Genomic DNA, 72089 nt, shown 5'->3' with positions numbered 1-72089 from the left:
CCACATGTCTACTTTACATCAGCACAATTTTGGAACCAAAATTTTTTTTTATTGGGGAGCTATAACGGTTAAAAGTTGACCAGCGATTTCTCATCTTTCCAACAAAATTTACAAAACCATTTTTTTAGCGACTACGTCATATTTAAAGTCACTTTGAGGGGTCTTTATGACAGAAAATACCCAAAAGTGACACCATTCTAAAAACTGCACCCCTCAAGGTGCTCAAAACCACATTCAAGAACGTTATTAACCCTTCAGGTACTTCACAGGAATTTTTGGAATGTGGAAGAACAAAATTAACATTTAACTTTTTTCACAAAAATGTTACTTTAGACCCAATTTTTTTTTATTTTCGCAGGGGTAACAGGAAAAAATGGACCCCAAAATTTGTTGTGCAATTTCTTCGCCATGTTGCATTTGGGGAGCCCCTGATGTGCCTAAACAGTGGAAACCCCACACAAGTGACACCATTTTGGAAACTAGACCCCTCAGGGAACTTATCTAAATGTATGGTGAGCACCTTGAACCCCCAGGTGCTTCACAGAAGTTTATAACATTGAGCAGTAAAAATAAAATTTTCACATTTTTCACACAAAAATGTTTTTCAGCCCTCACTTTTGCATTTTCATAAGGGTAACAGGAGAAATTGCACCATGCAGTTTGTTGTGCAATTTCTCCTGAGTAAGCAGATATCCCATATGTGGGGGAAAACCACTGTTTGGGCGCACTGCAGGGTTCGGAAGGGAAGGAGCGCCATTTGACTTTTTGAATGTAAAATTTGCTTGAATAATTAGCGGACGCAATGTTGCATTTGGGGAGCCCCTTATGTGCCTAAACAGTGGAAGCCTCCCACAAGTGACACCATTTTGGAAACTAGACCCCTCAGGGAACTTATCTAGATGTGTCGTGAGCACCTTGAACCCCCAGGTGCTTCACAGAAGTTTATAACATTGGCCGTAAAAATAAAATTTTCACATTTTTCCCACAAAAATGTTTTTCAGCCCCCACTTTTGCATTTTCATAAGGGTTACAGGAGAAATTGCACCATGCAGTTTTTTGTGAAATTTCTCCTGAGTAAGCAGATACCCCATATGTGGGGGAAAAGCACTGTTTGAGTGCACGGCAGGGTTTGGAAGGGAAGGAACGCCATTTGACTTTTTGATTGTAAAATTTGCTTGAATAATTAGCGGATGTGCCCCTGATGTGCCTAAACAGTGGAAACCCCACACAAGTGACACCATTTTGGAAACTAGACCCCTCAGGGAACTTATCTAGATGTGTGGTGAGCACCTTGAACCCCCAGAAGTTTATAACATGGAGCCGTGAAAATAAAAAAATCAAACTTTTTCCATAAAAATGATGTTTTAGCCCCAATTTTTTTATTTTCACAAGGGTAAGAGGAGAAAATGGACCCCAAAAACTTTTGTGCAATTTCTCCTGAGTACACCAATACCCCATATGTGGGGAAAATACAGTGTTTGGGCGCACGGCAGAGTTCAGAAGGGAAGGAGCACTGTGTGACTTTTTGAACGCAAAATCGGCTGGAATCGAGAGCGGACACCATGTCGTGTTTGGAGAGCCCCTGATGTGCCTAAATAGTTGAACCCCCCCACAATTGACCCCATTTTGGAAACCACACCCCTCAAGGATTTTATCAAGGGGTATAATGAACATTTTGAACCCAGAGGTACGACACAGAATTTGATGACATTAGGTCATCATATTGAATAAGTTGTCATTAGTCTTGAGCGCAAGTGCTCGCTACTTGAGTTTGCATCGGGTACTCAGGTATGTACCATGTATCACGGGTGCTCAAGTGAAATGCTTGAGTCCCCGCTCGCATGTTTTACGGTTATTAGACACCCCCAAAAAAACATGCGGGGATCGCTCGTGCATGGCATGCAATTCCCGCGAGGGTTTTTGGCCACGAAGCATATGGGGCGGAGACTCGAGCACCTGCGATACCCAATGTATACCCGAGCACCCGATGCAAACTTAAGTAGCGAGCACTTGCTTTCCACACTAGTTGCCATATCATCTTTTTTTTTTTTTTTACTTTTGAAAAAAAAAAACAACCCTAACCCCAACACTAACATTAGCACAACCCTAACCCCAACCCCAGCCCTAGCGTTTATTTTTTACGCCGTTCCTAGTGCAGTGTAAGTGATTAGACGACCTTATTCTTCGGGTCGGTGTGACTACAGAGATACCAGAATGATATCGGGTTTTTATGATTGACAGCTGTCACACACTAAAAGACACATATTTTGTAAAATCTAGTTTTTGCATCACCATATTTTGAGAGCTGTAATTTTTCCATATTTTGGCCGACAGAGTCATGTGATGGCTTGTTTTTTGTGGGATGAGTTGATGTTTTTATTGGTGCCATTTTCAGGCATGTAACATTTTTTGATCGCTTTCTATTCCAGCTTTTGGGAGGCAGAATAAACAAAAACCAACAATTCAGGAATTGTTTTTTTTTTACATTTTTTTATTCTACTCCACGTGTGGTAAAATTGATAAGGTAGCTTTATTCTTTGGGTCAGTACGTTTACAGTGGTACCACATTTATATCGTTTTTCTATGTTTTGGCGCTTTTACACAATAAAAGCTATTTTATAGAAAAAATTATTTTTTTGCATCGCTTTATTCTGAGAGCTATAACTTTTTGATTTTTCGGATGATGGAGCTGTATGGTGGCTTGTTTTTTGCGGGACAAGATGACGTTTTCAGCGGTACCATGTTTATTTATATTCGTCTTTTTGATCGCGCTTGGCGGTATGATGATAAAGCATTGTTTTTTGCTTTGTTTTTTTTTACCGTGTTCACTGAAGGGGTTAACTAGTGGGACAGTTTTATAGGTCAGGTCGTTACGGACGCGGCGATACCAAATATGTGTACTTTTATTGTTTTTTTTTTTTTTTCATAATTATATTTATTGATGGGTACATTATATTTTTATTTTTGGTGGATTATTTTTTAAATTTTTTTAAAAATATTTTTACATTTTTTTTTTTTACTTTCTGAGAGTTTTTTTTACTTTTTCACATTGTGTCCCACTATGGGACTTTCACTTTTTTTATTCTGATCGTCTGCACCATCCCTGTGCCATGAAGGCAGTCAGCGCTGCACAGTGAGGAGATTGTTTGGTCATGCACTGCGCATGACCAAAAAATCTTCCTGCTGTCTGGTGACCCGGATGTTGTCATGACGACATTGGGTCGTCATGGCAACACCCGGGAAGCCGCGGCAGACAGCGCTGGAGGCCGGAAGAGGAGGTGAGTATACCGATCACCTCGCCTTAGCCACCGCAATGCTGCAATCGACTTTGATCACAGCATTGCAGGAGTTAATGTGCTGGGAGCGGTGCGGGACAGCTCCCTGCACATAGTACCGGGTGTCAGGTGTGACAATCAGCTGTCATCCGGCAGCGATCGCGCCCGCACAGCCTGTGTGCGCGAGCGATCGCGATGATGTACTAATACGGGTCAGGCTCTTAAGTCCCAGGACACTGACACGTATTAGTACGGCTTTAAAGGGGTTTACTCTAAACAAGCAAATCTCTCCCTGACTCAGCAGCAGCTCTCTCTACTCGGCCTGATTCGAGGGCAGACTGTGACGAGGACAGCGGCACCAGGTTTTATTTAGACCTGATGACGCTATGGCAATATGGTAACGGCATTACAGTGCGTGGCAAGCAATCCCTGCATGTTCATTGGCTCTATAAAGAGCACCAAACATGCAGGGTGGAGATCCGAGTTCCCGCCCGAGCAACCCGGAAATACTCGCCGAGCACCGTGATGCTCGGGCGAGTACCGAGCAGTGGTAATCATGTTTGCTCATCACTAATATTTAACGTTGCCATTTCTTCTTCCAATGCAATAGCCGTTCCCTCCCAGACAAACAATATGTTGTCAATGTAACATATCCAATTTTGAATCTGGTCTGTCCCTTATATTGGTGAGCACCGAAGGATTTCCCTTTTACCTGAACCACAGAAAAAGGTTTACATACGACGGGGCGCATGATGCCCACATCCCTGTCCCTTGTTGTTGTAGGAATATCTGTTCTTTAAATATAAAACAGTTGTGAGTCAATACAAATTCCATCAGTATCAGGATGAGATCACACAATGCAGGTTCTAAGTTTCTGTTGTTTAAATACCATGCAGTGGCTTTCAGGCCATGTGTGTGTTTTATTGGGGTGTACAAGGCCTCTACATCCACGGTAACAAAAACCGCATCTTCTTCCAGTTGTAATTGGTCCAATATTTTTAATTCCGCTGTTGCGTCTTGGACATAAGACGGAAGAATAGCAACAAGTGGTTTCAAATAACAATCTATTATTTGACATATGATCTCACATAGACTTTCATTTTGTGATACTATTGGTCTTCCGGGTGGATCCTCTAAATTTTTGTGACCTTTGGGATTAATTAGAACCTAGGGAGTTTCGGCTTAAGTTTCTTTATTGTCGCTAATAATTTTTTGGGAATAATACCCTGCTCAAATGCATTTTCCAAAATGCCAATTAATGCCATGTGAAATGTAGGCAAGAATTATGATTTAATTTTCTATAACACCTTTGATCAAGTAAAAGTTTACACACCTGTCTTTGATACAGGGTAATGGGCCAAATAACAAAGTTGCCACCCATGTCGGCCAGCTTGAAGACTGCGTCATCCCACGGCTGAATTTCTTGTATGATTTTGTCTTTCTCCAGGCTGGCGCGACAGGGGCGGCTTCTCAACGTTAAATCTTCAATGTCCATTGTTACCAGTTTAACAAAAATATCCACCGCTGAGCATTCAATTATATTGGGGAATTTTTTTGATTTATTGAGAGGTAGATTGGAAATTTACTTACCGGTTGTGTGGGTTCCTCATTAGCCAGGGACTCTAGAATTTCCAGAGACGCCTGTCCTTCTTCTGTATTCAATTTCAGACCCATATCTCTCTTTTCATTAAACCTTTTTAAGATGATTTTTCTTGCAAACAAATGTACGTCCTTTAGGGATCGGGGAGGAGAAAAGGTTAATCCTTTTTCCAATAATTCAATTTGTTGCGTTGACAATGAATGACTAGATAAATTGATTACCTTAGGTTGGTCAGTCTTTTTTATGTTATAGTAATATCCATTTTTCCCTTGGAATTTTCTTCCCCCATATATTGTTCTAATTCATCTAGGGTTGGGGGGCTCATTCTCCTTGGTTGAGGAAGTGCTCCTCAAGTAAGATGATGTAAATGTTATTGAAGGGCTTATATTTTTAACACCTTCCTGATTCTTTAGTTGCCAGCAAAAAATCTTTTTGCTTTCAAAATCAATTTTATCAATCTAATATTTTTTCATTTTTATGGTACTAATTTTTTGTTCCCATTGTTCCATATCTTTGGACAAATCCTGATAGAATTTATCCAAATCTTCCGATGGTATTTCTTGGGTCCTTTGACACTGTAGTTTATCCAGTTCCAAATCTATCTCCCATAGTATAGAAGTATTTTTGTTGTTTATAATCTCAATAAAACACATAGAACAGGTATTAGCAGCTGTTATCCATATGCTGACTAAATCCGGGTCATCGAGACCAAAGGTGGGATACAGTTGGATTCTCAGGCCACTTGATATTATTGTCTGCTTTCTATTAGTGATGAGCAAATATGTTTGAGATCCGATCTCCAAACTTAAGTTCGACACGAATGTGGCACATTTGGTTTCGTGATCGGAAAGGCGCGCAAAATTTGTTAAATTCGGTAACGTTCGGCGAATTGCAGCGTTTTTTACAGTTTTGCTAGCATAGTGCTTGTGTATGATGAGCAAGGAAATGTGGCTGGTGATAGCTCAGATCAGGTCAGATCAGCGGCGTGCTTTTTTTTTACCTGTAGGCGGTAACTTAGTCAGGAAAGAGGGGCTAGCCAATCAGAGCGCAGGAAGTATCCACAGTGTCCCAGACACAAGGGCTATTGCAATTGGCTGCTGAAATCACATGTCCTCTCCATATAAAAACCGGCCATGTTCCCTCAGCGCCATTTTATGCATGTAACTGAAGGAGATAGACGCTGTTGAGTGTGCTGTGTCCTTTGTAATGAGAGATATTAGCTATATAGATGTGCGCTTCTGTGGAAGTGAGATAGTGTAGATAAGTCCTGTGCTGTGTACTTGTTCAATCGAACTTGCAGCCCTTTTTTTTTGTTTTTGTGCAATTACTGAGATTTTGACAGAAAGCGCAGGGCCTATGGCACAGAACAGTGCTGTGCACCGGTTGTGCTGTCTGTGCTCCATGCAGACCTTCAATCTATTTTTGCACTTGCTAATGTGATAAAGCAGGAAAGCACTTGTAGGCCACTTTTTGATTTTGTGGGGTTGAAATTTAGCTATCTGCAGAGCTTGTCAGTGCAGAGCACAAAATTTTTTTTTTCGTTTGCTAATGTCATTTTTTTGGTGGATGAACTTCAGCTTTATGCACAGTAAAACAAATATTTTTTTTCTGTTGCTAGCCACAATCCACCAAAGATTGTTGTGTGTGGCAAACGTGATACAGTCTGCTAAAATCCACCTACTATTTTAGTGGCGGTGAACTTCAGCTGTTTTCAGAGTAAAAAAAATAATTCTTTCTGTTGCTAGAGAGAGTCCAAAAAATATTTTTTTCTGGCCCAAACATGGTACACTCTGCTGTAAGCCACCTAGTCCTTTTAGTGGCAGTGAAATTCAGTTATATTCAGAGCTTGTGCAGAGTCAAAAAAATCTATTTTTTGCTGTTCCTAATGTTATACAGCAGGCTAGATCTGAGTTTGAAATAGTTTGGAGAATATCTCCTATCTTATACAGGTCTCATCCACAGTAAAAAAAAATACTTTGTTTGGTTCCTAACACTATACAGCAGGTACATCTCAGTTTGAAATAGTTTGGAGAACATCTCCTATGTTATATAGGCGTCTTCCACAGTAAAAAAATACTTTGTTTGGTTCCTAACACTATACAGCAGGAACATCTCAGTATGAAATAGCTAGGAGAATATCTCCTATGTTATACAGGCCTCATCCACAGAAAAAAAATACTTTGTTCAGTTCCTAACACTATACAACAGGAACATCTCAGTTTGAAATAGTTTGGAGAACATCTCCTATGTTATATAGGTATCATCCACAGTAAAAAAAATACTTTGGTTCCTAACACTATACAGCAGGAACATCTCAGTTTGAAATAGTTTGGAGAAAATCTCCTATGTTATATAGGCATCATCCACAGTAAAAAAATATACTTTGTTCAGTTCCTAACGTTATTCAGCAGGGACATCTCAGTTTGAATAGTTTGGAGAAAATCTCCTATGTTATATAGGCATCATCCACAGAAAAAAACATAATTTGTTAGTAACATTATACAGTAAGCCATATCTTACCTTGTCATTTAGTGCCGCTGAAATTCAGGTGTGTGCAGAGCTGTTGCAGAGGAAAAAATCTAATTTTGTTTTGCTAATGGCGTGCTCCTACTACAGTATCTGAGCAACATGAGTGGGAAAAAGAGAGGTCATGGAGGAAGGGGGAATAGGCTTGGTGTTCAAGGTATACGTGGGGTAGGTGGTAATGTTAGTGAAAGCACTAGTGAACCAACACTGTCATGTCCTATCCAAAGACAACTGACAACTTCTGTTACTGGACGGGCTACTCCACTCCCTTTCTTTGACAGCCGCACAGCGATACGCCTTGTTGATAAGGCCAGAAAGAGCAGGTGCTCCAGTGGATGGCAAGCGCTGCTTCAAATGGCCTCTCCTCTTCTTCCTCCACCTCAACATCATACACATTACAGTCTACAGATGTGGCACCCCAATTACCCTTGCTTCCCCTCGTGTCACAACTGTCCAAGCACCCAACTGACTCTAGCAAAACACATATGGGCGAGTCTGTAGAACCGTTCACCCATTCTATACCATGGGCATCAGAAGTGTACTCCAAACATTGACAGAGTCAAGAAGAGGAGGAAAGCATCTTCACCGATGTCCAAAATGTTTTTACATTGGATTCAGGGCAGGACGGAGTAGGATCTGAGCAGGTTCCTGACCCTCGTCACCAGAAGTTAACCACTAGGGAGGGAGGTGATCCTAATGAGACTCAGAAACCTGATGCTCATGCGGACTGTACTGTGCTGTCAGGTCAACAAGAGGAAAAGAGTCACTCTGAGGGCGAGGAATGGGATAACATAGTGGATGATGACGAGGTTGAAGATCTTATTTGGTGTGAACCCAGAGTCACGCAGCCGAGTAGCTCATCTGAGGAGGAAGATGGGAGGTTACCTTCCACCCTATGGTGCAGACACAGAGTCATGCAAGCACGAGGAGTACAGCATCCTTAGCCACAACTGTGGCTGTCGCCAGCAGTGGTCGCGGGTCTGCAGCTCGCAGGGGTGGCAAGGGTTGCCTAGCCTGGGCCTTTTTTGAGACCGCAAAGGATGAGCCAACTCATGTTATCTGAACACTTTGCAATAAAAAACTCAGCAGAGGGAAAAAGTGCAATAATTTGACTACTACATTCATGAACCTTCATATGCGCACACAACATGCGTTACGCTGGGAATTTCACTGCACTAAAATGCAGACCAGCAGACCTCAACAACCATCAGCTGCCCCATCAACTGCATCCACTACTTCTTCATCCTCCTCTATTACCATGCCAAGTATTGTCACGCAGGTCTCCCACCACAGAACTTCTGGTTCTCTACCCGCTCCAGTCAGGCTGAGTGAGAGCCCGTCAGCTGTAATGGAAGCGGACATGTCTGCTGTGTTTGTTTCACCGAGTACAACACACATTTCTCAATCCACCATAACATCTGCACCTGCACCTCACTCACAGTCCAGCAGTTTGTCCGTTTCACCATACTCCGCCCTTTCTCAGCACCGCAGCCAGCCCTCGGTCCCGTAGTTGTGGTCACGTAAAATATTGTTTCATTCTACACATGACAATGCTAAGAGGTTGAATTGAACTCTACCATCTCAAATCTATTGGCCACGGAAATGCTGCCTTTCCGCCTGGTAGATACAGACGGTTTCTGAAAGCTGATGGCCGTCGCAATCCCCCAGTACCAGTTGCCCAGTCGCCATTACTTCTCTAAGAAACCTTTGCCAGCGGTACACGAGCATGTCGCAGACAACATCACCTGTTCCTTGACTAAATACATATCTGCCAGGGTGCATTTCACCACAAACACCTGAACGAGTAAGCGTGGCCAAGGGCGTTACATCTTACTGACTGGGCACTGGGGGACTCTGGTGGCTGTGGGGAAGGGGCTGCTCCACAAATCTTGGAATCCCCAAGGCTTGCAGAAGAAACCTCTGTATTTCACACTTCCTCCACTGCTTATGCGTCCTCCACCCCCTCTAGAGCCTCCACATGTGAAATCAACCTCTGCTTTAATGAGACACGCATTCCAACAGTGCAGAGCGAATCCACACCACCTTCATACTGCGCAGCCAGGGCTCACCGCAATCAGGCAGTCTTCAAATTAATATGCCTTGGAGATTGCAGTCATACAGCTGAAGAGTTGTGGACAGCTCTCCAGGCTCAGTTTCAGCACACTTCTGACCAATATGTCTCAAGGTAATGTCTTTCCGGATCAGATCTGTATACACTGAACAATGTTAAGACATCTTGTACATACTCTTAAAGAGCATTACTGAATGCCCTTGCGGCTTTTGAGCTTTATGCATATAGTTCTGATGTCTCTCCTATAAGTGGGACACAGGTTACTTCGTGCCTGTCCAAATATATATCCAGGCATATTTGGTGCGGACTACTCTGCGGTTGGTGAAATGGTCTTTTTTTCCTTTGGGTCATTTCCATCTTATCCCTAGTTTGGCCCCTTACCTCAGTCGCTAACAATACGTTTACACTTGTTGTTTATTATATAAAATAACTTATGCATAATAAAATGTATTTATTTTTCTCATTAATAGCTATATCTCTGGCTGTTTTTGTTTGAGAGTGGTGTCCTCCATATATATCTCAGTGTATCTTGGTTACACTCCTCTCTATTCTTTGGTGTTAGAGTAGGCGATGTTATAGTTTTTAGTGTGCTGCATTGATCTTGCGGAATTGCAGTCTGTGATATGGCTTGTGTGCCTGCTCTTGCTGCGGCTGCAAGTTTTGGGCCCTAATTTTTGGAACTGAGGAGAATCCTGATTGGGTCTCTCCATCTTTTGGGCTGGCTGTAGTGGAAGAGGTGTTGGTCACCATTATGTTACTAATACTCTAGTGAAATTGATGCCACTTTGGTGGTTTTAGGCCCAAATGTTTTCAAATGGGAACAGTCCTGATTGGGTCTCCATCTACTGGGTTGGCTGTAGGGGAACAAGTGTCATTCCTAATTGTACAATTTCTACTGTAGTGAAGTTGATGTCACTTTGCTGGTGTCTGCCACTAATTTTTGGAAATGTGGGGAATCTTGATAGGGTCGCCATCTACTAGGTTGGCTGTAGGGGAAGAGATGTCATTCCTAATTGCACAATTTCTACTGTAGTGAAATTGATGCCACTTTGCTGGTGTCTGCCACTAATTTTCAAAATGTGGAGAATCCTGATTGGGTCTCCATCTATTGGGTTTGGCTGTAGTGGTAGAGGTTTCTGTCTGCATTAAACTACTTCTACTCAGGTGAAATTCATGCCACTTTGGTGGTGTTAGGCCCTAAGACACGAAGACATGTCGATCCTAGTGATGAGCGAACGTGCTCGCCACTGCTTGGTACTCGCCCGAGCATCACTGTGCTCGACAAGCTCAGCGAGTATTTCCGGGTTGCTTGGGCGGGAACTCGGGTCCCCTCCCTGCATTTTTGGTGCTCTTTAGAGAGCCAGTGAACATGCAGGGATTGCCTGCCATGCACTGTAATGCCGTGTTGGTTGTGGCATTACAGTGATTGGCTGGCTGCACAGCGTCATCAGATCTATATAAGACCTGGTGCCGCTATGCTCGTCACAGTCTACCCCGGAATCAGGCAGAGTAGGGGGAGGTGCTGCTGACGCGCCCCCTGGGCAGTGGGATACTCAGTGCCGGGCCGGTCGGTGCAGGGGATGTCACAGTGGCAGTGACCAGGTCCGTGACCCAGGGCGGTCAATAAAAGGGGATTATAGTTTTTATAGTTTACTGTTCGTGACGCCACCTGTGGTATGTGGCTATATGGAGCCGCCGCTCCGGTGCAGATCCTCTGGAGCTGATGGTGATGCAGCAGAGTTGGTTCAGCTCTCCACAGGTAGAGCTAAGCTCCAGAGCAGGAAATGGTGATGTTATGAGGTAGATGTTGTATGAGGTAGATGTTGCTGGTGCAGCGCAGTGCAGGGCTGGTGATGGCGCAGCAATATTTCACAGAGACAGTGGGGTGCAGTCTTCAAGGTTTACTCACGATTATCGCATTGCTCCAGGTTACAATAGCCAATTATCACCACCCACGTCGTTCTTCGTTCACCGAGGCAGGGGTTCAGCAATCCCTCAGGTATTTCAGAAGTACTTAATGGGACACCATGCTGTGTGCCTTCCTTGGTTGTCTTCCTGCGCTGGCTCTCACCCTCCTGCCCTGTGCCTCACAATCAGTGTTCCAAGCCGGTAGCCTCGGATCTTGTCGGGCGACCTGCAGTCCCCTGGACCCTCTGTGGCCACCTTTTCGGTGATATAATTGTGGTGGTTGGCAGCTGCACCTTGCAAGTACAGCAGCCTCCAGTTATCTAGCTGAGCCTTGTAGTTCTCCACTAGTTTAGGGGCCGGTCCCCTCTGCGGCCTGATCCCTCTACGTTCCTACAGATTCGGGCACATGGGTGGCATCTGCACTTCCCGTGCCCCTAGGATCCCTTCTGTTCCTCTTGGAGCCTTCCCTGCTCCATTCCTCATCCTTCCAGTCCTCCTGGGCCTCTCTCTCTAGACCCGCTCCTCTGAGCAGAGCTCCTACAGAGCTCCTGCTCCCACTCCTCCTTCTCAGACTGAACACTCAGACTGTTCTGACCACTCCCAAGATGGCTCCCCTTTTTATGCTACTGCTGAAGTGCTCCCCTTGTCTTCTTCCTCCACCCACACCCACTACATGGTTCCACCCTCCAGCTAGGGACCAGGGACTAGGGACTATGCTCTCCCTTAGGAGCAATCTCGCCCTTCCCTCCTGAAGAGTAATGGATGCAAGTGTGTGGGTCCCGAGCAGTACTCCATCTTAACCTGAGAGTGAGATACCACACCTCTGGATGAGATGCAGTACCTCTGTGGCGATTGAACCTGCAGGGGCGCCACACTGCTGCGTCAGGAAGAGATTTGCTTCTTGATAGTAAGTATAGGTATTCCACAACATATATATATACAGTCCATTGTGAAAGTATTTGGCCCCCTTGAACTTTTCTACCTTTTGCCACATTTCTGGCTTCAAACATAAAGATATAAAATTCGAATTTTTTGGGGAAAAATCAACAACAAGTGGGACACAATTGTGAAGTGGAACAAAATTTATTGGATATTTTAAACTTTTTTAACAAATTCAAAACCGAAAAGTGGGGCGTGCAATATTATTCGGCCCCTTTACTTTCAGTGCAGCAAACTCAGTCCAGAAGTTCAGTGAGGATCTCTGAATGATCCAATGTTGCCCTAAATGACTGGTAATGATAACTAGAATCCACCTGTGTGTAATCAAGTCTCCGTATAAATGCACCTGCTCTGTGATAGTCTCAGGGTTCTGCTTCAAGTGCAGAGAGTATCATGAAGACCAAGGAACACACCAGGCAGGTCCGAGATACTGTTGTGGCGAAGTTTAAAGTTGGATTTGGATACAAAAAGATTTCCCAAGTTTTAAACATCTCAAGGAGCACTGTGCAAGCGATCATATTGAAATGGAAGGAGTATCAGACCACTGCAAATCTACCAAGACCCAGCTGTCCCTCTAAACTTTCATCTCGAACAAGGAGAAGACTGATCAGAGATGCAGCCAAAAGGCCCATGATCACTCTGGATGAACTACAGAGATCTACAGCTGAGGTGGGAGAGTCTGTCCATAGGACAACAATCAGTCGTACACTGCACAATTCGGGCCTTTATGGAAGAGTGGCAAGAAGAAAGCCATTTCTCAAATATATCCATAAAAAGTCTCATTTGAAGTTTGCCACAAGCCACCTGGGAGACACACCAAACATGTGGAATAAGGTGCTCTGGTCAGATGAAACCCAAATCAAAGTTTTTCGCCACAATGCAAAACGATATGTTTGGCGTAAAAGCAACACAGCTCATCACTCTCAAAACACCATCCCCACTGTCAAACATGGTGGTGGCAGCATCATTGTTTGGGCCTGCTTTTCTTCAGCAGGGACAGGGAAGAAGGTTAAAACTGATGGGAAGATGGATGGAGCCAAATACAGGACCATTCTGGAAGAAAACCTGTTGGAGTCTGCACAAGACCTGAGATTGGGACGGAGATTTATCTTCCAACAAGACAATGATCCCAAACATAAAGCAAAATCTACAATGGAATGGTTCAAAAATAAACGTATCCAGGTGTTAGAATGGCCAAGTCAAAGTCCAGACCTGAATCCAATCGAAAATCTGTGGAAAGAGCTGAAAACTGCTGTTCACAAACGCCCTCCATCCAACCTCAATGAGCTCAAGCTGTTTTGCAAGGAAGGATGGGCAAGAATTTCAGCCTCTCAATGTGCAAAACTGATAGAGACATACCCCAAGCAACTTGCAGCTGTAATCGCACCAAAAGGTGGCGCTACAAAGTATTAACTCAAGGGTGGCGAATAATATTGCACGCCCCACTTTTCAGTTTTGAATTTGTTAAAAATGTTTAAAATATGCAAGAAAAGTGTGTGGGAAGGTTCCTGTACACTCTGTGGCTGCTTTTTTACTGTGGACTGGCTCCAGCAATCTATAAGATTGCAATCTATGATCCCTTCACTGGCTCCCCATTGGCCAGAGACTCAAGTTCAAAACTGTAACCATGACATGCAAAGCCATCCACAACCTGTCTGCTCCATATATCTGTGACCCAGTCTCCCGGTACATACCAGCACGCAACATCCGATTCTCACAAGATCTCTCCTCTTCCCACAATCACATACAAGATTTTTCCTGTGCATCCCTTCTAATCTTGAACTCTGTACCCCAACATATCAGACTCTCACCTACTGTTGAAACCTTTAAAAGGAAGCTGAAGACCCACCTCTTCCGACAAGCCTACAACCTGCAGTAACCCTTGGTCCACCATAGCGCTGCACGACCAGCTGTACCCTCACCTACTGTATCCTTACCCATCCCTTATAGACTGTTTGTCACCCTGAAGGGCACGGTCCTCTCTGCTCTTGTACCAGTCAGTGACTTATTTTCACATGTAATGCGCAATAGAATGAATGGTGCTATAATAATGAATAATAATAATTATACTACTTGTACTCTGGGTCAATTGATGGCACTTTCCTGGTGGCTGTCCCTAAATTGATGTGTTTTGGCAGCTTTTAGTCCCATTTGAAGGTGTTGTGTATACGTTTGGTTTTGGCACCCAATGGCGTTTGGCAATGTTTGGCGAATATTTGACAATTACTTTGGAGAATATTGCAAAAACGGCGATTGTAATCCGAAATGAATATTGAAATATTTGCTCGTCTTTAATCAGAAACACCCTTAAAAAATTATGTGGGTGTTGCATCACGGTCTCCCTGGTGATATGGTGGTGGAGGATGAGGAGAAGGAGGAGGGTGACATAAAATAGAGCAATTCCTGAAGGGTATACCCATGTCTGGGTGTGAAGGAGTGCATGGGAATAGACCCCCAAAAAAATAACGACTGGATTTGAGTTGATGTTTGATTCTATCATCTGGTTGTGTTGAGAAGTCTGGCCTAATTTAGCCCTTGTTCATTTTTATGAGTCAGCCTGTCAGCATTTTCAGTTGACAGGCAGATGCGCCTATCAGTTTTATCAGTTATAGTGCCCCCGGCGTCAGTAAAAACTATCTTTGACAAAACGCTAGCGGCCAAGACCTCCAAGTTGTAGAAAGGCAGTTCATGCCACGTGTCCAGCTTGCATCTTTCAAAACTTTTCCCTCCTTGTCAGAGTACCCCGTGTATCAAGGCCTTGGTGCTGGGAGGGTCTGAGAAAACTGTCCTAGACCTTTGAAAGAGTTCTCCTGCCTCTGCCGCATCTGGTTTATGTCTTCCTCGCTTGTACTCCTTGGTTGTCCAGTGAACTGTCTGACTGTGACCTCTGCCGCCAGCGTTGTCAGATGGGAATTTTTTTTTTTGTTATAATTCTTCAACAAGAGCCTGAACTTAATATCTCCTAAAATGAACTCCTTCGGTTTCCTCCCTGTACTAACCTATCTATACCTGATTTTGCAATTTCCTTTAGGTGCTGCCACCATAACTCCCACTCGGCATTCCTGCTATCTTGGAGTCATATTTGACACACAACTTTCCTTTATTCAACTTGGAAAATCACTCCCTCACTCATATCACCTGCATCTTAAAAACATCTCCAGAAGTTGACCTTTTCTCACCTTTGATACTGCAAAAACACTTACTTAAAATTTTATACATACATCAATGTCAAAAAGAGAAAATCAGATGATATCGACCCCTTAAAAGACGATAATAATAAGATAATTATAAAAGACAAAGAAGAGGCTGAGATATCAAGCAGACACTTTTCATCGGTATTCACCAACAAAGTTCACCACCTGATATAACTAGTTTAACACAAAAAGAAGTACGCCTGCGTCTGAACAAATTAAATGTTGACAAATCCCCTGGACCAGATGGTATTCATCTGGATACTGAGGGAATTGAGCACAGTAATTAATGAACCGCTGTATCTCATATTCTTAGACTCTCTTGTAACAGGGGTAGTGCCACAGGATTGGAGGATAGCCAATGTGGTACCGATTTTTAAGAATGGTAAGTAGGTTGATCCAGGTAACTACCGTCCGGTAAGTCTGACATCAGTAGTGTGCAAAGTTTTGAGGGCATCATAAGGGATGACCTGCAGAGTTATATTGCAGAGAATAATATAATAAATTATAGTCAGCACGGATTCATGAAGAATAGGTAGTGTTTAACCAACATGTTGGGGTTCTATGAGGAGGTAAGTGCAAATTTGGATGTTGGTAATGCGGCTGATGTGATTTATCTGGACTTTGCGAAGGCATTTGATATTGTACCACATAACAGCCTTCTGAAGCTACAGAAGCAAGGACTTGGGGGAACTATATGTAGATGGGTTAGGAATTGGCTGAATGATAGGAAACAAAGGGTCGTCATAAATGGTACATTCTCTAAATGGGACATAGTCAGCAGTGGGGTGCCGCAGGGATCTGTGTTAGGACCAATTCTCTTTAACTTCTTTATTAATGACCTGGGGGATGAGATTGTGAATAAAGTGTCAGTTTTTTGCTGACGATACAAAACTATGTAAGATATTAAAATCTGATCTTGACATTGCGATATTGCAGAACGATCTGGATAAGATGACTGAATGGGCAAACACTTGGCAGATGAGGTTTAATGTAGATACATGTAGAGTAATGCACCTAGGACGGAGTAATCCTATTGCTGCATATACATTAAATGGGAGTATACTCAGGACTACAGAACAGGAGAAGGACTTGGGTATTCTGGTTACAAGTAAGCTGAGAAGCAGTACTCAATATCAAGCAGCTGCCGCAAAAGCAAACAAGATTTTAGGGTGTATAAAAAGAAAAATAAAATCTCATGATCCCAACGTATTGTTACCCCTTTATAAATCACTAGTGAGGCCACATCTAGAATATGAAATCCAGTTTTGAGCTCCACAGAGTCAGTTCAAAGGCGTGCAACTAGAATATTACAAGGAATGGAGGAGAGGTTGAAAAAGTAGAGCATTTTTAGCTTAGAAAAACGACGACTCAGACTGGTATCTCATTTACATATATAAATATGAGTGGGGTCAGTACAAAGGTCTAGCCCATGACTTATTCCTTGCAAAGACTATACTAACGACCAGGTGGCAATCATTACAGGTGAAAGAAAGGTGATTCTGGCACCTAAGCAGGAAAGGGTTCTTTACAGTCAGAGCAGTCAGGCTGTGGAATGCCCTACCACTAGAGTTAGTAATGGCAGCTACTATAACAGCGTTCAAAAAAGGGCTGGATGATTTCCTCGATACACATAACATTGTGGACTACAGTTAAATTAGACAAATGTTACACCTATAGTAGTATTTTGATCCAGGTTTCTTGTACTGATCGCCTTTCTCAGGGTCAAGAAGGAATTTTTCCCCATGATGCAAATTAGCTGAATGTATCCTGGGGTTTTTGCCTTCTTCTGGGGCAATAGATTTAGGTACAGGGATTTTAGTAATACCATAACAGTAATACAAAAATAAAAGTAATTAAAAAATTATAAACTGGTTTATTTGTAATTGTTGTTCTGTCCTCACAAGACGGTCCGGAGGGTCGTCTAGCTAAACAGGCAGCGAACTGGGAAATACTGAGTCCAACAATAGACATTAGTGACGTCTGTGCTTTATTGAACGTAGTATTCGTTAATTTGGTAAAACTGAAATAACAAATACAGATAATCAGAACATGGATGATACAGCAGGGATCCATTACACCACATGTCAGTACAATCCATAGCCATCCTAGAACTAGGATACATATAAAACATAAACTAAGCTAACATGGCAACTAGTCTATATCTAGAATAATAAATAATGATTACAATTCTCATACCGGCAATGCGATCTCAAGAGGGACTGTGCTGAGACACCTCTTCATCTTTGCAGTGTAAGAAAGAAAATGGAATCCAAGCTTCCAGAATGCATTGCAAGGAATTACCAGAATGCTTTGCAAAAAGGAGGAGGATCAACAATACTTAAAGAAACTAAGATGTAATAATTCTTTGGCCACTAGATGGAACCAAAGCATCACGAATGGAAAAGGTAACTTAACATTTCTAGACCTGGTTATTAGCTGAATCCCAGCTTACTGAATATGCAATTAACTAGCATCTTTTCGATGAACGATAAACAATAATAACCAGGCAAATGCGGAAGCAGGACACTCCCCGTCTGGCATGGTTGAATGTCACTATCCCTTTCCTTCCCATAACAGGAGTAGGACCAGTTCAGATACCAGTCTGAAGAATGTCTTAGGTTCGTGTCCTTTGGTCATCCACAATTCAACTTTGCGAACGTTACCATCTTTGCTCGGGAATGTTGCAGTAACTAGACCTAGTGGCCACTGATTCCTGTGAATTTGGCAATCTTTCACAAGAACTAGGTCACCTACGTTCAAATTAGGCCTAGTAGATTGCCACTTTGTCCGTGGCTGCAAAGTAGACAAGTATTGTTTGCGCCACTTGTCCCAGAACGTATTTGCAAGACTTAGTACCTGTCTCCATTGGCGTTTGTAGAGGTCCTTGGCGTCGAATCCACCTGGAGGGAAACTGGAGAGTCCTGTCTTCTGAGTAAGGAGGGTAGCCGGAGTCAATAACAAGGGATCTTCGGGATTGTTAGGAACTGGAACCAAAGGTCTTGCATTGATTATAGCTACGGCTTCCGCCATGAAGGTGCTTAGACTTTCGTGAGTGAGCCTTGTTTGCCCCAGCTTGAAGAAGAGTAGAGTCGAGGATTCTTCGTATTAAACCGATCATTCGTTCCCAAGATCCTCCCATGTGAGAAGAGAGAAGTGGATTGAAAGACCACGTGCAATTTTGGTTGCTGAGGAACCTCTCGAGAGTTTTATAGTCCAGATTTGAGGGTATTCCCAATTCCTTTGCCGCACAGACGAAGTTGGTACCTGTCTGACCATATATGTTTGACGGACGGCAATAAAGCGTCTCAGAGAGATGATGAAGTTTGACGCGTCGAGAAACTCAATCACCTCTATGTGGATGGCTCTGATTGCCATACAGGTGAACATGACCGCCCAACATTTGCTATTGGCTTGGCCACCTCTTGTATGCCGTGTGACAACCGACCAAGGGCCAAACACATCGAGACCGACGCTGGTGAAGGGAGGGTCTGGGTTCAGTCTGACCACTGGCAGGTTGGCCATCTTCTGAATTTGAGTCGAACCGTGGAGCTTACGGCAGGTGATGCACTTAAAGATTATACTACTGATGAGTCTTTTTGCACCAACAATCCACAGGCCAGCAGTTCTGATGGCTCCTTCTTTAAAAAGTCTTCCTTGGTGCTTGACAAGGTTGTGGTAGTGCTATACAATTAGATAGGCCACATGACATTTTCCATGGAGTATAAGAGGAAATTTCTCATCAAACTCGATTTTTGCTTCTTTGAGTCGGCCTCCTACCCTCATCATTGTCTATGAATGGGTCGAGTTTTCTCAACGCACTGCTCATGGAGCATTGTTGATGAGACATTGGATCTCTGTAGAATAGGCTTCTCTTTGGACGGTGTAAATGGTGTGGTTTCTAGAGAAGTTTAAGTCGGAGGTAACGTAGGTATTTTACAAAGATGCCAGCCTTTGCATTCTTCTGCGTCACAAATTCTGGTGGCCTTGAACGAGCGGGCTATGTGGCTCAAGCAGGTGATGGCTCGGACTAGGGACTTCCAGATTGAGAATCTGTCAAACCTGTGTGATCCAAGTTGAATGGCAGAGGTCACTGTATGAAGTGTAGACACCTGAGTGCGGATTTCAGCATCTGCGTCCTCTTCCACTAGGTCACAGGTGTCTGGAAAATGTTCTCCAGCGTATAACAGTTTTGGTCCTGAGAACCATGTTGTACTTCCTAGCTGACTTGCATCAGCTGCTCTAGTAGCATGATCTGCAGGATTCTGATCTGTGGATATGTAGTGCCACTGTTTTGGATGAACTGATCTCCTAATTCGCAGCACTCTGTTGTTAACATAAATGTAGAACCTTCTAGTTTTGTTGTAGATGTAGGCAAGGACTACTTTGCTGTCTGAGTAGAACTTGGTCTGTTTCAAGTCAATGTCCATCTCTGATGTGATAAACTCAGCTAACGCGACGGCTAGGACTGGGGCACAGAGTTCTAACCTGGGTATTGTGAGTTCTGGTAGTGGGGCAAGTTTAGCTTTCCCCATAACAAACCCAATGTGACTCTGTTGTTTAGAATCTACAGTTTTAAGGCAGGCAACAGCGGCGATCGCTTTAACTGAAGCATCTGCGAATACATACAGTTTCTGGCTTCGAACTTCTATAGACGGCACAGGAGCGTATGGTCTCGGCACATTCAGGTTGGAGAGTTCAGTTAACGAGTTCTTCCATTCTTCCCACTGGAGTCTCTTGTAAGGCGGCAGAGGTGTATCCCAGTCGGACGTTTCCTTAGTTAAGTCTCTTAGTGGGGCCTTGCCCTGTATGGTAACAGGTGCTGCAAACCCCAAGGGATCGTACAGGCTGTTGACAGTAGACAGAACACCTCTACGTGTGAAAGGTTTTTCTTCCTGGCTGACCTTGAAGGTGAAGGTGTCTGACTGTAGATTCCAGAGAAGTCCGAGGCTGCGTTGCATTGGTGCAGGATCGGACCTCAAGTCTAGGTCTCTGAGTCTGTTACATAAGTCCTGAGAAGGGAACGCTTTCATGAGTTCTTGGCAGTTTGAGGCTATTTTGTGAAGCCTCAGGCAAGCATCTCCTGTGCTCTCCTAAGAAGACTGGCGGCAGTCTCATTTGAAGGTATGGCTTTCAGACAGTCATCAACATAAAAGTCCTTTTCTATGAACTGTTTGACATCTGAACCGTACTCTGATTCTCCTTCTTGAGCAGATCTTTTAAGTCCGTAAATGGCGACTGCGGGTGAAGGACTGTTGCCAAAGATATGCACTCTCATGCGATATTCTGTGACTTCCTTAGAAGGGTCATTGTCTCTGTACCAGAAGAATCTTAGAAAGTTGCAGTCTCTCTCTCTCACGAGGAAACAATGGAACATTTGCTGGATGACAGCGATGAAGGCAACAGAGTACTTCAAGCAGTTTGTTATTGAGGTCTGGACCTGTCATAAGAATGTCGTTCAGGGAGACATTATTAAACTTGGCACTAGAGTCGAACACCACCCTGATCTGACCTAGTTTCTTCGGGTGGTATATGCCAAACATGGGTAAGAACCAGCATTCTTCAGAGTCTCTGAGAGTAGGAGCTAATTCTGCATGACAGTTTTCGAAAATCTTTGACATGAAGGAGAAAAAGTGATCTTTCATCTCTGGCTTTCTTTGCAGGTTGTGTTTAAGAGAGAAGAAGCGTTTTAATGCCTGGTCTCTGTTGTTTGTAGCCGCGGTCTATGGGTTCTGAAGGGAAGAGGAGCGACCCAGCTGTTGGTCTCGTCTTTAACAAGTCCTTTGTCCATTATCTCTAAGAACAGCTTGTCTTCAATAGACATTGCCACTTGGTTGTCTTGATTCGTTCTCTGGAAGACTGTGCACCCTAACTGATCGTCATAGCTTCCCGACACTATGCTGCTGTCGTCAGTAAAGCCTGTTAAGTGAATGGGCAGTTGGACGCTGTGTGGCAGTTCTTTGACATGGAATTCATTATTACAAGGTTGGAAAGAAGATGGGCGTCCTTTCTCAAGTATATTTGTCAGCACGTTTGTCACAGAAGAGGGGGCGTGCATACGTCCCAGGCATACATCTCCTATTATGACCCATCCTAGGTCTAGTCTTTGGGCATAGGGAGCATTGTGGGGTCCATTGATGTGCTGTCTCACCTTATGCACTCGTAGGATATCTCTTCCCAACAGCAGGATTATCTGAGCCTGATGGTCTAGCTCTAGTAGAAGGTGTGCTATGCATTTTAAGTGAGTGTGGTGGATTGCCACCTCCAGCGTATGTATTTCAGATCTGTTGTCAGGGATCTGGTTACATTCGAGGACTGTAGGTAGGGGTAGGCAGAATTGTCCGTCTAAGTACTCAATTTGGTAGTCAGTAGCTGTTCTGCCTGCTGTCATCGCATCCCTGCACACGTTTGAATAGGTCAAAGAACGTTGATCTAGCTAAGGATCAGTTACTTTGATCATCCAATATGGCATACAGTCTTGCAGCTTTGTCTCTGTGGCCCTTTGGGTAAACTCTGACGAGGCATATCTTTGAACTGAACCTGCCGCCTATTATCCCCTTACAAACTTCTGTACATTGAGAAGTGATCTCTGGGGTAGTTGAAGCAGGGTTCCCTTCCTCCCCGCCATGCACACTGTCAGTTTGCGTGGTCCGTGTACTCCATGGAGCTGGGCCTGGGTGTAGAGCTGTGTTATGATCTGTGGTTCCACACTCTGTGCATTTTACACTGACCTTGCAGTCCTTGGCGAGGTGAGACGTGGACGAGCAGCACCTATAGCAGATACCATTTTCTTTCAGGAAGCCTTTGCGATCTGGCATAGATTTCCCTCTGAAGGCTCTGCATTTCAGGAGAGGGTGAGGCTTCTGATGAAGTGGGCACTGCTTGTTGGGATCCTGCGTCTTTGTCTCCAATTGAGAATTGCCAGCAGACCTGTGATTAGATCCTGGAGAAGAAAAATCAGTTTTGTGTACTGCAACGGACTCTTTGCGTAGATTTGCAGCTGGTGACGGTGTGGCATATGACATTACAAAGACAAAGCTGGGATCGTTTCTAATCCTTGCTTGTTGGCACACAAAGTCTACAAAAGCAGAGAATGGAGGGAATGGAACATTGTGCTGGTATTTGTACGTGGAACTGTGTGTAAGCCACCTCTCCTGTAGATTGTAGGGCAACTTTTGGACTATAGGGTTAACACCCTTAGCTGTGTCGAGGTATGCAAGTCCTTGCAGATCATCTTCACATTTGGCGACTTGGACCTCCATCAGCAGGTCGTTTAGTTCTCTAAGTTTCTGAAGACCTTTGTTAGATACTTTAGGAAAGTCATCAATTCTTTTGAACAAAGCCCTTTCTATTACTTCTGCTGAGCCGTAACATTCATCTAGCCTCTTCCAGATGTCTTTGAGGCCATTCTCAGGGTTACTTATATTAATGTCTCTGATCCTTACTGCATGTTTGCGTGACTCTTCTCCCAGATATTTGACTAACAGATCTATATCCTCTCTGTGTAGCAGTCCCAAGTCTTTAGTGACATTTTGGAAGGAAGCCTTCCAAGCTCTGTAACCTTCGGCTTGGTCACTGAATTTCATGAGTCCCTTGGCAACCAGTTCACATCGTGTAAAGAGATTAGCAAAGTCTATCGTGAACTGGTTGTTGGCAGAGTATACCGGTGATGGCTCACCCTGATAGAGGTGTGAGGTGCGTCCATACCTGTTAGTGCCTTCTGGATGGTGCCAGCCGGTGTCGTACTGCTTTTGTCTGATGTATGATATGTCAGCGAGGTGGTCTGCGTCGGTTACCTTGTGGGAAGCATAGTAGTCATTAGCAGAGTCATTTTGTGTGGTGTTTTAGAGTTTATATTTGTCCTGTAGCTGAGCCTCATGATGAACGCTGCTTTCTCCACTAGAGACGTCGTGTTCTTGTTTTGATTCTGGCTCAAGATCCTCTTTTGAAACAGGAAGTTCATTAACGTACTGAGATGTGCGTTGCGGTGAGTCTTCTGGTGGATATTCCAGGCTCAGCATGCTGCTTTGCCTATGCAGCTCAGGGTTTTGTGCAGCTTCTAGGGATTCTGCTTCAGCGAGAGCGGCCGCAGCTTCCTTTTTTGCTGTTAGACTTTCTAAGGCGGCGTCCAAGCGTGCTTTCTCTAATTGTGACCTGGCCTCCTGCTCTGCCTTCTCTAGTTTGAGCTGCATCGCCTGTTCAGCGAAGCTCGCGTCTTGGCGGCTTCAGCATTCGCGCGGGCAATGGCGACTGCGCTGCTGATAGATGTAGTCTTGGAAGAGGTAGAAGCAACGGATCTGGACCTGTGCGATTTGTGAGACATGGTGTCTTGAGGGGGACTTTGGCTGTGCAGAGGTCGTTATAACTGCGCTGAGTCTCTGTGAAGCCAGTTACTTGAATCCCTCTAGCTGGATGGCTGCCGTTTTACTGTTCTGTCCTCACAAGACAGTCCGGAGGGTCGTCTAGCTAAACAGGCAGCGAACCAGAAAATACTGAGTCCAACAACAGACTTTAGTGACGTCTGTGCTTTATTGAATGTAGTATTCGTAAAATTGGTAAAACTGAAATAACAAATACAGATAATCAGAACATGGATGATACAGCAGGGATCCATTACACCACATGTCAGTACAATCCATAGCTATCCTAGAACTAGGATACATATAAAACATAAACTAAGCTAACATGGCAACTAGTCTATATCTAGAACAATAAATGATGATTATCTACGATTCTCATACCGGCAATGCGATCTCAAGAGGGACTGTGCTGTGACACCTCTTCATCTATGCAGTGTAAGAAAGAAAATGGAATCCAAGCTTCCAGAATGCATTGCAAGGAATTACCAGCATGCTTTGCAAAAAGGAGGAGGGCCAACAATACTTAAAGAAACTAAGATGTAATAATTCTTTGGCCACTAGATGGAACCAAAGCATCACGAATGGAAAAGGTAACTTAACATTTCTAGACCTGGTTATTAGCTGAATCCTAACTTACTGAATATGCAATTAAATAGCATCTTTTCGATGAACGATAAACAACAATAACAAGTCGAATGTGGAAGCAGGACAATTGTAATAGTGCAGTAATAATAAAAATGGTAATTCATTTGTGAGGCTTAGTTCCAGTAAGTTAGTGTAGTGTAGGTATCGGGAGTACAATTGGGGGAGAAAGGTTGAACTTTATGGACCTAGGTCTTTACTCAACCTACGTTACTATGTTACTATGGAAAAAGAAATAGAGAAAGGGGCGCAGATGGTGCCATTACCAAATGACAAATAATAATATATGCAGATAAGTTGCTCACCTTGTAGAGTTGTGTTAATGCACAACACCTGTAGGTGCTTGTGTAGAGAGCTGCAGACAACACCAGCCCAAATCAGGGTTCCAAGGTACATCAACAGGTGGATATGGTTGAAGAAAGGTGTATAGATATCCACGCTCCTTCATATAAAAAGATGATCCGGTGATCAAAGGGTTAATGAAAATATTTTTTATCCATAAACTACATTCATACGCGTTTCACAGACGTCCTGTCCGCTTACTCAGTGAGGAAGTGGACACTTGAAATGAACAAAACAGCTCTTCGGAGTGTCCAAGTGTGGGATCAGTTGTCTCAGGGCACTTGAAATGGTAGGAGGACGGAGGATCAGAGTGAGGAAGATGCTGACTCAAAGTAAAAAAAATCCCGAATCTGCACATTCCTCAACCACAAATCTACAAAAACACTAATGCACGCGCTCATCATCTCCCTTCTCGACGACTGCAACCTCCTGCTCTGTGGCCTCCCCTCTAACACTCTCGCACCCCTCCAATCTATCCTAAACTCTGCTGCTCGACTAATCCACCTGTCCCCCCGCTATTCCCCGGCCTCTCCTCTCTGTCAATCCCTTCACTGGCTCCTCATTACCCAGAGACTTCAGTTCAAAACCCTAACCTTGGAATGCAAAGCTATCCACAACCTGTCTCCTAGTCTCCCGGTACTTACCTTCACGCAACGTCCGATCCTCACAAGATCTCCTTCTCTTATCTCCTCTTCCCACAATCGCATACAAAATTTCTCCCGTGCATCTCCCCTTTTCTGGAACTCTCTACCCCACCATTTCTGACTCTCGCTTACTGTTGAAACCTTTAAAAGGAAGCTGATGACCCACTTCTTGCGACATGCGTACAACTTACAGTAACCCTCGCTTCACCATACTGCTGCAAGACCAGCTCTATCCTCATCTACTGTATCCTCACCCATGCCTTGTAGACTGAGCCCTCGCGGGCAGGGTCCTCTCCTCTCCTGTACCAGTCACTGTCACATTTTTGTTCAAGATTATTGGAATTGTTTTTGTAATGTATACCCCTTTTTCACATAGAAAGTGTCATGGAATAAATGGCGATAAATTAATAATAATAATGTGATCCAGACTCACATCTACTGAGACTGGACCATGTGGAACAAAGGGTGGTGGTGGTGGCAAACTGACTGGAAGCATTATCTGCTATCCAACCAACAACCTTTTCACACTGCTCTGGCTTCAATAGTGGTGTTCCGCGGCCCCCTAGAAATTGGGACAGGAAGGTAGTTTGACATGACGTGGGTGTTTGTTGTGCTCCCTTAGCAGGCACAGTTTCATCTTGTCCACGGCCTGTGCGTGCACTATCACCATAACATCCACTTTCCCGTCCCTTGACACACACCTTGCCCATTTTAAATGGAGTTTAAGATTTGTCACATTGCCAAAAATGTCAGTATTATTACTGCAGTAATATAAGATCACATCTGATGAGATGACTACAGTTTTAGGCAGTGCCCTGGGAGATGCTTCCAGCCCCAGGGGTCTTCCCCTTGCTGTTCCCATGTCACACACCACATGGCCAGATAAGGTTGTAAAATGTTAAAATGACATTTCCCGGTGAATGCATTTGTCTTGGTTGAAAGCAATGCAAAAGTGCAAAAACGCATCAAACGCTACGCTACATAGCCCAAGGTGTGGAGGAGCATTTTTGTTTTTGTATATTTATTTTGCCTTATATACAAGTCAACAACGAGTACCCGAGCATTTTAGTGCTCGCTCATCACTAGTCTCCATCTATTGGGTTTGGCTGTAGTAGAAATAGTGTCCCCATTATACAGGGTGGGCCATTTATATGGATACACCTAAATTAAATGGGAATGGTTGGTGATAGCCTATTGTGTTGTATTGTCAATGCAACCCTCTTCTCCCACTCTTGACACATTGATAGCAACACAGCAGAAGAAATTCTAGCATCGGATTCCAGTATCCGTTGTTTGAGATGCTGCACATCTCGTATCTTCACAGCATAGACAATTGCCTTCAGATGACCCCAAAGATAAAAGTCTAAGGGGGTCAGATCGGGAGACCTTGGTAGCCATTCAACTGGCCCACGACGACCAATCCACTTTCCAGGAAACTGTTCATGTAGGAATCTTGGACCTGACACCCATAATGTGGTGGTGCACCATCTTGTTGAAGAAACTCAGGGAACATGCCATCTTCAGTGCATAAAGAGGGCAACACATCATCATGTAGCAATTTTAGAAATCCAGTGGCATTGAGGTTTCCATTGATGAAGAATGGTCCCACTATCTTTGTACCCCATATACCACACCATACCATCAAGATACGAGATGTGCAGCATCTGAAACAACAGATACTGGAAGCCTGTGCTAGCATTTCTTCTGCGGTGTTGCTATCAGTGTGTCAAGAGTGGGAGAAGAGGGTTGCATTGACAATCCAACACAATGGGCAGTACTTTGAACACATTTTATAAGTGGTCATAAACTTGTAAAAAACTCATGAAAGAATAAAGTTACGCTAAAACCAAGCACACCATTGTTTTTCTTATGAAATTCTCAATAAGTTTGATGCATCACATGACCCTCTTCCCATTGAAAAAAATAAAGTTGGATCCAAAATGGCCGACTTTAAAATGGCTGCCATGGTCACCACCCATCTGGAAAAGTTTTCCCCCTCCCATATACTAATGTGCCACAAACAGGAAGTTGATATCACCAACCATTCCCATTTAATTTAGGTGTATCCTTATAAATGGCCCACCCTGTACTACTTAAACTCTAGTTAAACTCTAGTGAAATTGATGCCACTTTACTGGTGTCTGCCACTAATTTTTGGAAATGTGGGGAATCCTAATTGGGTCTCCATCTACTGGGTTGGCTGTAGGGGAAGAGGTGTCGGTCCCCATTATACTACTAATACTCTAGTGAAATTGATGCCACTTTGGTGGTTTTAGGCCCAAATGTTTTCAAATGGGAGCAGTCATGATTGGGTCTCCATCTACTGGTTTGGCTGTAGGGGAAGACGTGTCAGTCCTAATTATACTATTTCTACTGTACTGAAATTTATGCCACTTCGGTGGTATTAGGTCCTAATGTAGGGAAATATGAACACTCCTGATGGGGTCTCCATGTGCTGGGCTGGCTGCAGTGGAAGAGATTTTGGTCTCCTTTACAATAGTTATACTCTAGTAAAATAATTTTTTGGTGCAGATAATTGTTCTCACAGTAGAACACATGATAATATAGAAATTGGTTTTCTTTTTAACGTGGCATATAAAGCAGGCTACATCTCTGTTTAAAATTGTTTGGGGCTAGATATTCTTCTCCACACAGGGAAAAAAAAAAAGGTTGGGTCCGAGCAGCTTCCTGACCCTTGACTGTCCTGTGCTGTCATGGCAAAAAGAAGAGGAGGGTGACTCTGAGGGCGAGGAATGTGATAACGTATTGCATGATGATGAGGTTGCACATCCAACTTGGTGTGAACCCAGAGGCATGGAGCTGAGTAGCTCATCTGAGGAGGTGGAGCAGGAAGACGAGGATGTTACGTTGCATCCTATGGAGCAGACACAGAGTGATGCAAGCAGGAGGAGCACTGCATCCTTAGCCACAACCGTGGCAGTGATGAGCAGCGGTCGCGGGTCTGCAGCTTTCAGGGGCGTCAAGGGTTGGCTAGCCTGGGCCTTGTTTGAGACCGTAAATGATGAGCCAGCTCACGTTATCTGCAAACTTTGCGATAAAAAACTCAGTAGAGGGAAAAAGTGCAATAATTTGACTACTACATGCATGAACCTTCACATGTGCAATCAACATGCGTTACTCTGGCAATCTCACCACGATAAAATGGTGACCAGTGGACCTCAACAACCATCAGCTTCCCCACCAACCGCATCCACTGCTTCTTCCTCCTCCTCTGTTACCATGCCAAGTATTGGCATACAGGTCTCCCACTGCAGATCCTCTGGTTCTCTACCTGCACCAGTCAGGCTGAGTGAGAGCCCGTCAGCTGTAATGGAAGCGGACATGCCTGCTGTGTTTGTTTCATCGAGCACACCACACATTTCTCAATCCACCGTAACACTTCCCCCTGCACCTCTCTCACAGTCCAGCAGTTTGTCCTTTTCACCATACTCCACCCTCTCTCAGCACCACAGCCAGCCCTCGGTCCCACAGTTGTGGTTACATGAAAGATTGTTTCCTCCCACACATGACAAAGTTAAGAGGTGGAAATCAACCACCTCCAACCTGTTGGCCATGGAAATGGTGGTGTCAGGCCCTAATTTTTTGAACTGTGAACACTCCTATATGACTGCTTTTTTTACTGAGGAGGTAACCGGAGAACCTGGAGAAAACCCCCACAAACACAGGGAGAACATACAAACTACTTGCAGATGATGTCCTCTTTCATCATAAAGGACTTGATAGACATGATAGGAGACTGACCAGCGCTGCTGTCTATCTTGTGAACATTGTGTTGAAGCTTGCAATGTGTCACGGGTTTACTGTGACAGAGAGAAGCCATAAGACCGCAGCATCTGATTCCTCCCACTCCTGAAGTCATTGAAAAGAAGCCTTTTGACTTCATATTAATCGGTGCAGGGGTTAATCTGCTCAGTTGTAAGCTCCTGGAAACGTAACATGATTTAGGCTCTCAACAGATTTGTCCCATGCATCTTCCCTACTATGATAATGCTGTACCCAAACATATCAGACTGTCGCCTACCGTGAAATCCTTGAAAAGGAAACTGAAGACCCACTTCTTATGACAAGTGTACAATCTGCGGTAAGCCTCGCTCCAGTATACCACTGCATGACTAGCTGTACCCTGACCTACTGTATCCTCACCCATCCCTTGTAGATTGTTTGTGAGCCCTCACAGGCAGGGTCCTCTCTCCTCTTGTACCAGTCGATGAGTCACCGACGGTGACTCCTTTTCCCATGTAAAGTGAATAAATGTCTCTGTAATAGTAATAATAATTATAGTACTTGTAGTCTGGGTCAATTGATGGCACTTTCCAGTTGTCTACCCCTAATTTGATGTGTTTTGCCAGCTTTTGGGCCCGTTTGAAGGTGTTGTGTATGCGTTTTTTTTTTGTCCCCCCATTCAATCCTATGACATTTGGTAAATTCGGTGATCGTAATCCAAATCGAATATTGAAACATTCGCTCATCTCTACTTTCTATAATTATCCATAGTGGTTTTAGTCCACCAGATTTTTGTTTTTTCATGTACCAAATTTTTATACTTATTCAAGAGGTCTTCATGGTCAATGCAAGAAGTATTAAAATTCATGGAAACACTTTGTTTAAAAAGGTCAGATGCCTTATTAAGCCAGGATTGTTCCCTAGCTATAGAATGATCATCTATTATGAAAACAGGAAAATACTAATTACACTTATATTGTCATCTGGAATCACCACATTAACTTGGTATAACTCGATCAACATACACCACAAAATTCCACCCAAAAGAACATTACGTTTTGGAACACATGAGTATTAAACCATAATCTCTTTATTGATAATTGATTAAAAAAAATATAATTAAATATATGCATTTGAAAAAACTACATCCATGAAGGCGAGGGGATTTTTTGACATATATATAGATGTTAATAAATCCCCAGAAAACCCTAATATGGAAAAAATGTATTACCCTCTGGTGAATAAAGTGCATGCAGTTTATCCTGCCCAATTTACCTGTGCCTAAAAAGCGCCCTGCAATAAAGTCCTAACTCATTAATGCATTAGTTTTAAAGCAAAAAAGTGCTATGTGCAATGTGCAGACAATAAGTCATTTGGGTCCAAAGGGAGTCCAATGAGTTACCTGTATTTGGCTCAAGGTTAAACTAATGCATATAGCATACAGGGTTCAATTCCATATGTATCTCAATGTGGACAGATAATTACCTGCAATTGTATCAATGGTGCCCATGTGCTGTCTACCTCGCTGCCCCAATGTGCGTTTCTCCCATATCTTCATCAGTGGGTGTGTCCTAAGGGGATCTCACGTTGGTGTATGTATGTGTGCCCAATGAAGTGGCTGGATATGCGATCGTCATTGGTGGCGCATGTGTGGAGTAGTCATCTCCTCTATCAGGATACTTCCTTCCGCGCTCCGTGAACTGCATGCAATGCACCGTTGCTAGACAATGGTGGTTGCGTACCGAGCCTGTCGGCGCCAGGAAGCTCCAAGAGCCCCCTCCGAGCATGCGCACAAGACAATCCTCACGAGTGTATCAGAGAGTGCCATGTAATCCTGCTGCTATACGGTAAGTATAGTACATTGTGCACTCAAACAGGTCATATCTTGAATGTATTAATAGGTGGATAAGTGTATACTGCTATATGAAGTGATGAAAGTCTATAAATGCAAAGTATGATGACACAATACACCGGGCTACATTGATAGGAATTGGGGACTACAATCATGACCATTATAAAATATACAGAATATATCCAATATATCATGCATGATTCCTTTGGCATATAAATTAATTTGAGATAAAGGGAAACATATTCTTGATATAGATACAAAAATTAGACAATAAATGAATTCAATGATAAAATATACTTGTGGAAACTAAATATTAAAAATTATATATTATTCACCTAATAAAATATATATGAAATATTAAATTGGGCAGGATAAACTGCATGTACTTTATCACCACAGAGTAATACATTTTTTCCATATTAGTTTTTTTCTGGTGATTTATTAACCTCTGTATATATGTATAAAAAATCCCTTTACCTTCATGGATGTACTTTTTTTTTCAAATGCATATATTTAATTATATTTTTTTAATCAATTATCAATAAAGAGATTATGGTTTAATACTCATGTGTTCCAAAACGTAATGTTATTTGGGGGGAATTTTGTGGTGTATGTTGATCGAGTTATACCAAGTCACTGTGGTGATTCCAGATGAGAATATGAGTGCAATTAGTATTTTCCTGTTTTCGTAATAGATGATCATTCTCTAGGATGGATTTGAAACCTAGGGAACAATCCTGGCTTAATAAGGCATCTGACCTTTTTAAACAAAGTACTTCCATGAATTTTAATACTTCTTGCACTGACTAAAAAGACCTCTTGAATAAGTATAAAAATTTGATACATAAAAAAAAAAATCTGGTGGACTAAAACCACTATGGATAATTATAGAAAGCAGACTATAATACCAAGAGGCTTGAGAATCCAACTGTATCCCACCTTTGGTCTAGATGACCCGGATTTAGTCACCAGATGGATAACAGCAGCTAATACCTGTTCTCTGTCTTTTATTGAGATTATAAACGACAAAAATACTTCTATGCTAGGGAGATAGATTTGGAACTGGATAAACTGCAGTGTCAAATGACCCAAGAAATCCAATCGGAAGATTTGGATAAATTCTATCAGGATTTGTCCAAAGATATGGAAAAATGGGAACAGCAAATTAGTACCATAAAAATGAAAAAATATCAGAGGGATAAAATTGATTTTGAAAGCAAAAGGATTTTTCACTAGCAAGTAAAGAGTCAGGAAGGTGTTAAAAATAGAAGCCCTTCAATAACATCTACATCATCTTACTCGGGGAGCACTACCTCAACCCAGGAGAATGAGCCCCCCAACTCTGGATGAATTAGAACAAGATACGGGGGAAGAAAATTCCAAAGGAAAAATGGATATGACTATAACCAAAAAAGGACTGACCAACCTAAGGTAATCAATTTATCTAGTCATTTATTGTCAATGCAACAAATTGAAGTATTGTAAAAAGGATTAACCTTTTCTCCTCCCTGATCCCTAGATGCCTTCAGGGCAATAAAGGACGTACATTTGTTTGCAAGAAAAATCATCTTAAAAAGGTTTCATAAAAAGAGAAATATGGTTCTGAAATTGAATACAGAAGAAGGACAGGCTGCTCCGGAAATTCTAGAGTCCCTGGCCGATGAGGAACCCACACAACCGGTAAGTAAATTTCCAACCTACCTCTTCAATAAATCAAAAAAATTCCCCAATATATATAAATGCTCAGCAATGGATATTTTTATTAAACTGATGACAACGAACATTGAAGATTTAACGTTGAGAAGCCGCCCCTGTTGCACCAGCCTGGAAAATGACAAAATCATGCAAGAAATGCAGCAGTGGAATGATCTAGTCTTCAAGCTGGCCGACAAGGGTGGCAACTTAGTTATTTGGCCCATTACCCTGTATGAAAGACAGGCGTATAAACTTTTACTTGATCAAAGGTGTTATAGAAAATTGAATCATAACCCGTTGCCTACATTTCACATGGCATTAACTGACATTTTGGAAAATTGTAAAATAATACTTCTTTCTGTATTTTTTCGCTATCGAGGACTTTTCAAAGTATTAATATCAAGATATTCTTATAAAAAAATGTATCTATTTATTCTCGGGTTGTCCATTAAAAAGAATTATTGCAGAAGGTACATACAATAATTAATTACAAAGTGATTGTCCATTTGTCCATAATTAGCTTAATTGTTGAGATTCACTCATCTTTTCCTGGGAACCTGGATGGTAGATTGCATCTGTCTGTGTCCAGCACGTGTGTCCGGATGACACCATGTGTCCGTGTTTTCTTGGGCCTACATCAGCAACTGGTTTACACACAAGCCCTCGCCCTGTGTCCTGTGGAATGGCAAGCGCCACCCCTGTCTCTAACATGGGCTTTTATAGCCCGGTCATAAGGCTCCTGTTCTTCTAATTATGGTGCTGAACTAAAAATACACAAATAGCGCACGATGGCTGATGCAATCTTATGTATGGTACAGAATTCAGAATTAAGAATAAAATTAATATCCATAATTAATATTTAACATCTTTTTGAGGATGACAGACATCAACTGAAATCCTCAAAGAAGATAGGTTCATCATTAGGATAACAGGATCATTTTTATTTCCTTCTTCCTTGGCAATATCATTTCATTTCCATAATAATAATAATAATAATAATAATAATAATATCAATATCGGATTATTGTTATATAAAGATGTGAATTCATGTTATGGTAAGCCTTGACTAATATTCATTTAACATGTATAATTATACTTCCCTAAATCTAAATCGAAGTAATCACGGGTCCAATCGTCATCATCTGATGTCATCGAGTCTTCGTCTCATCTTCTTCTCAGTTCTTTTAAAACACAGTCTTTAGATGAAAACTCCTTTGAAATAAATTATAGCGTAGATATTGTACAGTCCATAATTGTGTTCATTATTGTTCAGTCCATAAACTGTACTCTTTATTAGAAAGATCATGTGTGTCAATTAGATGTTGATAAGAAAACAAAGTCCATGGATGAAATGTAGCTTTAATATCTGTGCAGTGTCATTTGGACTTACATTGAATTGTCTTTGGATAAATCTGGAATCCTCCGTGTCATCCGCACTGGTCTCGTGTCACTTTTGGAACAGATGTGACGTCTTTGGTCAGCAAAGCAAGGGTTAACTTGACACTTCCCTGCTTTACATGGCACCATAACCAGTACTCAGTCCTTAATGTACAGGACACATATGTAAGGCTGGCAGAATCCTGACAATTACCTGTTCACCAGCTTTCATTGAAGAGTTGCAGGTGATAAGAAACCACTGGAACGTGATGAAACTTGAACACAACCCAGTTCATATAGGATCATCGTCCTCTGCAGTCCTGGTTATCAGTGGTGTGAATGTATTGTATGTATTTGACACAGTCTATTATAACACTCAGCATTCACAACATCTTTACCTTCTGAGATTTCCGGATATCGGTTGCTTCTTCTTGTAACTTTTGAGAATCTCTTTGATTTATAAATATGAAAAGACTTTATTAAGACAGAATTCATAATTGCGATGTCTTGATTGAAGTCTTCATTCCCTAATCTGATACCAAATCTGGCAATTTTCCTAACCTATAATATCACAGCGTACCATAGCAGCCAATAATATCTATCTAATTATTATCAAAATATTAAACTAAATTATGTTTGGAATAATAAACAATAAAAGATAGTAATTCATTATTAATCAAGTTATTCATGCGATAGAACATTTTTATGTCATAGGTGCAATTACCTTTTCCAACCCATAGGTGTCAGTGTGTTTTGAAACAACAAGTGTTTATATCTTTATTAAACCAATAATACCAAAGAATGTATACTCATGAACCAAAATGAATAAATATATGAATGAATGAATGAATGAATGCAAGAATGAATGAATGAATGACTTTTTGTGTTTACTCAGAAAATGTAAACATTTTTCTTCTTATATTGGAACCATATCATTATATTTAATGAAGCAATATTCTTGTACTAGACAGCACTTTATTAAATATTAATGTGTTTTCTCAATTGAGATATTGAACTGAAATAAAATCAGAAAATGAGAATTAAAAATGAAAAATGGAAAAATAAGAAGAAAGTAAGAATAAAATGTAAAAATGAAAAATAAAATTAAGAATAAAAATAAGAATAAAAATAAAAATAAGGCCTTTATATGTTAATGACAAATGCAGAGTAATTATATTCTCCATAAATATACCCTTATATTTCCATTATCTGGATGATTTTCATATTTGTCATAACCTTGTATTACCAAAAATTATTAAATTATGTAATTTTGCATGTAATACCCTTCTTAATTATACCATTGTACCTTATTAATATTTCTTCTTCATTAAGATGTGTGAAAACTAAGTATTTGTCAAAAGTGATTATGTAATTAGAATCAAAAACACATTTTCCCCCTTAATACCAAAAAATATTATTTTATAAAATGATTTATGTATTAGAGCCAAATTAAAAATAATTATTCTTCTATAAATATTTTGCATACATTTTATATCAATGTGTAGCATATATTTGTGTGAAAAGGTGTGTACCTATTTAGGTAACCATTAAAAAATAATAACCTTGAATACTATAAAATTATGATTTGGAAAAATTATTCTAAATGTTAATCTGCTTTATAAACCATTTTGATGTGTGGTTGCCCTTATCCACTATTCACTAAATCAAGAAATAATTACTAAAGAAATATATAATTATATATATTATCTATATAATACTTAATTATGTATCATAATTTTCTCAGAATTAAATATATTTTTTTGTACCTTTACATAAAGAAATGTTTCTTTTCCTAGCATATATGAGATGAGGCACAAATCACATTTAGCAGCTGCTGATAAATTCATCACATTTCACTCTGACTGTCACAGATTCATTCAACTCAAACATTCCACATACAAAGTTATAGATATATATATATATATTTAACCCAAAATTTGTTGTATCCTAATTATCAATGCGCATTTGTAAACTATTAAATTTAATATCTTAATATTTCTTTGAATATTCCCCAAGTACATATAATAGCTCATCAAGAGAAAGCCAAGAGTGTGCAAAGCAGTCATCAAAGCAAAAGGTGGCTACTTTGAAGAACCTATAATAAAAGACATATTTTCAGTTGTTTCACACTTTTTTGTTAAGTATATAATTCCACATGTGTTAATTCATAGTTTTGATGCCTTCAGTGTGAATGTACAATTTTCATAGTCATGAAAATACAGAAAAATCTTTAAATGAGAAGGTGTGTCCAAACTTTTGGTCTGTACTGTATATATATAATATATAAAGCTGAGTGTGTGTGTGTGTGTGTGTGTGTGTACAGTGCCTACAAGTAGTATTCAACCCCCTGCAGATTTAGCTGGTTGACATATGCGGAATTAACTTGGCATTGTGACATTTGTACTGTAGATCAGCCTGGAAGTGGGAAATGCACTGCAGCAAATTTTTTTTTTTTTTTTTTTTTTTTTTTTAAACGGAAAAAGTTAATTCAGAGTGTCATTTATTATTCAACCCCTCAAACCACAAGAATTCTGTTTGGTCCCCCTAAAGTATTAAGAAGTAGTTCAGGCACCAAGAATAATGAGCTTCACATGTGTGGATTAAAGATCTCTTTTGCCAGCCTTTTCTGACTATTTAAGACCCTCCCCAAACTTGTGAACAGCACTCAGACATGGTCAACATGGGAAAGACAAAGGAGCATTCCAAGGCCATCAGAGACAAGATCGTGGAGGGTCACAAGGCTGGCAAGGGGTACAAAACCCTTTCCAAGGAGTTGGGCCTACCTGTCTCCAATGTTGGGAGCATCATCCGTAAGTGGAAGGCTTATGGAACTACTGTTAGCCTTCCACGGCCAGGACAGCCTTTGAAAGTGTCCTCCCGTGCCGAGGCCAGGCTTGTCCGAAGAGTCAAGGCTAACCCAAGGACAACAAGGAAGGAGCTCCGGGAAGATCTCATGGCAGTGGGGACATTGGTTTCAGTCAATACCATAAGTAACGTACTCCACCGCAATGCTCTCCGTTCCAGACGAGCCCGTAAGGTACCTTTACTTTCAAAGCGTCATGTCAAGGCTCGTCTACAGTTTGCTCATGATCACTTGGAGGACTCTGAGACAGACTGGTTCAAGGTTCTATGGTCTGATGAGACCAAGATCGAGATCTTTGGTGCCAACCACACACGTGACGTTTGGAGACTGGATGGCACTGCATACGACCCCAAGAATACCATCCCTACAGTCAAGCATGGTGGTGGCAGCATCATGCTGTGGGGCTGTTTCTCTGCCAAGGGGCCTGGCCATCTGGTCCGCATCCATGGGAAGATGGATAGCACGGCCTACCTGGAGATTTTGGCCAAAAACCTCCGCTCCTCCATCAAGGATCTTAAGATGGGTCGTAATTTCATCTTCCAACAAGACAACGACCCAAAGCACACAGCCAAGAAAACCAAGGCCTGGTTCAATAGGGAAAAAGTCAAGGTGTTGGAGTGGCCTAGTCAGTCTCCTGACCTTAACCCAATTGAAAACTTGTGGAAGGAGCTCAAGAATAAAGTCCACATGAGACACCCAAAGAACCTAGATAACTTGGAGAAGATCTGCATGGAGGAGTGGGCCAAGATAACTCCACAGACCTGTGCCGGCCTGATCAGCTCTTATAAAAGACGATTATTAGCTGTAATTGCAAACAAGGGTTATTCCACAAAATATTAAACCTAGGGGTTGAATAATAATTGACCCACACTTTTATGTTTAAAATTTAATAAAATTCAACTGAGCAACATAACTTTTTGGTTTGTAAGATTTATGCTTCTGTTCATAAAACCTACTCTCGTTTGCAGTTTGAAGGCTCTAACTTATTTGCATCTTATCAAACCAGCTAAATCTGCAGGGGGTTGAATACTACTTGTAGGCACTGTATGTATGTGTGTATGTCCGGGATTGGCATTTGCACCGTCGCAGCTACAGCCACAAAATTTTGCACAGTCACACGACTGGACCCCGAGAGCGTCATAGGCTATGTTGTGAGGCGAAATTTTAACCCCGCGCGTTCCAATTCACCAAACAATTTTGCCCCTATCTACATAATGGGGAAAAAGTGAAAGGAAAAGTGCAAATTGACAGCTGTCACATGTGAACAAGGGAGAATTAAAGAATGAGAGCGATGGCACTAAAGAGTATATACCGTACAGTTGCTAAGGTGGAGCCCCGACATGGGATACTCATACTCACCACACACGGGGATATGAACACACACACAAAATGTGCCACACACTTCCACGTGCTTGAACACATATACCACCCTCAGCACACACAAAACTCATCTCACAAAAGATTTATCAGGCTGCCAATAGCAACCAATCACAGCTCAGCTTCTATTTTGCTACAGTTAATTAATATGAGCTGTGATTGGTTAATATAGGCAACAAAGGACATTCTCAGTATAACAAAGCTTGTGTAAGGTAATAAGATGTCAGTTAGGGTGTGTTGGTGGAAAAGCTGATGTCAGTCACATTACTTCTTTGGGAGAGGATATATAAACTGCCAGTTACAGACTATTTTTATCACAATAATGCCTCATAAGAAAAGAAGTTTCATGGCACGAATGTCAGCTGATGCGAAAAGAAAAGCTGCATTACTGGCCAATGAAAAATGTGAAGACTGAGAAACAAGGCTGACACACATGAGAACAGCAGCTGCTTCCTCAAGAGCCAATAAAGTTTCTGAGCAGAGGAAAGCGAGGCTTGCAGACAAGAGAACAAGAGCTGCTTCCTCAAGAGCGAATGAACTTTCTGAGGACAGGGAAGCGAGGCTTGCAGACATGAAACCAAGAGCTGCTTCCTCAAGAGCCAATGAACTTTCTGAGGAGAGGGAAGTGAGGCTTGCAGACATAAAAACTAGAGCTGCTTCCTCAAGGGCCAATGAACTTTCTGAGGAGAGGGAAGCGAGGCTTGCAGACAAGAGAACAAGAACTGCTTCCTCAAGAGCCAATGAACTTTCTGAGGAGAGGGAAGCGAGGATTGCAGATAAGAGAAGAAGAGCTGCTTCCTCAAGGGATAATGAGTCATCTCAGCAGAGTGAAGGCTGACTTACCACTAAGAGAATTGCTATTTCTTCCACCAGGGCACAGGAAATGGTTGGAGATTTGAAACATGCTGCCTTTTGTTACCAGTCAGACATAAACTATCAGGATAATCCTAAAGTTCAGATAGGAAAAATGGATGTGGTCTGCATGTACTGGAGTGTCCTGAAATGGAAAGATGAACCGCCAGGTTTATGCTGTGCAAATGGCAAGATAAACCTTCCACCTCTCCTGTCACCACTAGATCCCCTAAAGTCTCTGATGACATGTACCAGTACAATATCAAAGCATTTCTTGGACAACATTAGGAAGTACAACTCCTGCTTCCAAATGACATCATTTGGTGCAACAAAAGAAATGTTTACAACAGGATTTATGCCGACATTTAAAGTTCAAGGACAGGTTTACCACTCAATTGGGTCACTGCTTCTATTACAACGAGAAGAACCTCAATTTCTTCAATTCTTCTTTATGGGAAATGCAGAAGCAGAGGCTCAGCGGAGATGCTCTTTAATTCCTAACACTCGCCTTGATATTGTCACTATTTTGCAGCAGTTCCTTCACTCCAACAATGTATATGTTCAACTTTTCAAGACTGCACTTGAATGCATGCCAAATGACGATTACAAGGTTGTCATTCGAGCTGACAAAACACCACAAGGTGAACATCAGCGACGTTTCAATGCTCCCACATTTGATGAGGTAGCCATCTTGATTGTAGGTAATGATTTTCAAAGCCTTGACATTGTGCTTCAGAAAAGGAACAATAGTTTGCAACGAGTAGCAGAAACTCACAGGTCCTATGATGCTCTGCAATATCCAATCATCTTTTGGCAGGGACAGGATGGCTATCACTTTGGAATACCTCAGACAGATCCTACAACAGGCAACCCTTGAGGAAAAAAGTGTCTGCCATGGACTTCTATGCATATAGGATCGTGACAAGATTTTCAGAGGAAAATCACATCTTGAAATGCAAACACCTCTTCCACCAATTTATTGTTGACATGTATGCAAAGATTGAGAGTGAACATCTTTTATATATCCGACTAAATCAAAAGAAGCTCAGGGCAGAGGAATATATTCACCTTAGAGATGCTGTTGCAAATGATGCTGATTCAAAAGAGTTGGGGAAAACGGTTATTCTTCCATCAATTGTCACTGGAAGCCCACGACACATGCATGAATACACACAGGATGCAATGACTTATGTGAGAAAGTATGGCAGTCCAGATCTTTTCAACACCTTTACTTGCAATCCTGCCTGGGAGGAAATTGGAGGGCACCTGTTGCCGGGCCAAAAAACAGTGAATCGCCATGACCTTATTGCTCGGTTTTTCAAACAGAAACTTTCAAAAATGATTAATCTCATCACAAAATCACATATTTATGGTGAGACGCAGTGCTGGATATATTCAGTTGAATGGCAAAAAAAGAGGCCTTCCTCACGCCTACATCTTGATTTGGCTGAAGCAAAAATTACAGCCTACCGAAATTGACAATATCATCAGTGCTGAATTGCCAGACCCTCAGATTGACCCATTGCTGTTTGACACCATCACAAAAAACATGATCCATGGTCCGTGTGGGAGTCTGAACAAAAATTCTCCCTGTATGATTGATGGCAGGTGTTCAAAGCATTACCCACGATCCCTGGTCCAAGAAACCCAAACAGGACAAGATGGATATCCAGTCTACCAAAGAAGAAAGCCAGGGGATGGTGGTTTCATAGCAAAGCTCAAAATGTGTGTTGGATCATCACTTCATGAGATAGAAATTGACAACAGGTGGGTAGTGCCTTACAACCCTTTGCTCTCAAAAATCTTCCAGGCCCACATAAATGTCGAATCTTGCCACTCTGTGAAATCAATCAAGTATATCTGCAAATATGTCCACAAAGGAAGTGATCAAGCAGTTTTTGAACTCCAGAAAAATGGACCTGTTATTGATGAAGTGGAGGCATTCCAGATGGGCAGGTACATAAGCAGCAAAGAAGCTGTTTGGAGAATACTAGGATTCTCCATTCATGAGCGCTACCCACCAGTTGTTCATCTGAGTGTGCACTTTGAAAATGGACAGAGAATTTACTTTAACCCAGCAAACTTGCAGCAGCAGCTCCTAACACCACCTAAGACCACCCTCTTGGCATTTTTTGAGCTGTGTCAACAAGACCCTTTTGCAAAAACAATTCTCTACTGTGATTTACCAAAGTACTACACTTGGAATGCCTCCAGAAAAACACTGGAATGGAGTAAACGGGGGCTTGATATTGAAGGCTATCCAGGGGTGAAAGCAACTGATACTCTTGGTCGCGTCTACACTGTTCATCCGTCAAATGCAGAGTGCTTCTACCTGCGCATGTTACTTCATGTTGTCAAAGGCCCTACATCATTTTCTGACCTGAAGACCGTCGGAGGCCATGTGTGTGAAACATTCAGGGAAGCTTGCCAAAGAAAAGGACTTTTGGAAAATGATGGACACTGGGACATGACCCTCAGTGAAGCAGCAGCCACACAAACCCCAAAGCGACTAAGACACCTATTTGCTATTATTCTAACAAACTGTAGCATTTAAAATCCTCTTGAGATTTGGACAAAGTACAAAACTGATCTCAGTGAGGACATCCTCATGCAGATTAGAAGGGAAAATCCTCAGCAACTCATCAACTTCACTGAGGAAATGCTCAATGAAACTTTAATGCTCCTTGAAGATCAGTGCATAGCAATGTCAGGAAAAGCCTTACAGTTGCTTGGTTTGCCTGCTCCAATAAGAAATCCTGAAGGCATCCAAATGTGTAGGGAGATTTTCCTAGAAACAAACTACAATATTGATGAACTGACAGCATTTGTGTCTCAGAACGAGCCAATATTGGTACCAGATCAAAGCGACGCCTACAACTACATTTTAAGTTTCAGTGAAACCAACAAAGGTGGGATTGTCTTCCTTGATGCTCCAGGTGGAACAGGAAAGACATTTGTAATCAACTTGCTCCTGGCAAAATTTCGACAACAAAAAAAGATTGCACTTGCAGTGGCATCTTCTGGAATTGCAGCTACGCTTTTAAAAGCTGGCAGGACAGCACATTCGACATTCAAACTACCACTTAACCTGTCTCATAGTGACAGCCCCATGTGTAATATTGCCAAGGGATCAGGACTGGCCAAACTGCTTCAAAAATGCAGTGCCATCATTTAGGATGAATGCACCATGTCAAACAAAAGGGCTCTGGAAGGAGTGGACAGACTGCCTCAAGACCTGCGTAGCAACAGATATATCATGGGAGGAGTAGCTGTTGTTTTGGCAGTGACTTCCGCCAAACACTACCTGTTATTCCAAGATCAACCCCCGCAGACGAACTGAATGCCTGTCTCAAAGCATCGTACCTTTGGAGAAAAGTAAAGAAAATGTCACTGAACACAAACATGAGGGTTTACATGACAGGCGATGTTTCTGCTGGACTGTTTTCGAGCCAGCTGTTGACTATTGGAGATGGCAAGGCACCAGTAAACTCAACCACTGGACAGACCACCTTCCCAAGCAACTTTTGTTTCATTGTGACTTCCATTGAGGAGTTGAAAGCAAAGGTTTTTCCAAACATTCAACTCCACTTCAAAAATTCTGGCTGGCTGTATGAAAGGGCTATTCTAGCTCCCAAAAATGACAGTGTCAACAAGATCAATCTTCAAATTCTAAATCTCCTTCCAGGTGTGTGCACAACCTACAAGTCAGCTGATACAGTAATAGACCCTGCTCAAGCATTATTTTATCCAACTGAGTTCCTCAATTCCTTGGAGCCACAAGGACTTCCTCCTCACAACCTCTTTCTAAAACCTGGAGCACCTATTCTGCTATTGAGAAATTTGGATCCACCAAAGCTGTGTAATGGAACAAGACTCTTGATTAAGAACCTGTTTCCACATGTAATTGAGGCAACAATTTTGACAGGATGTGCCACAGGCGAAGATGTTTTCATTCCAACAATTCCTCTCATTCCATCTGATTTGTCTTTTGATTTTAAACGCCTCCAGTTTCCTGTTCGACTGGCATTTGCTATGTCCATCAACAAGGCTCAGGGACAGTCCTTGAAAGTAGTTGGAATCGATTTACAATCTCCATGCTTTTCTCATGGTCAACTTTATGTGGCCTGTTCAAGAGTTGGAACAGCCAAAAATCTGTTCGTGTTTGCACCTGAAGGAAGAACTAAGAATGTCGTTTATCAAAAGGCTCTCGAATAAGGAGTAGAAGATCACTTCACATTACTTGGCCAATTTAGTTAAATCTGTGTGGAATATCTCTGGTGTTGAAATATATGTTGTGAAATGCTTCTATTAGCTTAGTTTTTGCCTTTTAATAATTACATTTCTATCTATTTGTTTTGTGGTTTTTGTGTGGAGAATAAATTTTTGTTAACACATTTTATTTTGCTAACAGCAGTTATTAACCCGGGCGAAGCCGGGTAGTACAACTAGTATATATATATATATATATATATTGTAAGGCAGCACTAGTCATCATAATGGGGGATACTCGCTGCATCGGGTAAATCAAAGCACACCAGCAATGTCCTTCCGGTATTTCACAATGCTGCAGTTTATTGCACTTCATAAACCACAGTTCACCGGGTCCAACTCAGTGGCTCGCCGTCACACATATACAGTACAGACCAAAAGTTTGGACACACCTTCTCATTTAAAGTTTTTTCTGTATTTTCATGACTTTGAAAATTGTACATTCACACTGAAGGCATCAAAACTATGAATTACCACATGTGGAATTATATACTTAACAAAAAAGTGTGAAACAACTGAAAATATGTCTTATATTCTAGGTTCTTCAAAGTAGCCACCTTTTGCTTTGATGACTGCTTTGCACACTCTTGGCATTCTCTTGATGAGCTTCAAGAGGTAGTCACCGGAAATGATCTTCCAACAATCTTGAAGGAGTTCCCAGAGATGCTTAGCACTTGTTGGCCCTTTTGCCTTCACTCTGCGGTCCAGCTCACCCCAAACCATCTCGATTGGGTTCAGGTCTGGTGACTGTGGAGGCCAGGTCATCTGGCGTAGCACCCCATCACTCTCCTTCTTGGTCAAATAGCCCTTACACAGCCTGGAGGTGTGTTTGGGGTCATTGTCCTGTTGAAAAATAAATGATGGTCCAACTAAACGCAAACCGGATGGAATAGCATGCCGCTGCAAGATGCTGTGGTAGCCATGCTGGTTCAGTATGCCTTCAATTTTGAATAAATCCCCAACAGTGTCACCAGCAAAGCACCCCCACACCATCACAACTCCTCCTCCATGCTTCACGGTGGGAACCAGGCATGTAGAGTCCATCCGTTCACCTTTTCTGCATTCCACAAAGACACGGTGGTTGGAACCAAAGATCTCAAATTTGGACTCATCAGACCAAAGCACAGATTTCCACTTGTCTAATGTCCATTCTTTGTGTTCTTTAGCCCAAACAAGTCTCTTCAGCTTGTTGCCTGTCCTTAGCAGTGGTTTCCTAGCAGCTATTTTACCATGAAGGCCTGCTGCACAAAGTCTCTTCTTAACAGTTGTTGTAGAGATGTGTCTGCTGCTAGATCTCTGTGTGGCATTGACCTGGTCTCTAATCTGAGCTGCTCTTAACCTGCGATTTCTGAGGCTGGTGACTCGGATAAACTTATCCTCAGAAGCAGAGGTGACTCTTGGTCTTCCTTTCCTGGGGCGGTCCTCATGTGAGCCAGTTTCTTTGTAGTGCTTGATGGTTTTTGCAGCTGCACTTGGGGACACATTCAAAGTTTGCCCAATTTTTCAGACTGACTGACCTTCATTTCTTAAAGTAATGATGGCCACTCGTTTTTCTTTACTTAGCTGCTTTTTTCTTGACATAATACAAATTCTAACAGTCTATTCAGTAAGACTATCAGCTGTGCATCCACCAGACTTCTGCACAACACAACTGATGGTCCCAACCCCATTTATAAGGCAAGAAATCCCACTTATTAAACCTGACAGGGCACACCTGTGAAGTGAAAACCATTTCCGGTGACTACCTCTTGAAGCTCATTAAGAGAATGCCAAGAGTGTGCAAAGCAGTCATCAAAGCAAAAGGTGGCTACTTTGAAGAACCCAGAATATAAGACATATTTTCAGTAGTTTCACACTTTTTTGTTAAGTATATAATTCCACATGTGTTAACCGGTTCCCGACCGCCCACTGTAGATAAACGTCGGCGCTTGCCGGGCTCTGTGCAGTGCCGACGTTTAAAAACGGTGGGTGGTCTCGCAGTGCTCAGGACCCCCAGCGTCCTGCAAGCACTGCGATTCCGGTGCAGAGCGTTAGCTCTGACAGGGTACATCATCGGGACCTGATTAGATCAGGTCCCAGTGATGTTAACCCTTTGCTGTCTTCTATATGCTGTGATCTATAGTGATCGCGGCATATAGGAGACAGCAGGAAGAGAGGGGGTCGTCTTACTTACCTCTGAAGACCTCCGTTTCGTTTGAGGACCTGGGGTTGCTATGGCAGCTGGAGGTCACATGACCGCCTCCAGCTCTGCCATATATGGTGTCCTTCCTGTCTGGCTTCAGCTTGTATGTAGCTGAAGTCAGACAGGAGACTCTGACTGAAACAGTCAGTGAAGATCTCATATAATGTAATATATGTGTATTACATTACATGAGATCAGTGATCAGAAAAATAAAAATTAATGTCCCATACAGGGACTAAGTAAAAATGTAAAAAAAGTAAAAAAAAAGTTTTTAAACTATTAAAAAAAAAAATCACAAAATAAATAAAAATAAATAAATAAAATATTAAACCAATAAATCCGTAAATTATTACAAAGCCCAAAAAAGTACACATATTTGGTATCGCCGCGTCTGAAACAACCCGAGCTATAAAACTGTCACACTAATTAACTCCTTCTGTGCACACCGTAATAAAAATAAATAAAAAACGGAGCAAAAAAATATGCTTTTTCATCATATCGCCAAACAAAAAGTGGAAAAAAATGTGATCAAAAAGCAGAATAGAAATAAAAATGGTACCACTGAAAACGTCATCTTGTTCCGCAAAAAAAGCCGCCATACAGCTCCATCAGCCAAAAAATAAAAAAGTTATAGCGCTCAGAATAAAGCAATGCAAAAAAAATATTTTTTTTTCTATAAAATTGTTTTATTGTGTAAAAGCGCCAAAACATAAAAAAAATACAGTAAGTGTAATATCGCTGTAAACGTACTGACCCGAAGAATAACGCTGCCTGATCACTTTTACCACACGCAGAACGGCATAAAAAAAAACTCAAAAAACCATTCCTGAAGTGTTTGTTTTTGTTAACTTTACCTCCCAAAAAATGGAATAGAAGGCGATCAAAAAATGTCACGTGCCCAAAAATGGTTCCAATAAAAATTTCAACTCGTCCCGCAAAAAACAAGCTGTCACATGACTCTATCGGCCGAAATATGGAAAAATTATAGCTCTCAAAATATGGTGATGAAAAAACTAGATTTTGCAAAAAAAGCGTATTTTAGTGTGTGACAGCTGTCAGTCATAAAAACCCGATATAAATCTGGTATCTCTGTAATCGCACCGACCCGAAGAATAAAGTAATCTAATCAGTTATATCACACTAGGAACGGCATAAAAAATAAATAAAACAAATATTAATCACCTGCTACTGATTTGTTTATTATGTCTCCCAAAGATCCCAGTAAGGCTCTGCTCACATTTATCCTGTGCTCTGCGCTGAGCACTTACACCAGAGTTTCCGTGTAAATCTCTGAAATACGTGATTCAGCCAGAACCCATGATGGAAGATTCCCTGTAATGAGGCAGATATAGGCCACTGTGGATGCCGTCTAGCCTGGGATCCCACGGTGTCATTTGTTTTAGGCGTGCATAAAAGTGCAGTTGGCCACAGTTTTGTGCACTTCTGAAAAAAAGGACACCGCTAAACAGAGGCCAGACGGAGTCCAGAGTAACTCTGCTGCCTCATTACAGTGAATGGATCCCGCAGGGGTTTCATCTGAATTACATCACTTGGAAATTTAGATGGAAACCCCGATGTAAGTGCTCAGCCTAGATCGCCGGATAAATGTTACGTAAAATGTTCCCAATAAAAGCTTCAACTCAGTCCTCAAAAAAAGCTAGTCCCCACTCAGGTCCATCATCTGTTAAAAATATAAGGGACTTCCAAGTTACTGGTAGCAGAAAGGCTCTGGAAAAGCAAAATGGTCCTTGCCCCCCAAAAGAAATTCAGAAAATTTTGTGCTCCCAAATCCAAATGCCTATTCTACAATAATTTGTTCTCCAATTGTCAAATAGCGCTCCTTCCCCCTCAAATCTCACCGTATGGCTAAGTGGTACGATACAGCCACATATGGGGTATTGACACTTTTAGAAGAAATTGTGTGACACATTTCGGTACCATTTTTACCCATTGCCCTGTGTGAAAATGTAAAATCTGAGGGTAAAACATTTTTTTGTGGTAAAAATATAATTATGCTTTTTTCACTGCCCAATGGTATAAATTTAAAAATTAAAAAATGCTCACTACTTCCCTAGATGAATTCCTTGAGAGGTGTAGTTTACAAAATGGGGTCACTTGTGGGGGTTTCTGCTGTTTTGGCATGTCAGCGACTCTTCAAATGTGACATGGTGTCTGCTGCCTATCCCAGCCAACATAGCGCTTCTTTCTCTTCCGAACCCTGCCGTACACCAAAGCAGTGGTTTTCCCCCACATATGGGGTATCGGCGTACTCAGGAGAAATTGTACAACAAATTTCATGGTGCAATTTATCCTGTTACCCTTATGATAATGCAAAATTAGGGAATGAAAAACATTTTTTATGGGAAAAATGTGAAAATTTTATTTTTACGGCTCAATATTATAAACTTCTGTGAAGCAGCTGGGGGTGCAAGGTGCTCACCACACATCTAGATAAGTTCCCTAAGGGGTATAGTTTCCAAAATGGTGGCACTTGTGGGGGGTTTCCACTGTTTAGGCACATTAGGGGCTCCCCAAATGTGACATGGCGTCCGCTAATTATTCAAACAAATTTTACATTCAAAAAGTCAAATGGCGCTCCTTCCCTTTCAAACCCTGCCATGTGCCCAAACAGTAATTTGCCTCCACATATGGGGTATTGGCGTGTTCAGGAGAAATTGCACAACAAATTTCATGGTGCAATTTATCCTGTTACCCTTATGATAATACAAAATTAGGGAATGAAAAACATTTTTTGAGGGAAAAATGTGAAAATTTTATTTTTACGACTCAATATTATAAACTTCTGTGAAGCAGCTGGGGGTGCAAGGTGCTCACCACACATCTAGATAAGTTCCCTAAGGGGTCTAGATTCCAAAATGGTGGCACTTGTGGGGGGTTTCCGCTGTTTAGGCACATTAGGGGCTCCCCAAATGTGACATGGCGTCCGCTAATTATTCAAACAAATTTTACATTCAAAAAGTCAAATGGCGCTCCTTCCCTTTCAAACCCTGCCATGTGCCCAAACAGTAATTTGCCTCCACATATGGGGTATTGGCGTGTTCAGGAGAAATTGCACAACAAATTTCATGGTGCAATTTATCCTGTTACCCTTATGATAATACAAAATTAGGGAATGAAAAACATTTTTTGAGGGAAAAATGTGAAAATTTTATTTTTACGGCTCAATATTATAAACTTCTGTGAAGCAGCTGGGGGTGCAAGCTGCTCACCACACATATAGATAAGTTCCCTAAGGGGTCTAGTTTCCAAAATGGTGTCACTTGTGGGGGGTTTCCACTGTTAAGGCACATCAGGAGCTCTCCAAACGCAACATGGCGTCCGCTAATTATTCAGACAAATTTTACATTCAAAAAGTCTAATGGCGCTCCTTCCCTTCCGAACCCTGCCGTGCGCCCAAACAGTGGTTTTCCCTCACATATGGGGTATCAGCACGCTCAAGAGAAATTGCACAAAAAAATTTGGTGTCCATTTTTTCATGTTACCCCTGTGAAAATAAAAAAATTGGGTCTAAAGTAACATTTTTGTGAAAAAAGTTAAATGTTAATTTTTTTCTTCCACATTCCAAAAATTCCTGTGAAGCACCTGAAGGGTTAATAAAGTTCTTGAATGTGGTTTTGAGCACCTTGAGGGGTGCAGTTTTTAGAATGGTGTCACTTTTGGGTATTTTCTGTCATAAAGACCCCTCAAAGTGACTTCAAATATGATGTGGTCCCTAAAAAAATGTTTTTGTAAATTTTGTTGGAAAAATGAGAAATCGCTGGTAAACTTTTAACCCTTATAGCTCCCTAACAAAAAAAATTTGGGTTCCAAAATTGTGCTGATGTAAAGTAGACATGTGGGAAATGTTATTTATTAACTATTTTGTGTGACATATCTCTCTGATTTAAGGGCATGAAAATTCAAAGTTTGAAAATTGCAAAATTTTCAAAATTTTCGCCAAATTTCCGATTTTTTCACAAATAAACGCAAGTGATATCAAAGAAATTTTACCACTATCATGAAGTACAATATGTCACGAAAAAACAGTCTCAGAATCAGGGGAATACGTTGAAGTGTTCCAGGGTAATTACTTCATAAACTGGCAGTGGTCAGAATTGAAAAAATTGGCCCGGTCACGAAGGCAAAAACAGGCTCTGGCGCAAAGTGGTTAATTCATAGTTTTGATGCCTTCAGTGTGAATGTACAATTTTCAAAGTCATGAAAATACAGAAAAATCTTTAAATGAGAAGGTGTGTCCAAACTTTTGGTCTGTACTGTATACATAATGTTCACGAGCCAAGTGGCAGACCGGCCCACTTGCTCCAGGTACAGCCTTCAGCAAGGTAATAATGACTCGCCCCCTGGGCCATGGGGCACTCAGAACCGGGCAATAGGGAGTCGATGGGGGTAGTAGTGGCGACCCGGTCCCGTGGCTCAGGGTGGTCAGACCAGTGGCAGTCTTTTAGATGTTTTAAGAGATGTCCGACTACGCCACCCGTGGATTGCGGTTATTAGGAACCGCCGCTGCAGGGCAGACCACTGGGGCCGATGATGTATGCAGCTGGGATGGTGTGACTCCCCACGGGAAGAGTGCGGCCCCAGGGCAGTGTAGTGTGGATGGTGGGAGTGATGGTTGTGAGAGTCCCAGTACCGGTAGTGCCGGAGGAGCGAAAAAGCACACAGACAACGTACTGCAGTCCAGGGTCTTTACTCACGGTTAATATCCAAGTCACTTCTGCAGGGAATGACTGCCCGAGCCGTGCGGCGTCCACCAGGTGAGGGGCTCGGTCAACTCCCAGACAGCTCAGGAGTATGGCTCAGGACTCCCTTTTATCCCTCCTCTGGCCTGCCTCACCAGTGACCCACTTTTGTCCAGCTACCGCGGACTTGTGCGGTTAAACGTGGGCCCCGTCCTCCGCTGTCCTATATGGTGCCTTCCTAGCAGGTTTGATGAGGTGTCGCACCAATAAATGATCGCGACCTCCGGTCTTTGGCTGAGGGTTGTTTCTCCTCCACCAACTTGGGATCCGGTACCCTTAATCTGCCTGACCCTGCACCCTGGATTCTCGTGGGTTCTTAGGGTCCCTTCCACCTTCTTGTTCCTGAGCCCTTCTGTTTCTCTGTCTCTTCTTCTCCTTCTCTGTTCCTTTCCATTCCTGTCTGTTCCTTCCTCGTGGAGCTGGGATGAGACTTAATCACAGCTCCCCTTCACCTCCTCCTCGGCCTCTCACTAGGCCCTCCTGGAGTAGAGCTCCTACAGAGCCTCTACTCCCTGTCTTCTCCTCTCTGGACAGAACTTCTCTTCGAGCTAAGATGGTGCCCACCTTTTATACCTCCCTCTAGCCATGAGCCCAGGTGACCAGCAACCAATGGGCTCCTACCTACGCTCAGGAACCAACCCCTATCTGCCCCTACAGCACTGGGTGTTCCACCCCCCTCCCCACTCCGGACAGGGACATAGTCGATAGTGCATGCACTTCTGTCTAGTGGGAGCACCGTTGAGCTGTCCCTCGGAAATGGGGTGTGTGTGCTGTATGCAGCTAACTGAGCCTTGATCCATACTCCATCCTTACCTGGGAGTGGAATACCACTCCTCTGGCAGAGGTGCAATACCCCTGTAGCGGCCGAACCCTCGGGGCGCTACAATAACATAGCAATGTCCATATTAATGTCTATATAACACAGGGTATTACCTTTGCCGGGTTTAGCTGCTGCAGTCCATTAGGCTTGCCACCACTGTGGCTTTGCGGCTGCCCAGTTAGGGGTATCCAGCCGTCATTCCCTCAAAGGCCACTGACATCCACACAGGATCCAGGCTCTGCCTTTCAGGACTCTTAATCCGCCACCACTTTGGCTTTGCGGCCTCCCAGGTGGGGGTCTCTAGCCATTGTTCCCTCAAAGGCCACTGACATCCACACAGGATCCAGGCTCTGCCTTTCAGGACTCTTACTCAAGCCTCTGCCTTCCAAGGCCACTAGCATCCACACAGGATCCAGGCTCTGCCTTTCAGGCACCAGGCTTCACTCGGCCTCACTAGGCGTCACACGGTTGGTGTCCCACACACACGGGAACAGGCCTTACGCCTCTCTCACAGAACACACCTGTCTCCCATCAAGCAGGGTTTATATATGCATCCCGTGCACACACACACACATACTGACAGGACCTTGCTGATGTCACAGTCATGTGATCAGACAGACATTCTGTGCGCGCAGGACCTGTGCTATGTCACAGTCATGTGACTAGTCACCTGAGGGGGAAGGTACATGGTCAGGTAAAACACATCCTGGACCATTAACGTAATGCCAGCAAGTCGCTGCATTACATATCCCCCCCTCTGTTCAAACTTGTGGGGTTGAACACATAATATACACAATCACTATAACCCCCAGCTCTGTTCAAACTTGTGGGGTTGAACACATAATATACACAATGACATTATAACCCCCAGTTCACATAGGGACCATGTACTTTACAATTGTGCTACTCAGCCCCTGGAACATTAGTCAACAACATTAGCCCATTCCTTAGGGACCTACCATTTGTCACTGTCACTGACTTCATCAGGTCACCTTTCCGGGTCGTATCCTTGTCAGAGCTCCCCCGCTCCCAGCGGTCAGTTGTAAGCTTGTCAGGTCTCCCCCGCTCCCAGCGGTCAGTCATACAGCGGTGTGACTCACATGCCCTGGTATCTAAGGTCCGCTTCGGCTCCGTACTGTCCCGTCCTCTATTGGGTCGTTTGTATGGGCTGCTCAAACCTGAGTTACTGGAGGTCTCACTACCTCTAAACCCACGCCCACTACTCTCAGGACATCTTGAAAGGTCCCTAACTCCAGCTATTCTGTTCTGTTATTTAGGGGGCCCTTTGTCTGGTCTCATAATTTCTAGATGGCTGCTACTCTGCTACTCAGATGATGCTGTCTATCCACTCGCAGTCTAGCGAGATTCAACTGTTCTACCTCTCGCAGGTAGGTCACTCGGTACTCCAACAGCATGCGCATATATCCCAGGCTTTCTTCTGTTCCTACAGCGGAGAATGATACCTTGCTGTCTTCATCTGGTATCCAGTCCTGACGATCACGTGGACTGCTTACTTTCACCACACCAGACTTCTTGACCATCACCTGCATGGCTCGACCATTTCTCCCAACGAGCTTCCTCACCAGAACATGAGGCACCCGGATGACCTCTTCACGCATACTGTGAGCTTTCCTCATCAACTCCAGTTGTCTAGCGGCTTGTTCAGTCTTCAACCGAAGAAACTGCTTCGTGCGAATACATTGCCAGTGCATGTCACTTAGGATAGCCACCCTCTTCACTGTGACTTCGGTCGTGGACAGGACCACCAGCTGTTTAGCTTCGGAGGTCAGGTACACCTTATAGGCTCCCACGGCCTTCTTAAACTCCTCATGCACTGACTCACTGGTGCATTCTTCCCTCAAATCCTCGGGTACATCTACAAGGCACTTGTACCGAGACGTTTCGGTCTCAGCAGTGGTTTCCAGACGATCAACCAGCTCAGGTTTCAGGGGCAACTGACCTCCAGCTTCTTCACCCTGTATGCTTCCCCTGAGCTGACTCACAGCTACAAATTCACGAATTTTCGTCTTGATCACTTCCATCTCATATTTATCTGTGGTTAACACTCTCTTAGCTCTCCTCAGGTCCACCTTCTCATGGTATAAGGGAGTGAGTGCAACGTGTTCGCCCTTTTCCTTCTCCAAGAAGGCCTCGTTCACTGAGTGATACTTTGTCAGGCGACTTTTGAGCCCGGAAACTTCATCCTCTAGCTCCGCCACTCGCCTCTCAGCGGCCCGTCTCTGAAGCTCTTCCTGCTTCAACTGCTCTTCCAGCAGCAGAGCTCCCTCAGACCTCTCCGTCTCCAATGCGCCCACTCGGCTCTTAATAGCCAGTCTCTCACGCTTCTCTTGCGTCCACTGGGTTTGTAGCAACTCCTTGAGCTGCTTGATCTCGGCTTCGACATCCACCGAACCCTCCGAGCCCACATCACTCGAGGAGGTATCTGCTTCATACCTCCCATCACCAGCGGTCAATTCCTGGCCCTGGTCTGTGGCTTTTCCGATGGACTCCTCCATCCTCTCTCGGTCAGCTTCCATCTTGCTGACTGTTTCCTTAAGGTACGTCTCCGCCTTCTGGAGAGTATCACAGGACATCTGTAGCTCCTTCACCTGAGCTTCCAGATCTAGGGTCTTTCCCCGGAGATCATCATTCTCCTCACGGGTGTCTTGCAGAGTGGTCTCAACCACTTGGCGCACTTGCTCTGCACCTGCCTTATCCTCCTCTAGTTTTTTCTTCACCTTGAGGAGATCCTCATAATCTCTCTTACTCTGTTGCAGTTCCCTAGTGCATTCACCACACTCCTTCTTGGAGTCACACAGCTCCTGGTTGAGCTGTTTGCGCAGTCGTTCTAGGATTTGTTCGCGTCCAGAAACACCATCCTGCCGCGTCTCCTTCTCAAGCTTCAACTGCAAAACCTCTTCCTTGATTTTGCGGCGGTCCTCCTTAATTGCGTAGAACATTTCCTTCCACTGGTTAATTTCCTCGTTGCTTCCCTTTAGATCTCGCTGTAAGTTCTTCACAAGCTGGTGTATTTTCTGCTGTTCAGACTCCAGGATCAACTGGTCTGAGGACACGTTCCCCAGGTTTTCACATAATTGCTGCACGTCACTCTGACCCTGCTGGCCGATAGGCTCCAGCTCTTGGTCACGACTGCCGCCTCCTCTTTCAGGGCTGTCAGATCCTTCTGACTCGGTACCGTACCGGAGGTTGCTACTGGCAACGTCTCCTCCTCTTCTACCTCTAATGGAGGATCCACACTTGAAGCAAATTCACACAGTACTACATTCTCTTTATTTCCATTTTCAGCCAAGTCTACAGGAGCAACCTTTTTGTGTCCCTTGCACTGTCGACGACCAGAGGGGGACTCTCTCACCTTGTCTCACCCCTCCTGACTGAACTCTCTCTCTACTTTCATAGTGTCACAGTCAGCTACGGGGTCTGTGTCACTCTCCATGGTGTTGTGGACTAACAGGTCACCTCCCACTTTGACGTCACCCCCTTCTACTGGAGCTACCCCATTATCAATGGTCACATTGTCATTTTTAGGAGGTACCAACCCACCACCAGTAATTTTTTTTGATTTTCTATCCTCCACGCTGTTTTGAACAACCGCCCCTTTTTTAACAACCACACCGGCAGTGGAATTTTTACAAGAAAAATCAGCAATAGTCTTAGGACTTAGTTCACAACAGCTCTTACCACCTCCCCGGGCACTCTGGGACAACACTGGCGCCCCCGGAGAGTTCATAGAATGGTCCACTGCCGCCATTCCATATGGTGCCCACAGCTCCTATGGCTCCTGCACCATGTCCAGTTTCAGGTCCAGTAGACGTTTCTCAAATACCTGCTCCGGTTTTAACAGGCACTTTAATCGCTCTATTCGCTCAATAGCTTCAGACTCAGTTGCTGCTCCTTTCACAGCCATTTTTATCTGCTCCTGCATTTCCTCAGGACACTATTCACACACCCCTCTCCCCGGATTTGAGTGCAACGACAACCTTCGCAACCCCGCCGAGTTGCAGCCAGATGCTTTAAACTTTGTGTGCCCCGCCGAGCCACAGCAAACCCGGTTTGAGTGCGACGACAATCTTCGCAACCCCACCGAGTTGCAGCCAGATGCTTTAATCCACACTCGTCGTCCTGTGCCGTTGCCCCTAGCAACCGGGCTGCAGTTGCCCCTAGCAACCGGGTTGTCGCTGCCGCTAGCAACCGGGTTGCAGTTGCCCGCATTCTCGAACCATATGTAAGGCAGCACTAGTCATCATAATGGGGGATACTCGCTGCACCGGGTAAATCAAAGCACACCAGCAATGTCCTTCCGGTATTTCACAATGCTGCATTTTATTGCACTTCATAAACCACAGTTCACTGGGTCCAACTCAGTGGCACGCCGGCACGCATATATATAATGTTCACGAGCCAAGTGGCAGACCGGCCCACTTGCTCCAGGTACTGCCTTCAGCAAGGTAATAACATAGCAATGTCCATATTAATGTCCATATAACACAGGGTATTACCTTTGCTGGGTTTAGCTGCTGCGGTCCATTAGGCTTGCCACCACTGAGGCTTTGCGGCTTCCCAGGTAGGGGTCTCCAGCCGTCGTTCCCTCAAAGGCCACTGACATCCACACAGGATCCAGGCTCTGCCTTTCAGGACTCTTAATCCGCCACCACTGTGGCTTTGCGGCTTCCCAGGTGGGGGTCCCTAGCTGTCGTTCCCTCAAAGGCCACTGACATCCACACAGGATCCAGGCTCTGCCTTTCAGGACTCTTACTCAAGCCTTTGCCTTCCAAGGCCACTAGCATCCACACAGGATCCAGGCTCTGCCTTTCAGGCACCAGGCTTCACTCGGCCTCACTAGGCCTCACACGGTCGGTGTCCCACACACACGGGAGCAGGCCTTACGCCTCTCTCACAGAACACACCTGTCTCCCATCAAGCAGGGTTTATATATGCATCCCGTGCACACACACACATACTGACAGGACCTTGCTGATGTCACAGTCATGTGATCAGACAGACATTCTGTGCGCGCAGGACCTGTGCTATGTCACAGTCATGTGACTAGTCACCTGAGGGGGAAGGTACATGGTCAGGTAAAACACATCCTGGACCATTACCATAATGCCAGCAAGTCGCTGCATTACAATATATATATATATATATATATATATATATATATATATATATATATATATATATATATGAACTAGCAGATACTATGTAACTACACAATTTTACTGTATAAAATAATAAATAACTAATGATACATTGTATAGCACTTTGATACAACATATAATTACAATTTTTTCTTAGCCACTCCTTAAACCAAATCTTCTGTCTCTGTCAAAAATCTCCAGAAAAGCTCTGTTTAGAAAAGACATCTTGGGGGGCGGGGCCTGACTGCCATGGAATGAGGACGCACGTCGCCTGAGCTCCCCTCATGCCTGGATTATACCTACAATAACCGCCTGCATTAAATTGTTCTATGCCGCCTAGACGGAAGACTCACACCCTGGAGCCTTCCTCCGCTGCCTCCAGAGGTTCCCGCTCACGAAGCTCCATAGCGGGATTCTTCTCCGGCCCCCCAGCTTCCAGGCGCTCAGAGCTGGCGGGGAAGATGGCACCGAGGCCGCAGCGACCCTCCCCCCTGAAGACTGCCGCTCGGGAGAACAGAGGAGAGCGCAGAGCTGCGGGTGGATGCCGGGCACGGCCGTCGCCGGGAGACAGTCCTGTGAGTACACCTGGCCGAGCAGACTCCACAGGGACCCCGCTGCTCACTGCTGGGGAGCGGGGGAGGGGAGACCCAGGGGGAGGCCGAGAGAAGGGAGTGGGAGTCGCGGCTCCTCTCATGCAGACATCACCTACAGGGATCCATATGGAGGGGGCCTGCCCTGAGACAGAGAGCCCGGAGGGCACCATAATGGCACATGAAGATGGGGATTCCTGCCCAATATCCCCCAGGACTCCCATGGCCTCTGACTCTCACAAGCCTGGATCCTCTGACGGTGTGGGGATGGAGGTCCACGTGAGACACGCGGGGGGAGAAGAGAGGGCGCCCAGCTTGCCCCGAACCTCAGGGGCTCAGGAGAGTCCAAAGACTTTCAGGCTATAAGAGATTTGATTTTGGCTCTCCCGACCAAGGCAGATCAGGATCTTGCTATCTCCAAGCTGGAGCAGTCCTATAGACAGGAGATAGGAGCTGTGCGGGAGGACTTGAATGCTGTGGAAACTAGAGTGACCGACACTGAAATGGCCCACTTGTCCCTGGAATGCAGAATACAGGTTTTGGAGGAGCGAGTTGAGGACTCTGATGCACAAAGGAACAACCTATATTTGCTCCTTGACGACCAACAGAACAGAGATAGGAGAAACAATATAAGGCTTAAAGGACTCCCAGAGGACTGGCCGTCCTCCACACTGCAGGATACTGTCAGGGTGATATTTAACAAAGTCTTAAGGTCCCGTCACACTAAGCGATGCAGCAGCGATCCCGACAACAATACAACCTGTCAGGGATCGTTGCTGCGTCGATAATACATCGCTGGTGAGCTGTCAAACAGGCAGGTTCACCAGCGATCAGGGGAGCAGCGACATCGTGGAAAGGATCTTTCCACGATGTCCTGCTCCCGGTTACCAGCCTGCTGCTGAATCAGGAGCAGGCTCGTAACCATGATAAACAGCGGGCTACTAAGTGCGCTAGTAACCCGATGTTTACCATGGATACCACTCTGCTACGGTGCGGGGGAGGTTACCGTTCACCTTAGCAGAGTCGTATCCATGATAAACATCGGGTTACTAGGGGCACACGCGCACTTAGTAACCCGATGTTTATCATGGATACGACTCTGCTAAGGTGAACAGCAACCTCCCGTGCACCGTAGCAGAGTGGTATCCATGGTAAACAGCGGGTTACTAAGTGCGCGTGTGCCCCTAGTAACCCGATGTTTACCATGGATACCACTGTGCTACGGTGCGCGGGAGGTTACCGTTCACCTTAGAAGAGTCGTATCCATGATAAACATTGGGTTACTAGGGGCACACGCGCACTTAGTAACCCGATGTTTATCATGGATACAACTCTGCTAAGGTGAACAGTAACCTCCCGCGCACCGTAGCAGAGTGGTATCCATGGTAAACAAAAGGTTACTAAGTGCGCACGTGCCCCTAGTAACCCGATGTTTACCGTGGATACCAGCCTGATCGTTGGTCCCGCTGGTCACACACAGCGATGTGTGCTGGCCAGCGGGAGGCCAACGACCAAAAAATGGTCCAGGACACTTTGCAGCGATCAGCGACCTGATCGCTGCAAAGTGTCACTCATAGCGACATCACTGATGAGGTCGCTGTTGCGTCACCAAAACCGTGACACAGCAGCGATCTCGCTAGCGATCTCGTTATGTGTGACAGGGCCTTTAGAGTGCCCTGAGGATTCGCCTTGTCCCTTTGACCGTGTTCACAGAATCTTCCGCCCAGGTCGGGGCTCGCTTGACCCCCCCAGAGATGTCCTGTGCCGTCTCCACTTGGGCACATGGTCCTGTGGAGCTCGACGGGGCCAAGATCAAACTATTTCCAGATATCTCAAGTCGCACCCTAGCAATGAGAAGAGCTCTATACCCCCTATTGGTCAAAATCAAGGAGGAGGGAGCATCCTATCGCTGGGGGCACCCCTTTCATGTGATCATACGTAAGGGCTCAGACACCTTTCTCCTCAAAAAAACCCACGAACTTTCGGACCTGTTTCGATTCTTGGATACGGATCCTATTGATGTTCCGGACTGGCTGGCATTATGACCTGGGGACTACGGCCCCCTCCGCGGGGGGAGTAACAGAGGTCATCCCCCCAGACCCCCTCAGAGTGTTATGATCTGCAACATAAACTAAGGAAAGAATGGAAAAAGCTGTCCCTACAGTAAGACTAAGCTGAATCCCTACGATGTAGCGGGCATCCTGTTCCTTGTGAACAGACCCGCCTTCATCCTCGGCTAGTCTGAACAGAGACCTATAGAATAAAGGGAGGGGTCCCTAAAAGAACTAAGGACTGGGGCAAAAATGGGACACCTCCTAACAGAAGTTGTTGCAGAGCAAAAAGACAAACTGACAAAAAGTACTAGAGGTCCAAGAGGACCAAGCAAGCTAGACAGAGATAGGCACCAAAGCACCTGGCTAGAGAGACAGGCAAAAAACACTGAAGTCCAGCAAAGCCAGAAGAGCGGAGCTGGAATATATAGGCAGCTGACTGCAAAACACAAATAGCAAAAACTAACAGGATGGTTCTAACACAGAGGAAGGAGACATCGTCGGGTATCGGGGAGGAAGCCGTCGACTGCTAGGGAGGAGGATGTCACTCCCACTTGAGGGAAGATGAGGGATGCCCGCTGTCCCGTCTCTCTGGACTTTGTATTCTTACAGAGTCCTTGACCCTTCAGGGTCGGTTATATGCTATACCTGTTGTTAGCTTCATTTGCCTCCTACCTAGATACACACATGGCTTTTGTATCTCTTATGTGATTTTTGATTATATAGTTCCAAGGGTTTACTAGTTATCGGGGTAGCATAGATATGGTTTCTCCCTTCTACACACTGCTGACTGTGTAATACGTGAGTTCCAATAGAATGTTATGTAGTCATGTACAATTGTCTCATGTCTAGAGGCGGGGCTAATACTGTTCAAGATATATAGGCGGCAGACTATGACTTCCGGTCGGGGGGGACCAGTGGCCTAGACTGGCTGTTGGGGACCACCCCTAGACGAGGGAAAAGAATATCTCCAGGCTTGGGGGGGTTCAATCACTGCGTGGTGGTGATTTACCCGATCTCCCGTTTCCCTTTCGCAGACTCGGGCCGGTACCGAAGTCTGCTTGCTTGATATAAGCTTTATCTACCACTAACTTCTGCATTTTATTTTTCTTTTTCTCTCTTTGTTTTTCCATTTTGCATTTCTCCTTTCTTTATTTCTACTCCAACCTCCTCTTCGCTGGTCCCCCACTCTCTTTTCCCCTGCTGATCTATCCTCGGTCTATACTTTTCTGCTGCTCCCCTCCTTCCCCTCTCATTCCCTGAGGTCTCTCCTGCATTCTTAGATCACAATGGAGACCAATACCAGGATCCTGCCATCGGAACTTAAGATAGGTACTCTCAACGTGAAAGGCCTACATAGTCCAGGTAAGCGATCGATACTTCGGCACCTTTTAAGGAAAAAAAAATTACATGTGGTCTTCTTACAGGAGATGCACTACACGACCCATAAACCGTTTAAATTGTCAGACAAAAGATATCCTACTGTATACCACTCCCCGTCAGATGATACCAGATCCAAAGGAACCGCCATTCTAATTTCCGGTTCACTGGGCTGGGAGCCAATTGAATTCCGATCTGATCAGGAGGGGAGACTGGCAATGCTCAAGGGGAAAGTAGACTCTCAGCTATTCACCTTTGTCTCTCTTTATCTGCCTAACACGAAGCAATGTCCCTCATTACTCGGATACCTTGAACAGATAGAAGCATTTGGGGAGGGTAGGCTGGTGATAGGGGGTGACCTCAATTTTGTACTCGACCCATTATGGGATGCCTCTGTGGGCTCCGCAGGAATGTCTTTAGCCGCTCTGAAGCGGATAAAGAGAAGCCTATAACAACATCAACTTATAGACACCTGGAGATTGACACACCCTGGGGATAGGGATTACACTTTTTACTCAAGTGCACATGATGTCTATTCATGTCTGGATTACTTTTTTCTGCAACACTCAGCCCTGAGTTCCCTGTTAGATGTGACCATTGACCCGATCACATTCTCTGACCACACATTTTTGATACTTACTATAGCTATGACGGGCTACAAGGTGAAAAGTAATCATTGGGTTCTGAACTCCTCCCTACTAGCTGACGACATGGTAATGACAGACGTAGCTTCCTCCTTAAAAGACTATTTTCTGTACAACGTGGGGACGGCCAGCTCGCCCAATGTGGTGTGAGAGGCACACAAGATCAGAGGTGTGTTTATTAAGCATGGGGCGCGTTTGAAGAGGGAGAGGGAGCGGGAGGTGGAGGGCTTAGTGGCAGAGATTCATAGGCTAGAAACAAGCCACAAGGCCCGACAAGACCCTCAGACTCTTGCACTTCTCCAGCAGGGACGAGAGTGTTTGAGGGCGATACTGATGTCTAGAGCTAAGGCTTCCCTGGCCAGGTGTCGAAGACACTTTTATGAATTCGGGAATAAAACTAGCAAGACTCTGGCTAGGGCCTTGCGAACACAGCGGGCGAGGGGTTTTGTCCACCAGGTCCTGGACGCTGGAAGCAAAGTGGTATCCACTCCACTCGAGATTACCTCAGCCTTTGGGGATTATTACGCCAAGCTCTATTCCCTTGGGGGTGCGGCCTCCACGGGTGGCTGTAATGCCACTAGACTACGGATGAGGGCATACATTGAAAGCTCAGGTCTGCCTAAAATTTCAGAAAGCAATTTAAATGCATTGGAGAACCCCATATCGGCAGTGGAATTATTGGAGGCTGTACACCAGTCACCTAACGGTAAGGTTCCTGGTCTTGATGGCCTTCCGGTGGAATATTACAAAAAACTGCTTCCTCAGCTTTCCTCCCTTTTTCTATCTGCCTTTAACAACGTTGCGGCCACTCCAGAGGCTGTGCTCCCTGGGGATGCCCTTAGGGCTAACATAGTGGTTATCCCTAAAGAGGGTAAAGATCCCTTAGATTGCGCCAGCTATCGCCCAATATCCCTCCTTAACGCAGATCTGAAATTATTCACCAGAATCCGGGCGAATAGATTGTCTCGCCTTATGGGAGACATAATCCATCCAGACCAGGTGGGCTTCATAACACCTAAACTTGGAAAAATTCCAAAATCCACTAACAAGTGAAAATTAACAATCTTTATTGATAAATAGTATTTAAAAAGTACATCATCAAATAATCACAGAAATCCTCAGGATAATTTGAAAGAGGGAAAGGATGAAACAGACAAAGAAATCAGCACAAAGGGACACATATAGTAGTTCTATGTAAGAATTGTTATCAGTTCCCATGGGTAAAATTACCTATAATAAGAAGGTAAATGATGTCATAAAAATTGTAGCTCAAATATGATCTAGTGACAATAGTCACATAGATCAGTAAAGTCATGGGTTGAGCGTCTAAATGGTGAAATATTCAAGCCCTCAAAAAAGGGCAATAACCAAAAATGCTCCTATCAAGATAAAAGGACTTACCCATAGAGATTATCACTGAGTATGGTGCCATGCCGAATATAACGCCCGACGCGTGTTTCGCACACTGGATGCTTTCTCAAGGGGAGTGTGATCAAAGGTATGTGTGCCTCGCCTTATAAATATCCATCTATGTCTGGAATCCACCAATCGAGATGCCGTGCACCGGCGCTGCGACAGAGAAACCGGAAGTGCGGAGTCCGGCTCTCCTTTCCGGCACGCACTAGGGAAATCCCCGTTTGACGTCATGTGTGCATGCTGGAAATGACGGAGACCTTAGCCCGACAAAGGATAATCTGTCGCAGTGCGCATGCGCCTACCGGCGCCATTTTTTGGTAGTCCGTGCTCACATTTTATAACATAGGATGTAAAGCGCTTATCTGTCCTAGGAACCACCAAAGAAAGATTTGAAGTTGAGTCAGCCCCTATAGGGTGAAAAGTGTAAAACCTTCAAAATAGAACGTCCGCAAAGCCCCAATGTCACAGAGGGCCATCTCCCAATTGTATAATGTGAAAAAATGAAAATATAGAGAAATAATAGAATAAGAAAATTAAAAAATAATGAAATCAAAATGAGAAAATAGAAAAAATAACAAATACAGCAGAAAGTGCACCGTTGGCAACGTTATGCATCATTATAAATGCAACAGTATCCATAATTTGCAAAAGCAATCAATATATGCGATTGCAATAAATAAATGTCTGTTGGTGCAGCTAAATCGATATGTACAGTTGTAAGTACAACAACAGATTGATAGATTTATACAGCTGCAAATAAGTAAATGTGCATAGATGCATCCAGGTGGACAATTACATATACAAGAATATATATGTGCAGTATTGTGAAACGTAGCAATGTACAAGAAAAAATAAAAAATTCTCACATCCTTACGTATCATGGTATATAAAGTAAGCCAATATAATGGGTATCGTTTATGCAGTGGATGTGATTCTTAAATACAAGAATGTCCAGTGATGTTAAAGGATGGCTTCCAGAGTCCTCGTTCGGCACGGGACCATACTCAGTGATAATCCCTATGGGTAAGGCCTTTTATCTTGATAGGAGCATTTTTGGTTATTGCCCTTTTTAGAGGGCTTGAATATTTCACCATTTAGACGCTCTGCCGCATGACTTTACTGATCTATGTGACTATTGTCACTAGAGCATATTTGAGCTACAATTTTTATGACATCATTTACCTTCTTATTATAGGTAATTTTACCCATGAGAACTGATAACAATTCTTACATAGAACTACTATATGTGTCCCTTTGTGCTGATTTCTTTGTCTGTTTCATCCTTTCCCTCTTTCAAATTATCCTGAGGATTTCTGTGATTATTTGATGATGTACTTTTTAAATACTATTTATCAATAAAGATTGTTAATTTTCACTTGTTAGTGGATTTTGGAATTTTTCCAAGTTTAGGTGTTGTGATTGGGGATCCACTACATAGTTTTTTGTCTATGCTAATTTAATGGGGAGATATGGTTTGTCTATCTCTAGCCAGTATATATTATTTATATCTTTGGAATAGCTTTTGGCAGATGGGCTTCATGCGGGGGAGAGAGGCTCGGGACAATACTGTGAAGGCCCTGAACCTTATTCATAGGTCGAGATCAGATGGTATCCCACTGCTATTACTTTCTAAAGACGCCGAAAAGGCATTCGACTGGGTCAATTGGGACTTTATGAGAGAAGTACTAAGATTTATAGGGCTAAAACCTTCTATGTCGCGTTGGATTGAGGCGATTTATAGTTGTCCATCAGCCTGTGTCAGAGTAAATGGAGTGCAATCGGAAAGCTTTCCAATTTTCAATGGCACGCGACAAGGTTGTCCCCTTTCACCTTTGATATTTATTCTGACACTGGAGCCACTCCTACGCCACATAAGAAGCAACCCGGACGTGACGGCACCGAGAGCCAGGGTAACCTCTCATAAAATAGCAGCTTATGCTGACGATATCTTATTTTTCATCACAAACCCAGTGGTCTCTCTCCCGTGCCTGTTGTCCGAGCTGGACAGATATTCAGCTTTGTCCAACTTTAAGATAAATTGGTCCAAATCAGAGGCTCTCAATATAAATCTCCCTGATAGGACGATGACGAGTCTCCGGTCGAGCTTTAAGTTTCGATGGGCGGGGTCCTCCTTGAAATATCTGGGAATTAATTTGACAGCCGACTTGGACCTGCTGTACAGAGCGAATTTTGAGCCTCTGCTGAAGAAGCTGCGGGAGGACTGCCTTTGATGGTCGAAGGGTCATTTTACTTGGTTTGGGAGGTGTGAAATCCTGAAAATGAATGCTTTGCCGCGGGCCCTCTACCTCATACAGGCAATCCCAATCAGGGTCCCGGAATCCTTTTTTAGGGAGTTCTCCTCTCTCCAAACTAGATTTATTTGGGGAGTAAAACCGGTCAGATTGGCCAGATCCATGTTGTGCAGACAAAAGTCGAACGGGGGCCTGGGTCTTCCGGACTTGAAATCTTATTATGCTTCCGCACAACTGGTTAGGGTGGTAGACTGGTGCAGACATGGACTGACTAAACAATGGGTGGGCAACCTTTCCATGGTTGCTTAGCATCACTGACCATGGTTTGAAAGCCCACCCTACTATTGGACCCACCTTGCGATGTTGTTCCTCTACACGGGTACGCTCACGTTTAACTCCTTACCCGTCACCCCTAACCCCAATCCTCGGATCCCATGACTTTGGACCTGGACTGGTAGATCCGATTTTTCGGACATGGATTGTGGAGGGACATTTCAGAGCGGGGCAGTTTATCAGGGACCCTACCTGGATGAGAGGGGAAGATATCCGATCGGGACTAGCGCTGTCCCAATTAGGACCCTGGAGGATGATGCAGCTGAGACACTATATGAAATATCTCCCGGAGGCCTCGTTATTTTCAGGCCCACCCACTACATTTGAGAGAATATGTTTGGAACGGGAACTTGTTATCGGTGATAAAATCCATACTGGTTAATTCGGAGGACTTACACCCACCACGTTTCCTACTGTGTTGGGAATGAGATTTACCCATCCAACTCACCCCTGAACAGAGAGAGCGAATTCTGACCCTGGCCCATAAGACCACAATTAGCTCCAACCTCCAAGAGGCAAATTACAAGATATTGACCAGGTGGTATAGGGTCCCCCAGAGGATCCACTCTATGTTCCCATCTGTAGAGCCAACCTGTTGGAGGTGTGGGAAAGAGGAGGGGACTTTCCTGCATGTCTTTTGGGCCTGCGAGAAATTGAATCGTTTTTGGGCAGATGTAAAGAGTATAATAAGACGAGTCACAAAGACCGAGCAAACGTTGGGTCCGGAGCTCTTTCTGCTCCAACTTTCCTCCTGCCCGACGAAGACTTACAAAGTCTTCCTTTTACATTTTCTGGTGATGGCTGCTAGAGCTTGCATCCCGCAGTGCTGGAGGTCCCCCTTCCCACCGAGTATTAGCATGTGGGTGAATAAAATAAATGACCTGATGCAGATGGAGGATTTGACTGCGTCCCTCAAGAATAGTTATACGGAATTCTTTGGTACCTGGTATCAGTGGTCCGACTTTAAAGCCTCCCCAGAGTATCCTCTGTTGTTGCTGGGGGATTGAACAGCTTCCTATGGAGACTAACCTCGTTCCCTGACCCCACCTCCGCCCCCCCTCCTTCTTGACCCTGTGGTTCCTCCCTCCCCTCCCCCTTCCTGCTTCCTTTCGCTACACTATACTTTTCTTTGTATCCTTTCTGACCTCTGTAATCTTTCCTTTTTTGTTCTTTTCTCTCCCTCAATAGTCAGTTTCAGGCTCGGACCAGAATCTGGCCTTACTGTAGCCTATGGCCTTTGGCCCTATTGACAAGCGTAGATGAAGTGGTTCACCATGTTCCGGTAGGACCCCATAAAAACGTTGCAATAAAATTGATGTTGTTCAATGAAAGTTAATTTTTTTTTATTTTTTTTAACAACTGTTGAATACAATCCCATTCATGTTGTGTTATGCAGGGTCCATATTTGGGCCACTAAGATACATATATCCACCTATGCTTTGTACTAGGGAGTTACTACGTGGGCTTCTACGATGTCGGACAGTACTATTAGGGGACTAAGGTTTGGTACAAGAGGTTATCTGGAGGTGATCCTTTGTATGTCTTGGGATGTTTTATTTCTGTTTTATGATTGTATTTTGTTGTACTGCCTTTGCCCTATGATAAATAAAAAAAGAAAAAAAAAAAAGACATCTTTCTATCCTTCAGAAGCTCAGATAATTGCCTGTTCTTCAGTCCACATTCCATGTCACTCTCAGCTGGTCGTCTCCTCTGTCTCTGTCCGTCAATTTTGGCCATTTTCCTTTTTAGAGAGTCACAGTTCTGACTAAGTGTTAACTCTTTCTGTGAAGTAATTGACTTTTGAATCATCTGATATGGCTTATAACATATATGAAATCTTCTACGTATTTCATAGATTTCATTTCGAGGATGACTCATTGTCTTTTGGTAAGATTTATTTTCTGGTTTTACAAATTTAGCTTGATTTATTTTCTTTTCATGATTTTCATGTTTTCTAACAAAATCAAGCAACTGCGCACATTTAAATAGAGACATTTTTGTGACGCAATAACTCGAGATACTGGATTTAAGAATTTGAATTTTTGTACAAAAGTTGTTATCATTTGTTGTAATTTTCCATTTTTGATGAGAGCTTTGTACAACCGTTCAAATATGGACATGAATGTATATGTACATTCTTACCTACCAATCCTTAATTTTTGTAGATCATCTATGTTGGGGAAATCCTTTGTGACACAATAAATCAAATATTTTAATCTGTCCGAATCATTTTCCCATTCATTAGGAGAGTAATTTTCACAGGGCATTACATTTAAACGTCTGGAAAATATCACTGGAATCCACATTTTAAATAGATGATTCCTCTCCTCATTGGATAAATCAAACTTATCAGAAAAGCTCTCAAATATCTCTGAATTTCTACAGACATGGATTTTAACATCAAATTTTGGCATGATTTTGTATAATTTTAGCACATTTTTCCTCACTTTAATTTGAAGTTGGGCCTCGGTAGCTCTTAAATTTTCTGCTATTTTTAGTGGCCCTTGTACATCAGCTCCTCCTACGTCACTCATGTCTCCTCCAAAATCACCTAATATGTCAGTTTCTCGTATGTAACTCATGTCTCCTCCCATGTCAGTTTTTTGTATGTCCGTCTCTTCCTCAGACCCAAGGTCACCTTCAGTTACAGACACGTGTCTTAATTCTTGCTCAATTTCCACATTGCAGTCAGAATCAGTATCACCATTTGACATTATTTCTACACTATTGTCCTGCTTAGACATCCCTAACACAAGACTATGAAATAAATCTACAAAATGTAGAATATTCCTCAATTTTTCTTTGTCTCTATGAAAAGATACCAACTTAGCATTTAACTGTAAATTCTGAAATTCACATTCGCTATATAAACTAAGCCACAAAACATCTAAGTCATTTTCATCATTAACTTTGAAGTTAATCTTCCTTTGTTTCGCAAAAGAAGAAATTATATCCATATTTTGCTTACCTTCAGATTTCTTAGCTTTTGATGATCAGCACGTCTTATCCCCAGTTCGTCTGATTCTGATCCTTGTAGTACCTCTGGTGCCTGTCAGTCCATCTGGAGAATAGATCAGTCCTCAATCTGTAGGTTTTTTCTGATTCTTGTGACAAAGTTAGTGGATTTCCTGACATGTGAACAACAGCTGTTCAGCTCATCTCTTCTCTCCTCTCCCCCCTTTGTTCAAGAAGGAAATTCACTTGCAAACATGAAAAATCAGGACTGTCTAAGGCTCGCCAATGTAAAATAATATTTCTTTCTGTATTTTTTCGCTATTGAGGATTTCTCAAAGTATTAATATCAAAATATTCTTATTAAAAATGTATCTATTCTCGGGTTGTCCATTAAAAAGAATTATTGCAGAAGGTACATACGATAACTAGTTACAAAGTGATTGTCCATTTGTCCATAATTAGCTTAATTGTTGAGATTCACCCATCTTTCCCTGGGATCCTGGATGGTAGATTGCGTCTGTCTGTGTCCAGCACGTCTGTCTGGATGACACCATGTGTCCGGGTAAAGAATGTGTTTCCTTGGGCCTACATCAGCAGCTGGTTTACACACAAGCCCTCGCCCTGTGTCCTGTGGAATGGCAAGCGCCCCCCCTGTCTCTAACATGGGCTTTTATAGCCCGGTCATATGGCACCTGTTCTTCTAATTATGGTGCTGAACTAAAAATACACAAATAGCGCACGATGCCTGATGCAATCTTATGTATGGTACAAAATTCAGAATTAAGAATAAAATGGATATCCATAATTAATATTTAACTAAAATGCATTTGAAGAGGGTATTATTCCTAAAAAATTCTTAGAGACAATAAAGAAATTTAAGACGAAACTCCCTGCGTTCTATTTAATCCCAAAGGTCCATAAAAATTTAGAGGATCTACCAGGAAGACCAATAGTATCAGAAAATGAAAGTCTATGTGAGATCATATGTCAAATAATAGATTATTATTTGAAACCACTGGTTGCTATTTTTCCATCTTATGTCCAAGACACAACAGCAGCATTAAAAAGATTGGTCTAATTACAACTGGAAGAAGATGCTGTTGTTGTTACCGCAGATGTAGAGGCCTTGTACACCTTCGATAAAACACACACATGGCCTGAAAGTCACTGCATAGTATTTAAACAACAGTAACTTAAGCCCCCGTCACACTAACCGAGATCGCTAGCGAGATCGCTGCTGAGTCACAAGTTTTGCGACGCAACAGCGACCTCAGTAGCGATCTCGCTATGTTTGACACTTAGCAGCGACCAGGCCTCTGCTGTGAGATCGTTGGTCATGTCGGAATGGTCTGGATATTTCTTTGATCATTGAGGCCCTGCTGGGTAGCATGTATCAGTGTGTTTGACACCTTACCAACGACCTTGTTGATGACTCAGACACAGAAACATATAAGCGTGCATCGTTATACAGATCGTTACGGGTCGCTGCATCGCTGCTGCGTCGTTGGGAAGATCTGACTGTTTGACATCTCACCAGCGACCACATAGCGACGCAGCAACGATTCGTGACAGGTCGCATCGTTGTCGGGATCACTGTAGCGTCGCTTAGTGTGATGGGGCCTTTAGAACCTGCATTGTGTGATCTCATCTTGATACTGATGGAATTTGTATTGACTCACAACTGTTTTATATTTAAAGAACACATATTCCTACAACAACAAAGGATAGCGATGGGGGAATCATGCGCCCCATCGTATTCAAACCTTTTTCTGGGGTTCTGGGAAAGGGAAATCTTTCAGTGCTCACCAATAAAAAGGACAGTCCAGATTCAAAATTGGATACGTTACATTGACGACGTATTGTTTGTCTGGGAGGGAACGACTATTGAATTGGAAGAAGTAATGACAACGTTAAATACCAATGACTTGAATATACGGTTAACTTACACCTACAGACGTGGGGTACATTTTCTTGATATAGACATAGAAATCATGCCGAAAGAAAAATTCAAACTGATATTTTCTGTAAGCCAGCAGCAACAAATTCCATATTACATGCCCAGTCATCCCATTTGAGTTCCACAATTAAAGGGATTCATATGAGTCAATATTTAAGGGCAACGAGGAAATGCTCAACAGGGGAAGGTTTTCAGAAACAGGCATCTGATATCTACTCCAGGTTTAGAGAAAGAGGATATGGACATAAAACCATAAGACAAGGCTATAAAAGGACAAATAACACAACAAGAAATCAACTTATGTAAAACAGAACAGAACTCACCCAGGATAATCAAGTGAGACTTATTATGCCCTATAACAGCAAATGGAAAGAATTGGTGAATATCATTCACAAAAATTGCCATATACTGCAAACAGATTCGGTGTTAAACAAAATACTTTCTGTAAAACCACATATTACAGCCAAGAGATCAAAAAATCTTAAAGATTTACTGGTTCACAGCCATTATACACCCCCAAAAATAGGAACCCAACTTTCCTTCGCAGCACACATGGTAGGATTCTATCCATGTGGGATATGTAGGGCGTGTGAGAACTTGGTGAAAAGCAAAGAATTTTGAAATATGGATAATACAAAAAGGTTCCTCATATGAAAATTTCTAACATGTTCATCTAAAGGAATAATATATCAAGCACGTTGTCTCTGCAGTCGATTGTACATAGGAATGTCGACATCTGAATTGAGAGTTCGCATGCGCGAACACATGCGGGACCTTGAAAAATCCAAAGCAGAGGAAACCAGTGAACCACTAAAAACTTTATCACACCACTTCAGAGATATGCACAATTCTTATGCGAAAGGTTTAAAAATAATAGCAATTGATAAGGTAAGCTTGGGCTCAAGGGGTGGGGATCTGTTCAGAATACTCTCCCAGGTTGAAAGTCATTGGATTTACCGACTGAATACCATGGCCCCCATAGGGTTAAATGAAAATCGGGGTTTTGGGTCTTATGAGCTTGTATGGATTCAAGTTGCTTTTATGGTCAGAATATTTGTGTTTTTATGTAGTATGTTTTTCTATGAGATTTTAACATTTTTTTTGTTTTGCAGAATATAATATAACATGTCCCTTTTCTTACTTGGCTTGGACCCATCACGTATGATGAGGTGGAGAGTGATGAGATGACAGTCGTACCTGGATTTGTGAGCTACTATTCGAGCCCTTGTGATATCTCTGGTCACCATGATGAATGTGACGGAGCCCCTTGACATCAAATTGTGAAGTATGAAATGATTGGGTGAAGATGGTCTCCTGTAGACCACGATGGCGGAACTGTCAGAAAACAAAATGACATGCAATAAAGATATTGAGGGAGCAATATGGACTAACGAATATATGCATTGGACAAATTTATCCATAAGAAAACAAAGAAATTGGACTTCTTAGCATTGAATTATTTATTAAGGTCATTTGGAATTAAGGAGGGTTGTGTATTGATATTTTCATTAATATATTATATTCGGATTCAATAGGATGGTTATTTATCTATTTATATGAGACATATGGTTTAATGGCTTTATGTTTGTATCACTGTATCGCCAATTTTTTAGTACACATAACATATTTATGCTCTTAGTCACTTTATATAACTTATTCTTTATTATCATATGACAATATACAATATGCGTATTATATATACGTTAATTCATTCACTTAGTCACTTTGTGCAATATTTATATCATTTTACCACATATAACATCTGTATTATACTCATTTTATTTTTATATCACAAATTTAGAAGACATAGTATTTACACAGAAACTCCTCTCTTTCATTAACATAGATGCCTCTTTTTTTTCTGATATTACATTACATGTCACTTTATTTACTGATTATATCACATCGCTACATCACATTTGCATTTTAATATTTAATATATATTTTATTAGGTGAATAATATCTAATTTTTAATATTTAGTTTCCACAAGTATATTTAATCATTGAATGAATTTATTGTCTAATTTTTGTATCTATATCAAGTATATGTTTCCCTTTGTCTC

At 43.1% G+C, this 72089-nt stretch overlaps 1 protein-coding gene across 2 annotated transcripts; it reads right to left on the bottom strand.

Moving 5' to 3' along the window:
* Positions 1-18805: 18805 nt before the first annotated feature.
* LOC141156690 (uncharacterized) lies at positions 18806-24338 on the bottom strand. Of its 2 annotated transcripts, none has more exons than XM_073642953.1 (2): positions 24252-24338; positions 18806-24071 (listed from the first exon to the last, which is right to left on the bottom strand). In XM_073642953.1, the coding sequence occupies exon 2, from the start codon at positions 23094-23096 to the stop codon at positions 21954-21956; it is 1143 nt and encodes a 380-aa protein (XP_073499054.1). In that variant the 5' UTR covers positions 23097-24071; positions 24252-24338; the 3' UTR covers positions 18806-21953. Both variants share the same exon structure in this region, with proteins under 2 accessions (XP_073499054.1, XP_073499055.1).
* Positions 24339-72089: the final 47751 nt, after the last annotated feature.

This window comes from Phyllobates terribilis, unplaced genomic scaffold, assembly GCF_046119375.1.
Source record: "Phyllobates terribilis strain yellow unplaced genomic scaffold, ASM4611937v1 Scaffold_8__6_contigs__length_399053987, whole genome shotgun sequence".
Taxonomy (NCBI): Eukaryota; Metazoa; Chordata; class Amphibia; order Anura; family Dendrobatidae; genus Phyllobates; species Phyllobates terribilis.
The sequence above is the reverse complement of the archived record's forward strand: the minus strand, read 5'-3'. Positions and strand labels throughout refer to the sequence as shown.

What these genes read in the sequence shown, in the direction of transcription:
- LOC141156690 (XM_073642953.1), bottom strand. Translation starts at nt 23,096, where the DNA reads ATGAAATTCAGTGACCAAGCCGAAGGTTACAGAGCTTGGAAGGCTTCC.